This window comes from Nerophis ophidion, linkage group LG28 (genome assembly GCF_033978795.1).
Source record: "Nerophis ophidion isolate RoL-2023_Sa linkage group LG28, RoL_Noph_v1.0, whole genome shotgun sequence".
In the NCBI taxonomy this organism is placed as follows: Eukaryota; Metazoa; Chordata; class Actinopteri; order Syngnathiformes; family Syngnathidae; genus Nerophis; species Nerophis ophidion.
This window is the reverse complement of record NC_084638.1, coordinates 18213523-18285611: the sequence shown is the minus strand read 5'-3', so window position 1 is coordinate 18285611 and position 72089 is coordinate 18213523. Positions and strand designations below refer to the sequence as shown.

The following is a 72089-nucleotide window of genomic DNA, read 5'->3' as shown; positions in this document are numbered from 1 at the left end:
ATTCTCATGTGTGCTGTGAGATTGTCCCTTCGATTAAAATCTTTACCGCAGATTGAACATGAAAAAGGTTTTTCTCCAGTGTGTGTTCTCATGTGTACTTTTAAACTTTGATTTCTCTCAAAACTTTTACCACATTCTGAGCAGGAAAATGGTTTTTCTCCAGTGTGTATTCTCATGTGCCCTTTGAAATGGGGCCTTTGAGTAAAATCTTTACCGCAGATTGAACATGAAAAATGTTTTTCTCCAGTGTGTGTTCTCATGTGTTCTTTCAGCATTTGTTTTAGTCTAAAATCTCTACCACATTCTGAGCATGAAAAAGGTTTCTCTCCAGTGTGTGCACTCATGTGTCTTACCAGACGACAATGGTATTTAAAGGTTTTGTCACAGAGAGAACATGTGAAGCGTGTGTTGTCAGTGTGACATGTCTTATCATCTTTAGAGTCTTCATCATCAGTGTCAGGAGAGTGTGACGTTGTGTCCTCACTATCTGATAGTGGAGCTAAGAGCTTGTCTGCTTGTGATCCTCCACAGTGGTCTCCATCAGCTTCTGTTGTCATGTGTTGTGTTGAGCTGCTGCTTGGAGGTTCCGACTCTCTCTTCTCCTCACTTTCACCTTTGACCTCATCATCTTCACTCTTCATAGGGACACCAGTCACTGGCATCTTGGTGACAACAACCTCCTCCAGTCGTTCAAGATGCTCTCCCTGCTGACTGATGCTGTGTTCCTTCTCTTCCTCTTTAATGTGAGGGGTCAGTGGGTCCTCCTCTTCATCCTTGATGTCAGGTGTCATTGGATCCACCTCTTCCTCCTTAATCTGAGGGCTCAGTGGATCCAACGCTTCCTCTTTAAATCTGGGTGTCAGAGGGTCCTCCTCTTCCTCTTTAAAATGGGGGATCAGTGGGTATTCCTCTTCGTTCTTAATGTGGGAGGGCTGTGGTTCCTCCGTCCGCATCCTGAAGATCCACTTCTGTGCTCAGGGTGAAGATGTTCTTCACAGACGTCTGCAAGACAAACACACCATCTCTGCTTAGTCACACAATGCATTCAGTACTTTTACATGCACTTAGGAAAAACAAGTAATCGTATGAACTGTCTTGAAATCTCAGTGACGCACAAACACGCTGCTCTTTACAAAATTTTTCACAGGAAAAGAAAAAACGAACCAGGACGACAGGGCTTTTTACTATGAATAGACGATATGGTTCAAAATTGATTTTGCGATACATTATTTCATAAAGAATTTATTATAGAACCATTTTAAAACAGATTACATGGGCTCCTAATTAGTTGCTGAAATATGCAGTAAAATATTACATAATTTCCAGTATTATTTTCTCAGATAAAGTAACCAAATACTAACAGTAAATAAACAAGTACATTAATACTAATTGTTTCGACAAAATAATACAATTAGAAATGACACAATATGTTACTGCATATGTCAGCTGCCAAATTTAGAGCCTTTGTAAACAGTTTTGAAATGATTCTATTATCAATCATATACCAAATGATATATCGTGACATATTGCCCATATCAAACATTGGTTCGCCAAGTCATTTTGTTTGGCCCACCAAATATATTTATTTTTTTATAATCTTCAGATACGAGTGTATTAAGGGTGTAACGGTACGTGTATTTGTATTGAACCGTTTCGGTACGGGGGTTTTGGTTCTGTTAGGAGGCGTACCGAACAAGTTTCCACATGGACATATTAAGTAGCGCACCGCACGTTGTGTAAGCATTGCACACTGAGGCACAACACACGGCATGCTAGCAACGACTGGGCTACTACAACATGTAAAAGCCAGAGCTGAAAGACCGTCCTGCTTCGTTAAGATCTCCCGTTTGGGAACACTTTGCCTTCGCAGTGCAATACAACAATGGATAACATCGCTTCAACAAAGCGAAAGACAAACAAACACAGCGCCGACCGCATTCAAGCAGCTTCTCCTCGGCGAGTCAGGCAGGGCTAAAGCAATAACAAATGCCGTTGGTTTTTATAGCAGCAGATTTAAGACCATATTGCATTAAAAACTCGATTTTGACACATTTCTATGGTGGAATAACAATGAGCCCACATATCCTCTTACTGCCAAGTTAGCCAGGCACTACCCCGCCATATCTGCGCCCTCCGTGCCCAGCGAAAGGGTATTTTTCACAGCTGGAGACATTGTAACTGCAAGCAGGTCTGCTCTTTCTGCAGACAATGTGGATAAACTGATTTTTCTGGCAGAAAACATGACAATTGAGTGAAAGTCATCAGGGTTAAAGGCTGGAGGATGGGAAAAAGAAAAGTTAATATGAGGCTGAGTTGACTTGAAACTGTTTAATTTTGCACTTTTTGTATGTAGAAGTTTTGTAATTTTATTTAATCTGAGCAACAATTTGAAGCAGTTTAATGTTGCACTTTATATAAGGAAATGTTGCACTTTATATGTAGAAAGGTTTAGTTAAGAAACCAATTCTGAGCCTTATCTTATTTCGTTATTTTATATATATATGTATATATATATATATATATACATATATATATATAAATATGTATATATATATATATATATATATTAGGGCTATGGATCTTTGGGTGTCCCACGATATTCGATTCAATATTGATTCGTGGGTCACGATTTGCAAATATATCGATTTTTTTCGATTCAATTCTCGATTCAAAATCGATATTTTTCCGATTCAAAACGATTCTGTATTCATTCAACACATAGGATTTCCGCAGGATCTACCCCAGTCTGCTGACATGCTAGCAGAGTAGTAGATTTTTGTAAAAAGCTTTTATATTTGTAAAGGACAATGTTTTATCTACTGATTGCAATAATGTAAATTTGTTTTAACTATTAAACAATCTAAAAATATGACTTATTTTAATCTTTGTGAAAATATTGTAAACAGTATGTTGTCAAGTTTATGAGATGCAATGCAAGTGTAAGCCACTGTGACACTTTTTTTTTATTTTTACAAATGTCTAATGATAATGTCAATGAGGGATTTTTAATCACTGCTATGCTGAAATTATAACTAATATTGATACTGTTGTTGATAATATTCATTTTTGTTTCACTACTTTTGGTTTGTTCTGTGTCGTGTTTGTGTCTCCTCTCAATTGCTCTGTTTATTGCAGTTCTGAGTGTTGCTGGGTCAGGTTTGGTTTTGGAATTGGATTGCGTTTTTATGGTATTGCTGTGTAGTGGTTTGTTAGATTGATTAAAAAAAATAAATTTAAAAAAAAGAAGATAGATTTTTTTTAAATTTGAATCGATTCTGAATCGCACAACAGGAACTATTCGATTCGTATTTGAATCGATTTTTTCCCACACCTCTTATATATATATGTATATATATATATATATATATATATATATATATATATATATATATATATATATATATATATATATATATATATATATATATGTATCTATATTTGTATATATATATACATACACAGTGGGGCAAAAAAGTATTTAGTCAGCCACCGATTGTGCAAGTTCCCCCACTTAAAATGATGACAGAGGTCTGTAATTTTCATCATAGGTACACTTCAACGGTGAAAGACAGAATGTGAAAAAAAAATACGGGAATTCACATTCTAGGAATTTTAAAGAATTTATTTGTAAATGATATTGGAAAATAAGTATTTGGTCAACCATTCAAAGCTCCCACTGATGGAAGTAGGTTTTGGCTCAAAATCTCACGATACATGGCCCCATTCATTCTTTCCTTAACACGGATCAATCGTCCTGTCCTCTTAGCAGAAAAACAGCCCCAAAGCATGATGTTTCCACCCCCATGCTTCACAGTAGGTGTGGTGTTCTTGGGATGCAACTCAGTATTCTTCTTCCTCCAAACATGACGAGTCTGACAGAAAGTATCCAGTAACAAACGTGTCCGCAGCGTTCAACTTTCTGCGCCATGAGCTTGACTTAATGAATTATTGTGGCCACTAGGAGTTGTGAAAGATCAAATCCAACAATTGCAAAAGCATCCGTCATAAGGTTATTGTTTTTTTTTGTATTTGTTTCAATATGTATAAGCATCCTCAGCCTTCCCAGGAAGGTCTATTCAGGTGTACTGGAGAGGAGTTTATGCCGCATAGTCGAACCTTGGATTCAGGAGGAACAGTGTGGTTTTCGTCATGGTCGTGGAAGTGTGGACCAGCTCTATACTCTCGGTAGGGTACTTGAGGATGCAAGGGAGGTTGCCCATCCAGTCTATATGTGCTTTGTGGACTTGGAGAAGGCATTCGACCGTGTACCCCTGGAAGTCCTGTGGGGAGTGCTCAGAGAGTATGGGGTATCGGACTGTCTGATTGTGGATGTCCGCTCCCTGTATGATCAGTGTCAGAGCTTGGTCCGCATTGCCGGCAGTGACTCGGACAAGTTTCCAATGAGGGTTGGACTCCGCCATGGCGTCAATTCTGTTCATAACTTTTATGGACAGAATTTGTAGGCGCAGTCAAGGCGTTGAGGGGATCCGGTTTGGCGGCTGCAGGATTAGGTCTCTGCTTTTTACAGATGATGTGGTCCTGATGGCTTCAACTGGCCAGGGTCTTCAGCTCTCACTGGATCGGTTTGCAGCCGAGTGTGAAGCGACTGGGATGAGAATCAGCACCTCCAAGTCCGAGTCCATGGTTCTCGTCCAGAAAAGGGTGGAGTGCCATCTCCGGGTTGGGGAGGAGACCCTGCCCCAAGTGGAGGAGTTCAAGTACCTCGGAGTCTTGTTGACAAGTGAGGGAAGAGTGGATCGTGAGATCGACAGGCGGATCGGTGCAGCGTCTGCAGTAATGCGGACGCTGTATTGATCTGTTGTGGTGAAGAAGGAGCTGAGCCGGAAGGCAAAGCTCTCAATTTACCGGTCGATCTACGTTCCCATCCTCACCTATGGTCATGAGCTTTGGGTTATGACCGAAAGGACAAGATCACGGGTACAATCAGCCGAAGCGGTCTGTATATTTTAATTGATAGTTTTCCCTCATTACCTCTTGTGTTATTTATTTGACCCAATATTCGTTCCCACTACCGCACCTTAAAGGGGAATATTATCACAATTTCAGAAGGGTTAAAACCAATAAAAATCAGTTCCCAGTGGCTTATGTTATTTTTCGAATTTTTTTTTAAAATTTTACCCGTCACGGAATATCCCAAAAAAAGGTAGTGCCTGATTTTCGTTATCTGCGAAGCCACTGTCCATTTTCGTGTTACCTCATCCAGTGATGCCAATACAAACAACATGGCGGATACCACAGCAAGATATAGCGATATTAGCTCGGATTCAGACTCGGATTTCAGTGGCTTAAGCGATTCAATAGATTACGCATGTATTGAAACGGATGGTTGGAGTATGGAGGCAGATAGCGAAAACGAAATTGAAGAAGAAACTGAAGCTATGGAGCGAATAGCTATTGACGCTATTCGGCCATGTCTGCCTTAGCATCGCCGGTGAAATGTGCAGACCAAACGATCGGGACTTTCGCATTGACACTGGAGCAACTTAAATCCGTCTATTGGTAAGTGTTTGTTTGGCATTAAATGTGGGTGGAAGGAAACGCTGGATGCAAATACAACTACAAATGTACATACAGCTAACCTAAATAGCATGTTAGCATCGATTAGCTGACAGTCATGCCGTGACCAAATATGTCTGATTAGCACATAAGTCAATAACATCAACAAAACTCATCTTTGTGATTTTGTTGACTTTATCCTTGGAAATGCATCTGCTTTTAGTGTCGCAGGTTATCCATTCATCTCTGTGCCATGTCTGTCGTAGCATCGCCAGTAAAATGTGTAGACCAAACAAGGGAGTTTTGCATCTCTTGACACTATAGCAACTTAAATCTGTCGATTGGTAAGTGTTTGTTTGGCATTAAATGTAGATGGAGGGTAAGGCTGGATGCAAATATAGCTACAAATGAGGCATAACGATCCAAAATGTACATACAGCTAGCCTAAATAGCATGTTAGCATCGATTAGCATGCCGTGGTAATCGATGCACATTCTTGAATCCGCCCCGATCGTGTTGTTACACCCTCTGACAACACACCGACGAGGCATGATGTCTTCAAGGAACCGGAAAACAGTCGAAAAAACAGAAAATAACAGAGCTGATTTGACTTGCTGCGTGTAATGTGTTTGAGAAAATGGCGTTGACTACCTAGGTGACGTCACATTTGACGTCATCGCTCCGAGACCAATAATAGAAAGGCATTTAATTTGCCAAAATTCACCCATTTAGAGTTCGGAGATCGGTTAAAAAAATATATGGTCTTTTTTCTGCAACATCAAGGTATATATTGACGCTTACATAGGTCTGGTGATAATGTTCCCCTTTAAATTGGAGTCTTTAATTTCATTAGATGCAAATACAATGACAATAAAGTCTATTCTATTCTAAATGAGTTTCCTCCGTCGGGTAGCGGGGCTCTCCCTTAGAGATAGGTTGAGAAGCTCTGCCATCCGGGAGGAACTCAAAGTAAAGCCGCTGCTCCTCCACATCGAGAACCAGATAAGGTAGTTCGGGCATTTGGTCAGGATGCCACCCGAACGCTTCCCTAAGGAAGTGTTTAGGGCCCGTCACAGGGAAGACCCAGGAAACGTTGGGTAGACTATGTCTAACGGCGGATCCCCCAGGAAGAGCTGGACGAAGTGGCTGGGGAGAGGAAAGTCTGGGCTTCCCTGCTTAGGCTGCTGCCCCCTCGACCCGACCTCGGATAAGCAGAAGAAGATGGATGGATGGATAGATGGAAGGATGGATATGTAATACACCTTGATGTTTCTTTAAAACAGCGTCCAGTAGTTGATGTTGTCGCTTTTTCTCCTATTTTGTTGGACAAAATTCCTCCTTGTACTCTGCTATCGTTTTGTTTTTTTCTAAAATCACAAATATTTCTTCAACGGCAGCAGTTAGTCGCTGATTCACCAGCACTCACATCATTTGTAACGTACACCATGGCCGGCTCTACGCAGGCCATAAATGTCTTGCCCCCTCAAATCAAAATTTGAGAAAGCAAATTTTTAATAAACTCACAAAATTACAACATTACAAGTTGACAAAATTATCTGCACTAACGGAAAAATCAGCCGAAAAAGGGACACACACGATATAGTGTCGGCTTCCCTCTCATCCCTCCCTCCGCTGTGCGTGTATTCAACATTCCACAGGCTGTGCAGCAGACACACACCCGCACACACACCTCAGCCCTCAGTAAACATCCAATCACTGTTGCAGTATGAAAGTAAAAGAAAAGGAAAAGTTGTCTACATTTATCATATACTTGTTAGGATGGGTGTATTTGTGTAGTCTTATCTGTTATAAACACGCTTATCGTCGCGGACTTTCGGTGCTACAGAGTACCTTTTTTTTTTTTTTTTTACAACTTGACGAGAGCAGTGACAGCGGAGGCTCTGAGCAGCAGTGGTTTGGAAGGCAGAGAGCCTCCACTGTCCCTGTAACAAGCTACAAGGCATTTATGATGCTGTTAATGACGGTAAAAATTAAACATAAGGTCAAGGGAGTAGGTTTGATTTTGAGATTGGTGGGGACACAAAAGTGCTCCAAGGCAGCACTCTGAAAGTTTACTTTTTTCTTTTTACATTAGCAATCATAATTTCACGTCATGCAGATGTTATAGGGTAAAGCAACTAAAATGAAAGCAAAGGAGACAACTTGGAAGAGTTCTCATCTTTACTCTTTAGTCTAGGGCTGTAGTGCAACTGTGCATCATACTGTCAATGAACATAGCCTACTGTCCATCAACAACATCAGAAATACATTCATGCAATACAACATTGTAAATAAACATAAATGAACTGTAATAATCTTTTCCCCAACTTGTGTTTAAATCACTCACCATTTTTCCCTTCAACTACTTCTTTCTATTGCTGCTTTTGTACTGTAAATATGTTACATGAAACTAAAAAAAATAAATAAAACGGAAAGGTGAAATCCGGCGATCTGATTGGCTGTTAACCGTGGTTTAAATATTGAGCACGGCTACTATTCTAAAGCCTTATCACAGCGTAGGCTATCACTCCGCCTCAGGCACGTATGACTGGTATGAATGGAAGTTATTGTCATGTATCCATGACAACGGACTGTTGAAGTCCGTAGTAAAAGACAGCTGATGTTTTTACAATATTAAAAAATGGACTAAAGTGGTTGAATTCACATGTTTAAGGTTAACTTTCACCTACGGGGAGGGTTAACAATGGTAGAGGGGACTGAGCATTGACTTTCACCTGGAAAAAAAGCGGAGGAAAAGACGAGATGCAGTGCTAATTTGGAGCTAACGTCTGGATAGGTGGGACTGTTTTTTCCACAATGAGGAGTGACAGCGGGGACAGCCAATCACACGTAAGTTAGCATGAAAGCGGCAACCAATCATTGAGCGATATTTAGGTTAGAGGCGGGACTTCTAGCAGAGACCGACATTTAACCCTTTCTGTTAATTGACTAAACATTACGGGCAGCGGTTGTATTGATAGTGACTACACAGTAGTGGCTGGATATTGGTAGGGACGTGTCCCTAGCGTCCCTACCCAACGGTCTGGCAATCGACTGCTGGAATTATTTTTCTGTTGTTTTTCTTGTAATTCTACAAAGTCAACCTTTAATGTTTCAATCTCCATTTTGTAATAAACAAATTATAAGTTTCATTTGATATGACCAAGACACCTAAAAACAAAAACACTGCCGTTTTCATCAATTTACAAGCAAATGGGCAACAAACATTCATTGGAGTGAATGATTGTTGTGCCCAGATGAGTGCCCACGTCCACTGCATGTGACAAACTGAAGACAAGTGACCTGTGTCTGACAGACCCCTACGTAAAGCCCCGCCCCAGGCTGTAGTCCTGTACTGTTGTTGTTTTTCTTCATGTAATCACAGCGGGGTTTTTCTGTTGTTGTTAAAGCTTACTTATTTTCTGCTCCAGCTTCCAGCAGCTAACAAAGAGAAAGTTAATGCTCTGTAATGCATCCATTTTTCAGAGCATTTAAAAAGTCTAGTCCTGCTCCTGCATGTAGTAGTAGTAGCAATGATGCTACTGCTAGTACATCAGGGACAGCAGCTAGCAATACTGCACCTTTAGCACCAGCAAGCACTGTTTCTCCTGCACCAGCTCCCTCCGTCCCCCCAACAAGCGCTTCCCCAAAGCAGCCTGCTCAGCTACCCAGTGACTTAAATGGCAGCGCACCATCTCAGCCAATACTGGGTGGCTACCAAAGCGTGCATTTGGTACAACATTAAGATCATTCAATCCTGCCTGGCACCGCACACGACCATGGCTAGAGTATTCTGTGGTGCGAGACGCCTGCTTCTGTTTCCCCTGTCGGAAATATGGCAGCGCTGTTAATGTTTCCCCCCCTGAGGGATTGCCACCTTATTGTGATCATGGGGTTTGCGTGCCTCAGTGACCGTAAGAGCTATACCAGCAGGAGCTTAGTCTTCAGGTGGGACACCCATGTTGGACAGGTCTGAAGGTAGAGGCCTGAAAAAGTGCAATCCACTACTCCAGGTTGGGGTTGGACACATAGCTAAAGACCCATTTCAATGAAGAAAGCATCGTTACTATAAGCACAGAAAAAAAAAGTGCTGGAGCATGATGTGTACACATGATGCCCCCTTCACATTTCTAACTGCCCCCTCATATAAGCATGCCTAGAACTGCCCCTGACGTACACATGTTCACACAATAAAAACACTTTACACTTACATTGGATCTCTGCTTTGATGTGTCGATCACTTCCGCCTCTCTTTGTTAGCAGCTAACAAGCCAAGCTAACCTGCAGGATAGGCTAGCACGTCAAAGTGCACACAGACTAATGTATCCGCATACAAACAATTAATAACGACGTTTACTCTGTTAAACGACACACATGTGCACATGTACGTTGTAATTAAGACCAAGAAACCATAATAACCAAAACAACGTATTCTCCGCCAGACGCCATCTTGTTTTGTTCTTCCTCCTGTGTGACGTCATCGAGGTGTTGTCCACCGCAGAACAAATGTTGGCCAAACACGTGTTTCACTGGGACAATAGTAAGTGGTGCACACTTCCTTCGCCCGGCCACAGACCAAAAAAAAAAGTCTCATTTAAGAGTTGCTGGTGTAACAATAGGAAGAATATATTCCACTCCTCTCTTCTACACACGGCTTATGAGGTAATATAAATTATATATTTTCATATTATTTATCTTATTTACCTGATATGTTTTTCGAAGCTAACGTGCTAGCGTTAGCCCGCTAGCAGGCCTTTGTAGCAAATGCTAGCGTATTTTCTTTTGAGGAATGTATTTTATATGTTCTCTATGAGAATTTTATTGACTTATTTAATACTTTAACTGTGTTTTTGCTGTATATTACAGTCACGCTAAACATCATTAAACATTTGTTACTAGAAAGGAACAAATATGTCTCGTGATTTAAGTCTTGAATAAGTTACATGGTATAATAGTAATAAGAAGAAGAAATTGTATTTGCTATAGCGCTTTTCAGTGTACTCAAAGACGCTTTAAAGGATTAAAAACACAACTATTAACTTTTTTTAAGTATTATTATGACAGTGTAATATAATGTATTACACATACATTGCAGTAGTCTACTTTGTGTTGGTGCTAACTTTATTAGCAAACAACAGAAATTATGTTGTTTGCACGCACTTCTATTACCTTGATAACATCATCCATGTTCCTACCGCTTGTGCCTTTTGGGGTTGTGAGGGGGGGCTATCTCAGCTGCATTCGGGCGGACATATCATGGAAATTAAATCAACTGATTTGTGTTATTATGAATACACTATTTGCACAATCGTGACTAATTAATGCTTATTCTGTCAGACTAAAATAAATATTTAATGAAATAAATGTTACATATTAAAAATGACTTTAATACGAGGGCTTCACGGTGGGAGAGGGGTTAGTGCGTCTGCCTCACAATACGAAGTTCCTGCAGTCCTGGGTTCGAATCCAGGCTCGGGATCTTTCTGTGTGGAGTCTGCATGTCCTCCCCGTGAATGTGTGGGTTCCCTCCGGGTACTCCGGCTTCCTCCACTCGGGGATAGGTTGATTGGCAACACTAAATTGGCCCTAGTGTGTGAATGTGAGTGTGAATGTTGTCTGTCTATCTGTGTTGGCCCAGCGATGAGGTGGCGACTAGTCCAGGGTGTAGCCCGCCTTCCGCCCGATTGTAGCTGAGATAGGCGCCAGCGCCCCACGCGACCCCAAAAAAAGGGAATAAGCGGTAGGAAATGGATGGATGGAATTTAATACGCCGTACACTAATTAAATATGCATCAATATTTTGTTTGTAATCAAATCATGAGGTATCCAAATGTTATATTTCTCACGCCAGCACATTTCTTAAGATGTGAGTGAGGTTCAACCAACATACTATCACACGGCCACACTCGCTGGCACTTGTTACACGTGCTTCGCTGCACTTCTGTTTGTTTTCTGTTGAGTTAAAAATGATGCTTTCGCAGAAGGAAGAACAAGGAGAGGATATTGCGCGTAAAAGTAAAGGCAACTAATCACAGCTCTGTAGTCTTTGTCACCGTTGATGTGAGGTGGGACTATTTTGGAGGTGCACGTCAAGGTTGGCTGGTAGGTTGGTAGTGGGAGGAGCGAGTTAGCGTAACTTGATGCTGCAGCACAATGAAACTTTTATACGTGCAGACTGACTTAATGCAGTCATGACGGTATTAAAATCCCAGCAGGAGGTTTTCTATAAGTTGTTAGTTTTTATCAATGATTGATGTAAAATGCAGAAAACAAGATCGAGTACACAATTTATAATAATCAATAACTGATGATTATTCCATGTGTAGAAGAACATCACCACAAAGTGGTGTCAGTCCACTTGGAAAATATTATATTTGGTAGACTAAAAATATTTGACACATCTGAGCTGAAGTTTGTTTGTGTTGTCTTGCGGACGTCCAACAGATGAACGCTCGTCAAGAATAACGTCCCCTTCAGCAGCAAGAGGATCCACAGCCCCCCCACATTAAAGAAGAAAAGGAGGATCTCTGGGTTACTCAGGAGGAAGAGTTTGTTCCAGGGCAGGAGGAGGCGGATCTCACCAAGTTTCCACCGACTGTTGTCTCTGTGAAGACTGAAGAGCATGAAGACAAACCACCTGAGTCCTCACAGCTTCATCACAGTCCAAGTAAGCACATTATCCAGATGTCATCCAATATGTATGCCAAATAGTTAAAAACGGCTAGTACAACGCGGCTAACATTATAGGTAATGGTAATCCTCTATTGTACCTTTAAAGCCCCTTTAAAATCACCAACATTAATCCATTTACTTGTAGTGACCTGTATATTAGCCAAGTATTAGCAGCATTGTAATTGTAAGAGCTAACTTCGAGGAACTACTTTTAGTCAAACGTCTCCTTGCTTGCAGAGAGGTAGACTAGCTACTGAACTGCTGCTGCATCCCCTCTGAGTTGGTAAAAGTTTGTTCTAGATTATAAATCATGCCTCACACTTGTATCGGCGAAGGTCGTGGCCATACACCGAGAAGTTGGCCAAATTAGTTTTAAACCAAAAAATATCGCTAGGAAGACATGGCAAGATGCTCATTTAGCAACAAGCTGGACGAGCTGAAGCTGCAGATTGCGACGAATAAGATGGTCGGGGACAGCTGCATTCTGCTCATCACGGAGACGTGGCTTCACCCGCTCATCCCAGACACGGCTATCGAGCTAGCGGGCCTCACAACATATCGGCATGACAGAACCAAAGACTCCCGTAAGAGCAGAGGAGGGGGGCTATGCATCTATGTCAACAACAGCTGGTGCACCAACACCAAGACTGTTACCAGTCACTGGAGTACGTTACTGTGAAATGCAGACCCATCTACCTTTTACGGGAGTTTAATGTTGTCATGGTAATGGCTGTTCACATACTAGTACAGCACTCAGGGTGTTACTTGACTCCATTAGCAGTCAGCAAAGTGCGTACCTTGAGGCGGTGCACATCATTGCTGGGGACAAAAAAGGCTACCTTTTTTTTATTTTAGCTCTGCGTTCTATACCATCCTCCACCACAGACTCCATCTGGATCCTGGACTTCCTGACAAATCGCTCTCAGAGGGTGGAAGTAGGCTCCCACCTCTAAGCATCCATCAGCACCGGCTCCCCCCAAGGGCTGCGTGCTAAGCCCCCTACTCTACACCCTCCACACTCATGCCAGCAATACCAATATTACATTTGCAGACGACACCACAGTAGTTGGACTCGTTTCCTGGAGGGATGATTCTGCCTACAGAAATGAAGTAGAGCTGCTGACTGGGTGGTGCAGGGAAAACAATCTGGTCCTAACACTACCAAGACGAAGGAGCTGATCATGGACTTCTGGAAGTAAAAAATATAAACATCCAACCACTGTACATCAACGAGGACTATGTGGAAAGGGTCTCTAACTTCAGATTCCTGGGCATCCAGTTTGAGGAAGACCTGTCAAGGGGTGCGAACTCCTCAGTGACCATCAAAAAGGCATAGCAGAGACTTTACTTTCTGAGAATCCTCAAAAACAACCACCTGTCACAAAAACTGCTTGTGTTCTTCTATCGCTGCTCAATAGAGAGTGTGCTGACATACTGCATGTGTGTGTGGTATGCCAGCTGCAATGCTGCATAGACCAATGCACTTCAGAGGGTCATAAAAACTGCCATGAAGATTACTGGCTGCTCTCACCCCGGACATAAACTTTTTGAACTGCTGCCCTCGGGCAGGAGATACAGGACAATAAAATGCCGGACAAACTGATTTAAGAACATTTGTCCCTGAACACAAGGCAGGAAAAAGAACGACTGTGCATGTGAACTGTGCGCTTGGTATTTTTATGTATATTATGTTTTTTTATCTATTTAAAAAAAAATACAGCTCTTTGGCTACAAAACCCAGCAATATGTTTGGAGGAAAAAGAGGTGAGGCCTTTAATTCCAGGAACACCATCCCCACCGTCAAGCATGGTGGTGATAGTATTATGCTCTGGGTCTGTTTTGCTGCCAATGGAACTGGTGCTTTAAATGAGACAATGAAAAAGGAAGATTGCCTCCAAATTCTTCAGGACAACCTAAAATCATCAGCCGGAGGTTGGGTCTTGGGTGCAGTTGGGTGTTCCAACAGGACAATGACCCAAAACACACGTCAAATGTGGTTAAGGAATGGCTAAATCAGGCTCGAAATAAGGTTTTAGAATGGCCTTCCCAAAGTCCTGACTTAAACTTGTGGACAATGCTGAAGAAACAAGTCCATGTCAGAAAACCAAGAAATTTAGCTGACCTGCACAAATTTTGTCAAGAGGAGTGGTCAAAAATTCAAGCAGAAGCTTGTGGATGGCTACCAAAAGCTTCTTGTTGCAGTGAAACTTGCCAAGGGACATGTAACCAAATAATAACATTGCTGTCTGTATACTTTTGACCAAGCACATTTGGTCACTTTTTCAGTAGACTCATAATACATTCATAAAAGAGCCAAACTTTATGAATGTTTTTTGTGACCAACAAGTGTGTGCTTCAATCACTCTTTCAGAAAAAGCAAGAGGTGTATAAATTATTGGAAACTCAAGACAGCCATGACATTATGTTCTTTACAAGTGTATGTAAACTTATGATCACGACTGTATATACGTCTGGTACTTGTAACCGCGTGGTTGTCCTTGTTCTGTCGAATTTAACAAACCGTAAAAATAAGTTACTTATGCCAGTCCATTTGTAGAATAAACTTAAATCAATGCTTGTGCATATTCAGAAAAAAAACATACCATAAATAAATACATGCAGCAATAAAAATAGACTTTAAAATGCTTCTACACATTCTATTAAAGGCACAAACAACATCCATCCATCCATTTTCTACCGCTTATTCCTTTCGGGGTCGCAAAGGGTGCAGGAGCCTATCTCCGCTCCATTCAGGCAGAAGGCGGGGTACACCCTGGACAAGTTGCCAGCTCATCACAGGGCCAACACAGATAGACAGACAACATTCACACTCACATTCACACACTAGGGCCAATTTAGTGTTGCCAATCAACCTATCCCCAGGTGCATGTCTTTGGAGGTGGGAGGAAGCCGGAGTACCCGGCGGGAACCCACGCAGTCACGGAGAGAACATGCAAACTCCACACAGAAAGATCCCGAACCCAGGCCCTTCGTATTATGAGGCACACATACCAGTGTTTCCATGTATAGGATTGGTACCTAACAGAACTACACCTAGGATTGGTTATCTATATAATAAAACCATTCTCGGACCCTGCAGTCTACATATAAACTTAAAGGCCTACTGAAATTAGATTTTCTTATTCAAACGGGGATAGCAGGTCCATTCTATGTGTCATACTTGATCATTTCGCGATATTTTTTGCTGAAAGGATTTAGTAGAGAACATCGACGATAAAGTTTGCAACTTTTGGTCGCTAATAAAAAAGCCTTGCCTTTACCGGAAGTAGCAGACGACGTCACCAGTGTGAGAGCTCCTCACTTCCTCACATTGTTTATAATGGGAGCTTCCAACAGCAAGAGCTATTCGGACCGAGAAAATGACAATTTCCCCATTAATTTGAGCGAGGATGAAAGATTTGTGGCAGAGGATATTGATAGCAAAGGACTAGAAAAAAAAAATAAAGTTTAAAAAAAAGGCGGTTGCCTTGGGAGCGATTCAGATGTTTTTAGACACATTTACTAGGATAATTCTGGGAAATCCCTTATCTTTCTATTGTGTTGCTAGTGTTTTAGTGAGTTAAATAGTACCTGATAGTCAGAGGGGTGTGTCCACGGGTGTGTTGACGCCAGTGTCTGAGGGAAGTCACGGCAGCTGCATGGACGGCGCAAGCTCCGCAGATCTGCGGTAAGAGGCGACTTTTTACCACAATTTTCTCACCGAAACCTGCCGGTTGACATGTGGTCGGGATCAATGTTCACTTGACCGCTCTGATCCATAGTAAAGCTTCACCTCTGGGAATTTTAAACAAGGAAACACTGTGTGTTTTTGTGGCTAAAGGCTAAAGCTTTCCACCTCCATCTTTCTACTTTGACTTCTCCATTATTAATTGAACAAATTGCAAAAGATTCAGCAACACAGATGTCCAGAATACTGTGTAATTGCGCGATGAAAAGAGACGACTTTTAGCCGCAAGTGGTGCTGGCTAATATGTCCCCTCCAACTCGAGACGTCACGCGCACACGTCATCATACGCGTCATCATTCCGCGACGTTTTCAACAAGAAACTCTGCGGGAAATTTAAAATTGTAATTTAGTAAACTAAACCGGCCGTATTGGCATGTGTTGCAATGTTAATATTTCATCATTGATTTATAAACTATCAGACTGCGTGATCGGTAGTAGTGGGTTTCAGTAGGCCTTTAATCCATTCCATAATTTAATTCCACATACTGATATGCTAAATGTTCTAAGTGTTGTACGTGCATACAAATGTTTTGAATTAGATCTTCCTCTAAGGTTATATTTCTCCTATTTAGTTGAGAAGAGTCTTTGTACATTCTTTGGTAGCAGGTTATAGTTTGCTTTGTACTTCATTTTAGCTGTTTGCAATTTTACCAAATCACCAAACTTTAATATTTTTAACTCAATAGATAAAGGGTTTGTATGTTCTCTATAACCAACATAATGTATCAGTCTAATTGATCTTTTTTGTAACACCGTTAACGAATGTAGCGCACATTTCTAGTTGTTTCCCCATATTTCTGCACAATAACTCTGGTATGGTAACAATAGCGAGCACTAGAGAATATGAAGTGCTTTTTGGCCCAGGGCGTATTTTTCTTTATTCATTATTGAAATGTTTTTTTGCCACCTTATGTTGCATATTGTGTATATGAGATTTCCAGTTAATTTTGTCATCGATTAATATTCCCAGAAATCTGTTCTCTTTTACCCTTTTAATGTCTACTCCGTCTATTTGTGTTTATGTATGATGCTCATCTCTACTGTTACAGAATAGCATTATTTTAGTTTGACTGAGATTCAAAGATAGTCTGTTTTTATCAAACCATTTTTTTAATTTGTTCATTTCTTCCGTTATTATTTGTATTATCGTCTGTGTGTTCTCTCCTGAACAGAAAAGCAGTTGTGTCGTCTGCAAATAAAACAAGCCGTTTCATATAATAACTGTTTTTTTTCTAAGTTCATGTGAACTTACTGACTAAATCTGGACATTTCTCAAGCATGTTTGTCATTTTGTGTCCTGCAGACGTCTGTGAAGAACAACTTCTGCCTGAAAAACAGGAGTGTAGCTTCAGGATGGTGAAGGAGAATCCATAAAAAAAAAGACCAGGTGCCACGGACCCTCTGGCGTCTCCTTTTCCTCTTTGACACAGACACTCTCCTGTAAAAAGGAAAATGAATACTTACTGAGGCCCCACATTAAAAAGGAAGAGGAGGAACACTGCATCACTCAGCCTAAATGGTTGGAGGAGTTCCCAGTGACTGGTGTCCCTGAAGATGATGAGGTCAAAGGTGAAAGTGAAGAGAAGAGCGAGGCGGAGCCTCCAAGCAGCAGCTCAACACAACACATGACAACAGAAGCTGATGGAGACCACTGTGGAGGATCACAAGCAGACAAGCTCTTAGCTCCACTATCAGATAGTGAGGACACAACGTCACACTCTCCTGACACTGATGATGAAGACTCTAAAGATGATAAGACATGTCACACTGACAACACTCACTTCACATGTTCTCACTGTGACAAAACCTTTAAATACCATTGTCACCTGAAAGAACACACGAGAATACACACTGGAGAAAAACCTTTTCCCTGTTCAATCTGTGGCAAAAGTTTTGGACGAAGTCTCCATTTGAAAGTACACATGAGAACACACACTGGTGAAAAATATTTTTCTTGCTCAGTATGTGGTAAAAATATTGTTCTAAGTAAACATTTGAAAGTACACATGAGAACACACATGGATTCAATCTGCAACAGAAGCTTTGGCGACCGATCAAACCTTGTAGCACACATGAGAACACACACTGGAGGGAAATCACATTCCTGTTTAATCTGCAACAGAAACTTTTGTGAACGATCAAACCTTGTTAGACACATGAGAAGACACACAGGAGAGAAATCACATTCCTGTTCAATCTGCAACAGAAGCTTTTGTGAACGATCAAACCTTGTAGTACACATGAGAAGACACACAGGAGAGAAAGTGTTGAGTTGCAGTGTGTGTGGTGAAAGATTATCGTCTAAGTACCAGTGTAAGAAACACAAGTGTGCTGGTGAGAACAGCAGCAGCAAATGAAACTGCAGAATTTGAAATAAACTGTCAAGACTTTAATTTTGATGTTTTATATTAGTGCTTTTTTCAGTCAAGTACATGCATTAGTATGCAACATTGTGTACTTTTTGTTAAAAAATGGACAGAAAAATTTGAGTAAAAAGGTGAGCTTAAACCAGCGTTTCTCAAAGTGTGGGGGGCGCCCCACTGGTGGGGAATAGAGACATGACAGGTGGGGCGCGAGGAACGGGAGGAAATTTCACTTTAACTTTTTTTTTTTTACAACCCCATTTTCTATACAAACTGTAAATCGCTTTGTGTTTCTGTCTGTTAAATCCGATATATAAATTAATGTAAATTACGTATTTTTCCTGTAGACTTTAAATTTCTAAGTAGAAGCAAAAGTTTGACAGACTAGTAACTAATGGGGGCGGGGCTAAGCGGAACACACTTTCGTGCGGATAGGTAGCAGGCTAATATGTGGACCACAATTACACAAAATGGATAAATAGGCTTCATATAGAGTTGCATACAGAATTGCTCAATGCAAAAAAGCACACACAATTGCTGAGCAGCTGATTCTCCCCGCTGCAATAGACATGGTGTCAGTCATGCTTGACAAGACAATCGCAGCACAATGAAAAGCTGCCCCACTGTTGAGAGACGTATATGCGACAATGCAAGTGATCTTTAGGAACAACATGTAGACCAGGGTTTGGCAACCGGCGGCTCCGGAGCCGCATGCGGCTCTTGGATCACTCTGATGCGGCTCAGCTTGTCATCCTGCTTGTCAAACCTCGGGACACACCCACGGCCGCGCGCGTTCAGCCCTGCAGCAGCTGGCGGCTGCTGCAGGACAAAGACATGTGAGTGTCCAAGTTAAAGCGCCTGACAGCGGACCTTGAAGATGTTTCATGCCAGATGGCCGTTCTTGCTCAGAATCACAAATAGTGTGATATTGAAAACCTCCCCAAACCAGACAAACTTGTGTTCGAAACTTGGAACGCTATCACCGACTTTTATGTGAACAGTGAACATGAAAAAGTATGCACTTGGAGTCCTGTCGATCTTTGGATCCACATATGTATGTGAGCAGGTGTTCTCCAACATGAACTTTATTAAAAACAAACATGGCACACGCCTCACAGATGAGAGTTTACATTCCTGTGTGAAGATAAAGGTGACGTCATACAGCCCCTATGTGGAGACGCTGTGCGCTGCAGTTCAGGAGCAGAAATCACATTGACCACGTATGATAAATATTTTAATTTCCTATAATTTTGCATATATTCGCATTTTTTAATTGTTCAGCGAAATAGACATTTTATCATTTAAGTTGGCAGCTGATGCACGGCGCCAGTAAAAGGATGACGACACAGAGAGAGAGGACGGCATTTTTGGTTTTCTGCCAGTGAATAATTTAAGTTTGGCGTTTTGTTTTTTCATTACTACAAGGAAAACTTATATAGACATTAAGTATTTTACTTAACCTTCAACCCGACGTCTTTTTCGGAGTTAAAAACGTTTTGTTGCATGCAGAAATTTTATTTCATTTTTTCTGCAGTCGTTCATTGATTTCATAAACGTAACCCATCATAGTTTGTTTATACATAGCACAAAGCAAAAAAAAAAACGTTATATGCAGTGTTATTTATTTTTTTTATTTTTAATTGTATTTTATATTTTAATTTATTTGTCCTGTCCAGCTTCTCAGGCAAATCATATAGTAGATGTAGATGCCCATATCGGCTGTTCACATTTACTTTACAGAAGAGAAGTGTAGGATACTTCTCTTGTTGCCTTATTTAAATTTGACTTTATTAAATGTATTTATATTAACATTTTGTGCAGCCGAGCTGGAGCAGCAAGGGATAGAAAGAGAAAAAAAGGAAGACAGAGAGGGAAATTGTGGGGATCAGAGGGGGATTAGACAGTGTTATTTAATTTTAAATTTCAAAAGAGTTTTGTGGCTCCCATTGTTTTCTTTAATTTGTGAAACGGGTCTAAATGGCTCCTTGAGTGGTAAAGGTTGCCGACCCCTGTCGTAGACAAATTAAAATGTAGTCGTTTTGCTTTACAAGTGGAAGAAGCTACTGACAGCAATACAGACTGCCTGTTCATCACATACGTCCACTTTGTGAATGGCAAGTCACTGTGCGAGGATTTACTGTTTTGCAAATACATAATAAATAGAGCCACTGCTGATGAGCTGTTCAATATAATGAAAAGTTTCCTCAAAGAACACAACCTTAAATGGCAAAACTGTGTGGACTTTTGCTCCGATGGCGCACTGACCTTGGCAGGGTAGAGAAACGGGCAGCAGGCTCTAATAAAGCGGGTTCCGCCAAATGCGTATTGGACACACTGCGTCATTCACCGGGAAGCACTCGCATCAAGGCAGCTCAGCACCGAACTCAATGAGGTTTTAACAGATGTTGTGAGTGCGGTAAATTTTATCAAAACACAAAAAAGTGGCACTTTATTTGATATTGACCTTGATGCAATTTATTTGATTTATTATTGAACTTGATGCAGGTTATTTGATTTATTATTGAACTTGATGCAAGTTATAACACTTTGATTTATTATTGAAATTGATGCAAGTTATAACACTTTTGTTTCATTTATTATTGAACTTGATGCAAGTTATTTTTTTTATCATTGAACTTGATTGTATTTTATGTTATTGAGTTGGAATGTATACAACTTGATGTTACTTGATGTTCAATAAATTTGAAAATGTTAAACTTGGCATTAGCGATCTGTTAGGGCGATGGGGGCAGGTGGGGCTTGAAAACTCCCCTTTGTCCAAAATGGGGGATGTCAAAAAAAGTTTGAGAACCACTGCTTTAACCAGACAATTTAAAAGGCAAAGCCTGAAAAAAGGACAGTATTAAGATGAATTCATCATATTTGCTATGAGGCATTTTATTATTAATATATTGTATTCTTGTTACTTGGGGCGGTATAGCTCGGTTAGGTAGAGTGGCCGTGCCAGCAACTTGAGGGTTCCAGGTTCGATCACAGCTTCTGCCATCCGAGCAGTTGTGTCCTTGGGCAAGACACTTTACCCACCTGCTCCCAGTGCCACCCACATTGGTTTAAATGTAACTTAGATATCACACACTAGGGCCAAATTAGTGTTGCCAATCAACCTATCCCCAGGTGCATGTCGTTGGAAGTGGGAGGAAGCCGGAGTACCCGGAGGGAACCCACGCATTCACGGGGAGGACATGCAAACTCCACACAGAAAGATCCCGAGCCTGGATTTGAACCCAGGATTGCAGGACCTTCGTATTGTGAGGCAGACGCACTAACCCCTCTTCCACCGTGAAGCCCTCTATATATATATATATATATATATATACACAATATATATATATATATATATACATATATATATATATATATATATATATATATATATATATATATATATATATATATGTAGGTTTGGGAAAAAAATCACAAGACTACTTCATCTCTACAGATCTGTTTCATGAGGGGTTCCCTCAATCATCAGGAGAAATCTCCTGATGATATATATATATATATATATATATATATATATATATATATATATATATATATATATATATATATATATATATGCTATGCAATTTTAGACTTATTCATATGTAATATTGAAGCATTAGATATTTTATTTCTAATTGTTAATAATCCCATAGATTAGCACCTTTAAATAATATACATATTTACTGGTTCACATCTGAAAGATCTTCTGGACCACTTCAAGAAGCATATTATTATTTACTTTATACATTATTTGAACAGTTGTCTTTTATACAATTTTAAAATGTGTCTTCTTGAATCATTTGTTTGGTCTCTATAATCTATTTTATTCATTATTGTTATTACTCTGTATTACCTTTATGCAGTATACAAGTGAGAGAAAATGGCAGATTTTTTTTGTGAAATGGTGGTTTTGTTTTTACAAACTTACATTTGTGGATATATCAAATAAATCCAGTATTGTGTATTTAAAAACATTTTTTAATGTTTTCTTTTTTTCTTTTTTAACATCCCCAAAACAACATCAGTATCAGTCAAAGTTTGGAGTGTCAGGAAAAAGCCAATATTGTACATCATCCCACAGAGATTTACTTTGCATACATTCTTAAAATAAACTGTTTATTTTGTTTCTCTATCACAGAACGAACAAGTTTTGTATCCAATTGCAAAACAACATCCTAAATATTACTTTAAGTGGTCAATTCCGTCTTTTTTTTTTCTTAAATGAACTCTTTTGCCTTAGAAAGAATGGAAACGTTTAAGATATGAGTATTTTTCTTGTTCCAGGTTGCACTTAATGAAATCTTCAAATTATAAACTATTTTTATCAGTCAATAAGTGCATCAGTGACCAAATGCCTTTTTCAAACCATTGCTGTACAAAGATGGATTTGTTTCTCATTTTAATATAACAACAATTCCATAGTGGAGTATTGTGTGTGATGAAGTTGTGTTTGCAAATTAGTTTCCAGTACAACAACACTTGCTGGTAGGGATGGGTACTGTTCACTTTTCAACCGATTCGGAATAAATTCCACTACCTCGAAATCAATACCAATCCTCAACAGTACGACTTTTTGGTACTTCTGTGTGTGTTAATAATATTGATCGTTTGTGATAAATTTGTATTGCAACATTTAAAAACAAGATTATTATTGATAACTGTGGTCCTTTTGCTACCCTTTGTTTTTTTGGGTTTTCATATCATCATTTACATGTAGGTTTATTTACATTTGCAAGTCCAGTACGCTAGATGGCTGTAGTGTAAATTCATAGTGTTTTTTGTTGCGGCCAAAAAAGTGTTACTGTAATTATTGGATTTATTATGCACCAGCTGTTTGATTCTAACATTCATCTTAGCTATAGTTTTAATTAACTCATTTGGTTGGTGTTAACGTCATGAGAAATTGCTGATGCTAATCAGTAGCATGTCAATAGCAAAGCCAATACATATTAGCATCAAACTACCATAACTTTTATAGCGTTTTTTTGAGTCCATTTCTTTGTTGGCATTGATAATTGCAACATTTCCCTAAAGGTAGTTTGACTCAGTCTGCTCTCAGTGCTGCTGGAGTGATCACCAAATGCCGATCAGAGGTCAAATTAGTTTGAAGTGCAATAATAAACAGACATTCAACATCCAGCCAGGCTGTCTGTTTATCCTCGGCACTGAAAACTCATGCCACGTCTGTCAGTCCCTGCTGACAAGGGCTTTACTTTAAGGGACCGTCAATAAAGTACTTGTCATTGGCTCATAAAGAACATTTCAATTGTTAATAGCTGTAGTCATGTGACCTAGAAATTCAAACCTACTTTCATATTGTTTGTTCATCACTGCTGTAGTCGGCTCATGTGTTGAATTGTCCAGTTTTAAAGGATAAGCAGTAGAAAATGGATGAATGGATGTTTAGTGACAGAGTGGAAACTGTCAAACCTCAAGCCCACCAAGTGCTTCAACCCAAAGCAGTTTTGGGAGAAAAGTTTACTGGTCAGATAAGACTTTGCCTCACCTCCAATCAAGAGTGAAAAGGCTGATATTTGTACCCAAGCAGGTTTTCCAACAAGACAACAATATTAAACACTGCTTTCAAAGGGTTTCAGGCAGGTTTCTGGAATGTCCGTTCCAGAGATTCGACCTTAAAGGGGAACATTATCACAATTTCCGAAGGGTTGAAACCAATAAAAATCAGTTCCCAGTGGCTTATTTTATTTGTCGAAATTTTTTCAAAATTTTACCCATCATGGAATATCTAGAAAAAAGGCTTTAATGTGCCTGATTTTCGCTATCTGTAAATCCACCTGTCCATTTTCCTGTGACGTCACTGCGTGACACCAATACAAACAAACATGGCGGATAGAACAGAAAGATATAGCGACATTAGCTCGGATTCAGGCTCGGATTTCAGCGGCTTAAGTGATTCAACAGATTACGGATGTATTGAAACGGATGGTTGGAGTGAGGAGGCAGATAGCGAAAACGAAATTGAAGAAGAAACTGAAGCTATTGAGCGAATAGCTATTGAAGCTATTCGGCGATCGCCTTCTAACCAACGATTGCATCTTTTGACCACTAGAGCAAATTAAATCTGTCGATTGGTAAGTGTTTGTTGGGCATTAAATGTGGGTGGAGGGAAAGGCTGGATGCAAATATAGCTACAAACGTACATACAGCTAGCCTAAAAAGCATGTTAGCATCGATTAGCTGGCAGTCATGCCGTGACTAAATATGTCTGATTAGCACATACAGTAAGTCAATAACATCAACAAAACTCACCTTTGTGATTTCGTTGACTTTATTGTTGGAAATGCATCTGCTTTGAGTGTTGCAGGATATCCACACCTCTCTGTCGTAGCATCGCTATCGTCGGTAAAATGTGCAGAACAAACGAGGGACTTTCGCTTCTTTTGACACTGGTGCAACTTGAATCCGTCGATTGGTATGTGTTTGTTTGGCATTAAATTTGGGTGGAGGGAAAGGCTGGATGCAAATACAGCTACAAATGAGGCATAATGATGCAATATGTACATACAGCTAGCCATGTAAGTCAACTTGAATCCGTCCCTGATCGTGTTGTTACACCCTCCGATAACACATCGATGAGGCATGATGTCTCCAAGGTACGGAAAACAGTTGAAAAAACGGAAAATAACAGAGCTGATTTGACTTGGTGTGTGTAATGTGTTTGAGAAAAAGGCGGATTGCTTCCCGTTGTAACGTCACGGGTGAAAGGTCATCGCTCCGACAGCAAACAATTGAAAGGCGTTTAAATTGCCAAATTCACCCTTTTAGAGTTCAGAAACCGGTTAAAAAACATACAGTATGGTCTTTTTTCTGCAACATTAAGGTTTATATTGACGCTTACATAGGTCTGGTGATAATGTTCCCCTTTAACCCTGCTAAACATTTGTGAACAATAATTTGAACTGGCTCTGTGCCAGGAAAGCAACACATTTCAATCAAATCTACCAGTATTTCCAAGAACGGGGTCAAATATGCAAGCAACATTTTACCAGAAGCATCTTGCTTCATTTTTATTTATTTTTACGTGTTGTGAAGAAACCCTGAATTGCTCTGTTGTAAAAACATCAGACTTTCATTCTGACTTCAAGGATTCAAGTCCATAACTTTTATGGACATAATTTTGAGGCGCAGTCAAAGCGTTGAGGGGATCCGGTTTGGTGGCTGTAGGATTAGGTCTCTGCTTTTTGCAGATGATGTGGTCCTGATGGCTTCATCTGGCCAGGATCTTCAGCTCTCACTGGATCGGTTCGGAGCCGAATGTGAAGCGACTGGGATGAGAATCAGCACCTCCAAGTCAGAGTCCATGGTTCTCGCCCGGAAAAGGGTGGAGTGCCATCTCCGGGTTGGGGGGGAAACCCTGCCCCAAGTGGAGGAGTTCAAGTACCTCGGAGTCTTGTTCACGAGTGAGGGAAGAGTGGATCGTGAGATCGACAGGCGGATCGTAATGCGGACGCTGTATCGATCCATTGTGGTGAAGAAGGAGCTGAGCCTAAAGGCAAAGCTCTCAATTTACCGGTCGATCTACGTTCCCATCCTCACCTATGGTCATGAGCTTTGGTTTGTGACCGAAAGGACAAGATCACGGGTACAAGCGGCCCAAATGAGTTTCCTCCTCCGGGTGGCGGGGCTCTCCCTTAGAGATAGGGTGAGAAGCTCTGTCATCAGGGGGGAGCTCAAAGTAAAGCCGCTGCTCCTCCACATGGAGAGGAGCCAGATGAGGTGGTTCGGGCATCTGCTCGGGATTTAGGGCACGTCCAACCGGTAGGAGGCCACGGGGAAGACCCAGGACACGTTGGGAAGACTATGTCTCCCGGCTGGCCTGGGAACGCCTTGGGTTCCCCCGGGAAGAGCTGGACGAAGTGGCTGGGGAGAGGGAAGTCTGGGCTTCCCTGCTTAGGCTGCTGCCCCCGCGACCTGACCTCGGCTAAGAGGAAGAAGATGAATGGTTGGATGGATGGATTAAGTAATGAAGTTAAACATTGTACTGATATGATCCAGAGGTTGTGCAAATTAATAGTGCTTACAAAGTACAAAGAAGAGGAATTATGAGAAAAACTTACACCTTATAGTAAATAAGATATTCTTCATCTCATTATGCTAATAATGACTGAATTAATTAATTACATATTACAAAACTGTTGTATTACTCATTCACGGATGTCATTTTACTATTTTACTATAAAAAAGGTCAGTAAATGAATGTATATATTTGTAAACGCTCTGAAGTGGGAAAGGGGTAGAAATAAATAAGCTTTGCTTCTTCCTACTCCTTTTTGGACATGATGTAATATAAAATGGTAGGAAATTGTCTGATGTAATATGTTGTAAGTATGTTCATGTTCGAAATAAACTAAATAAAGAAATAAAATAAAGAAAGTATTGATTGATTAAGCTTATCATGCAATTTTACCAAGGGATAAAGTAACAGCACAAAGCTCTAATCAGTCATATTAAATGATGCATCAAGGCCAATACTGTAATGACATAAAATAGATATTTTTTAATTTTGCCAGAGTACCTGGTTGGTTTCACATTTTGTTCAACCACTTACCAGAGGGGACAAGATACCTCTTTTTTGAAAAATCATCAAACAGCTTGAAAAAAAGGGTTAAGTGCCATGACCGAATTCAAACAAGCTTTGCTGCGGCCACAACAAAGAGTACTAACCACTATACAATTACAGCTGTTAACTAGTCACAAAAATAAAAAAATAAAAAATGCATGTTCCTGTAAGTAGATATTTATTTTAAATGAAAAAAAAAACAATAACTCCCAAAAAAATGACACTGAATTTTGTTTCAGTTCAACTTACGAAAACCAGTGAGCTTGCCAGGAGTCGAACCTAGAATCTTCTGATCTGTAGTCAGACAGTTATCCATTCCGCCACTAGCCCTATGTGAAAAGTAGTTTTACTGTAGTACAGCTTGTGTATCGTAAACATCTTACACCAAAAGAACACACAGTCTACTACCAAAACAGGGCTTTACTGACTGCTTATGTTGGACTTTAAAATCTAGTGACCTTTGATTTGTTGCAACCTGGGCCTTCACCAGCTTTACCTGTTGCAGCTAACCTCCACTAAAAAATTAAAGGGGAAAATTATCACAATTTCAAAAGGGTTAAAAACAATAAAAAATCAGTTCCCAGTGGCTTGTTGTATTTTTTAAAGTTTTTTTCAAAATTTTACCGGTCTCGGAATATCCCTAAATAAAGCTTTAAAGTGCCTTATTTTCGCTATCTTCGAAACCACTATCCATTTCCCTGTGACGTCACACAGTGCTGCCAATGTAAACAAAAAATGGGAATACCACAGCAAGATATAGTGACATTAGCTCGGATTCAAACTCGGATTTCAGCGACTTAAGCGATTCAACAGATTACGCATGTATTGAAACGGATGGTTGGAGTATGAACGTATTGAAGAAGAAACCGAAGCTATTGAGCGAATAACTATTGACGCTATTCATAGCCATAGCATGGCCGAATAGCTGCGTTAGCATCGCCGGTAAAATGTGCGGACCAAACCATCAGGACTTTCGCATCTTTTGACACTGGAGCAACATAAATCCGTCGATTGGTAAGTGTTTTTTTCGCATTATGTGGGTGGAAGGAAACGTAATATAGTTGCAAATGCATCTACAGGTTATCCATACATCTCTGTACCATGTCTGCTTTAGTACCGCCGGTAAATAGCATGTTAGCATCGATTAGCATAGCATGATAGCATCGATTAGCTGGCAGTCAACATCAACAAAACGCACCTTTGTGATTTCGTTGACTATCGTTGCAAATGCATCTGCAGGTTATCCATACATCTCTGTACCATGTCTGCTTTAGCACCGCCGGTAAATAGCATGTTAGCATCGATTAGCGTAGCATGATAGCATCGATTAGCTGGCAGTCAACATCAACAAAACTCACCTTTGTGATTTCGTTGACTATTGTTGCAAATGCATCTGCAGGTTATCCATACATCTCTGTGCCATGTCTGCCTTAGCATCGCCGGTAAAATGTGCAGACACTCCAGCACATTCAATGGGGGTCTGGCAGCAGACACTTTCTCATCTTCGGGCCAGTGGTGCAACTTGAATCCCTCCCTGTTAGTGTTGTTACACCCTCCGACAACACACCGTCAAGGCATGATGTCTTCAAGGTTCCAAAAAATAGTCCAAAAAACGGAAAATAACAGAGCTGAGACCCGGTGTTCGTAATGTGTTGAAAATGAAAATGGCGGGTGTATTACCTCGGCAACGTCACATTTTGATGTCATCGCCTCCAGCGCGATAAACAGAAAGGCGTTTAATTCACCAAAATTCACCCATTTAGAGTTCGGAAATCGGTTAAAAAAATATATGGTCTTTTTTCTGCAACATCAAGGTATTTATTGACACTTACATAGGTCTGGTGATAATGTTCCCCTTTAAGCAAAATGCTTCTGGCAAAATTCTGGGGATCATCCAAGTTAAATACAGCTCAGAGTTGGTAACTTCGGGAGAAGAGCTTCTTTTTTGGTCAAAACCTTCTTTGTTGATGACGATGTAAAACTGGTCTAACTGTCAAAAATTAGCTTTGGGTTCAAGCAATTGGCGAGCTTGAGCTTTGACAGTTCCCAGATAGTCACTGAACATGCTGACTAATTCACTTTCACCTGAGAATGCCAATATGGCTGTTCTCTCAGATGTTGGCAAATCAGCATTGAAAAGGGCCTGGGTAGCTCAGTTGACAGACTTAATCTGAGGGTCCAGGGTTTCAAGTCCCTGTTCAGGCGGGTGATGTTAACCTCCTTACACTTTTTAAAATATAGTCCTTTGCCCCCAGGTAGCAGTCCTTGTAATCTGTATCAAGTTTAAATAGTTTTCAACAGTGATTGTTTTTTCTCTATTTCATTTGAAAAACTGAAACCAAAAACATCCCTCACATCCACGTCAGCTCAGGTGGGAGAGCGTTAATGCAATTATCTGAAGGATTAAAAGCAATACTTTAAACACAAATTGTAAGATAGTGTATCTGTATGAAAAAGTTATGGTTAATCTTTTGCTGTAAGTGTGTTGGATGCACCCTCACGCCAAACTGACCTCAGCTTTATTACTTCAGTTTCAAGTTATACAGTCCAAGACAAACTCCTAAGGCAACAAATTTGTGTTTGAAATAGCCCGATGTAAGGGTCAGTTAAAGACCAAACATTGGCTTAAGGAACGATACACCGTTAAACCACGAAACGGTTGTCCAAATTAAAAATGGAGGAGAGGTGTGCAACAACTGATACTAGGAGTCCACCAGCACGGCTGGTAGGTCAGGGAGAGTATTTCAGTATTGTAAAAGCCACAGAAGGTTTATTAGTTAGAAGAACTGGTTTAGAAGCACACAGAGATGTTCCGAAACCCGGGGTCGTACCAGGGACCTTCAGAACTTCAGTCTGACGCTCTCCCAACTGAGCTATTTCAGCTATATAAATATTAATCGGGTTTGCTTATCAAAATGTAACCAAGGTTTGCCCTATTGGTGACTTTTGAGGGGTTGAACGAGGCCTTTCCAAGGGGGTCTCAAAGCCTAGTATTGGTCAGCAGAACAGGCACTTGAATCCTGGAAGCTCAAAAACAATGTCTTACGCTCCATGACTGAGCATTTCAGGCTCTCTAAAAAATTTACTAAATTGTTTCTGATTAATGTTTTACTATCGAGAATGTTATGATTATTGCAAAAATTTGCCAGATTTTTCAGAAATTATGAAGTGTCACAGTTTGTTTAGCAATGGAACAAAGGGACCCAAGGATGCAGATGAATTTGAGAGTAAATAGTCTTTACTTCACAAATAAGAAAAATTCAATACAAAAATGCTCAAAAACTAGAATGCAACAAAAGGCGACGGTGCGAAAAAAGAGGAACACAAAAAGGCACCGTGATAAAAGAACAAAGGCTAAACTACAAACTAAACTAAAACTAGAGTCGAAATTGCAAGACGTGCAAACTACGACATACATACCAACTGGGTGGCACAGGGAATGGACAAGCAGGTCTGAGGCAAAAATACAAAGAGACTAGGAGGACTCATCAAACACCGTCACAGAGTGGAATAGCCAAGTACCATCCAGTTGGCCAGGTGCTGCTTATATAGTGCAGGTAAAATTAGATCCAGCTGTGCATGTCTTGCAGCTCCGCCCACAGGAAACACAGGAACTCTAAGGAAGACCAAATGTCAGAGACAAGTCTGCTGCACCAACAAGGGAAACTGAGTAGACTAACCACAAGATGGCAGCAGGTGGTGACACTTAAGGAGGCTAATAACTAAGTATTCAAGTGTAGATGAATAATAATGATAATAATAATGGATTAGATTTACTTCGCGCTTTTCTATTGTTGGATAATCAAAGCGCTCACAGAGAAGTGGGACTTAACATTCATTCACACCTGGTGGTGGTAAGCTACATCTGTAGCCACAGCTGCCCTGGGGTAGACTGACAGAAGCGTGGCTGCCAGTTTGCGCCTACGGCCCCTCCGACCACCACCAATCATTCATTCATCATTCATTCACCAGTGTGAGCGGCACCGGGGGCAAGGGTGAAGTGTCCTGCCCAAGGACACAACGGCAGCGATTCAGATGTCAATAGGTGGGAAGCGAAACCTGCAACCCTCAGGTTTCTGGCACGGCCGCTCTACGCACTACGCCATGCCACCCCTAACCATGCTTTAGACTATGAACCATGCTTAAAAAAAAGGCAGTTTAAACGGTAAAGTGCCATGAACCAGAGTTGAACCGGGGTTGCTGCGACCACAACACAGAGTACTAACCACTATAACATCACAGCTGTACCTACTCATCTTGATTGATAATGTATTTGGTCCCCTGATGTCTAATGTTGCACAATCTGCTCAAGCCACATTCTGTTTGAACGACATCATGTAAGAGCATCTCAATCCGTGTGCTAATACTTAATGTTCTGGGGAAATGTTTAGGTTTTACTCCATTGTGGTGTAAAGAACAACTGCTAAGATGTAAAATAGTCACATTTATATTGTTGTGGTCACCTTTTTCCTCACCCACTTTATTCTGATTGAATGCCTTGAGTATAAGAACATATACAACTACCAGTTATTTATTTGCAATAATAAAGAGAAAAAACAACACATGTTTCAGTTTATAGATTAAAAAAAAAAAAAAGCAAAATAAACTTCCCAAAAAATTGCACTGAATATTGTTTCAGTTCAGTTAACAAACAACAGCACGCTGGCCAGGAGTTGAACCTTGAATTTTGCAGGCCGTAGTGAGACACTTTATCCATTGCATCAGAAGAAAGAAGAAACATCTTACTTTAGGACAGGTTGTATATCGTAAATATCTTACGCCAAAACAACACGCAGTTTACATCCTCAGGATGTAAGACATTATTTTGATTCTTATTTGAACGACATCACACAAAGATTTAATGTATGAATGAGTGAGAATGAGGGAGGGACGGTTTTTGGGCTGGTGCACTAATTGTATGTGTATCTTGTGTTGTTTATGTTGATTTTTTTTTTTTTTTAAAAGGGTAACTGGTGATCCTTCGAGCCGGATTTGAACCACCGACCTAAGGATTTCAGCATGAGCAAATACAATCCTCTGCTCTACCAGCTGAGTTATCGAAGGTTAGTATCACCTGATACTAACTCAGATTTTTAAATCACTTTATTATCAATCAACCAATCAAACAATCAAAGTATACTTATAGCCCTAAATCACAAGTGTCTCAAAGGGCTGCACAAGCCACAACGACATCCTCGGCTCAGATCCCACATCAGGGCAAGAAAAAACTCAACCCAGTGGGATGACAATGAGAAACCTTGGAGGGGACCGCAGATGTAATTTAAAAATATACCAATATGAGACCAAGTCTTTGAAGAATGTTTTACGACCATGAATGTTAGGGATATTGCAAACAATTAAACTTCATTTAACCTGCCTGAAACCCTTTGAAACCATCTTGTTTGAATACCCTCTTGTGTACCTTGTTCAGCCATTTCACTGTTAATTGGACTTTAACAAAAGTAGCTGACTATTTGTCTCAACTGACCATTAAACGTGTGTCCCCAAGGCATTTGGCTCGAACATGTGGGGAGCATCCAAGTTAAATCCAGCTCAGAGTTGGCAACTTTGGGAGAGTGGCTTCTTTTTTGGTCAAAACCTTCTTACTTGATGACGATGTAAAAGTGGATTGATTGTCAATAATGAGGTTTGTGTTCAAGCAATTGGTGAGTTGAGCTTTGACAGTTCCCAGCTTGTCACTGATCATCCTAACTAATTCATGTTCATCTGAGGTTGCTAATATGACTGTTCTCTTAGATGTTGGGCTAATCAGGTTTGAAGAGGATCTGGGTAGCTCAGACAGCAGAGCATCACACTTTTAATCTGAGGGTCCAGCGTTCAAGTCCTTATTCATGCAGCTGATGCTAGTCTCTTTACATTTCTGCAAAGACTTCACTGAGCAGTCTTGTAACCTGTATTTAGTTTGTGTAGTTTTCAAAAGAAACCACAAATATGCCTTACAACCACTTTAGCTCAGGTGGGAGAGCGTTAAACTGATCATCTGAAGGTTAAGATGCAAAGCGTTAAACTTAAGTTGTTAGACAGTGTATCTGTATGAAAGTTGTGGTTCATCTCTTGCTGTAAGTGTGTTGGATGCACCCTCACGTCACACTGAGCCCAGCTTTACTACTCTCACTTTCAAGTGATACATGTTTTTTTAGTTTTGACTGGGTTTGAGATTGATAGCAAGGTTTGCAGTATCACCAACAGTGACCCACGTGCGATCAAGGCACTTCAGTGCTACCAGTGGCGTGAACGTCCAAAGAGTTAGACAGGCTGAGAAAAAGAGCAGTGATTATTGTATCATACGCACCTTGCTCATTGCAGAAAGGTCCTGTCAACCAGCTTGTCACATTTAAAAATCTGATTTTGAGGTTAGTTGCTCAGTTTACGGCCATACTACACTGAGCATGCCGGATCTGGTCAGCTCTGAGAATCTAAGCCCGGTCAGGCCTGGTTAGTATTTGGATGGGAGAGTGAGCGGGAATACCATGTGCTTTACGCCTTTGGCAATGCACCCTTTTGCTTTTCTTACAACATTTACAGGAACTTGCCATACTTGTCAATACAGCTACATATTGCTCGTCCAAACAAACCCTTGCTCTTCTGACAGAAAAACATGATACAACCTGCCTATCATGTGATTCTACCATGTTGGCAAAATACAAACACACAATATATTTACATATATAACACATAAATCATGGAATTAAAAGTGAACGGTACCCATCACTACCAGAAACTAATATAAAAAACACAACTTCCTCACACACAATACTCCACTATGGAATTGTTGTTATATTAAAATAAGAAACAAATCCATCTTTGTACAGCAATGGTTTGAAAAAGGCATTTGGTCGCTGATGCACTAATTGAGTGATACAAGTATTTTATTATTTGAAGATTTCATTAAGTACAACCCATAAACAGACAAAATATTTTAAACAATTATAAAGGCTTTTGTTCAAAATATTGTAATTCCGGTAAATCTTTTTTTTTTTTAATTCTTTACCATTTCTTCTTTACTGTATTTTCCCTGGAACAGAAAAAAAATATTCATAATTTGAAAGTTTCCATTCTTCCAAACGCCAAGGAGTTAATTTAAGAAAAAAAGCCCCAGATTGACAACTTAAAATATTGTCTAAGATGTTTTGCAATTGGATACAACACTTGTTCGTTCTGTGATAGGGAAACAAAATAAACAGTTTATGAATGAAATGAATGAATGAAATCACTGTGAGATGATGTACAATATTGGCTTTTGCCTGACATTAAAAACTTTTATTGATATTGATATTGTTTTGGGGATGTTAAAAAAAAAATAAAAAAAATGTCTAAAACACAAAAAGGAATCTTTCTGTGTGGAGTTTGCATGTTTTCCCCGTGACTGCGTGGGTTGCCTCCGGGTACTCCAGCTTTCTCCCACCTCCAAAGACATGCACCTGGGGATAGGCCCCTCCCACCTCCAAAGACATGCACCTGGGGATAACCCCCTCCCACCTCCAAAGACATGCACCTGGGGATAGTTTGATTGCCAACACTAAATTGGCCCTAGTGTGTGAACGTGGGTGTGAATGTTGTCTGTCTATCTGTGTCGGCCCTGTGATGAAGTGGCGACTTGTCCAGGGTGTACACCGCCTTCCGCCCGATTGTAGCTGAGATAGGCACCAGCGCCCCCTGCGACCTTAAAGGGAATAAGCGGGTGAAAATGGATGGATGGATTTTTTTTAATCCACAAATGTATGTTTGTAAAAACAAAACCATCCTTACACTACAATTTAGACATAAGTTAAAGTATAAAACAATCACAAAACAATCATCATAATACAAAAGACAGTGATAAAGATAATTAATAAAATGGATTACAGATACCCAACAAATTATTCATAAAGTCACACATTTTAAAATTGTATAAAAGACAACTGTTCAAATGATGTATAAAGTAAATAATAATATGCTCCCTGAAGTGGTCCAGAAGATGTTTCAAATGTGAACCAGTACATTATGTATATCATATAAAGGTGCTTATCTATGGGATTATTAACACTTACAAATACAAATATGTAATACTTTCATATTTCAAACTATCTAATCTATAAATGTAGAAGCATATTAAACAGGTTGTTACACAAACAACAATGTCACACATGTTATATGTGCTGATGTAAGAAAGTCAAAATTAAAGTCTTGACAGTTTATTTCAAATCCTGCAGTTTCATTTGCTGCTGCTGTTCTCACCAGCACAGTTGTGTTTCTTACACTGGTATTTAGAAGAGAATCTTTCACCACACACACTGCAATTCAACACTTTCTCTCCTGGGTGTATTTTCAGGTGTGTTACAAGGTTTGATTGGTCACAAAAGCTTCTGTTGCATATTTAAAAGGATTGTGATTTTTCACCAGTGTGTGTTCTCATGTGTGTTTTCAAATGTTGACTTTGTGTAAAACCTTTACTACATATTGAACAGATAAAAGGTTTTTCTCTGGTGTGAATTCTCATGTGCACTTTCAAATTGTTACTTTGAACAAAACCTTTACCACAGATTGAACAGATAGAAGATTTTTCTCCAGTGTGTGTTCTTCTGTGTTTTACCAAGCATGAACTTTGTGCAAAACCTTTACCACAGATTGAACAAGAAAAAGGTTTTTCACCAGTGTGTCTTCTCATGTGTACCTTCAAAGTGGGACTTTCTACAAAACCTTTACCACAGAGTGAACAGATAAAAGGTTTTTCTCCAGTGTGTGTTCTCATGTGTACTTTCAGATAACTATGGTATTTAAATGTTTTGTTACAGAGAGAACATGTGAAGTGAGTGTTGTCAGTTTGACATGTCTTATCATCTTTAGAGTCTTCATCATCAGTGTCAGGAGAGTGTGACGTTGTGTCCTCACTATCTGATAGTGGAGCTAAGAGCTTGTCTGCTTGTGATCCTCCACAGTGGTCTCCATCAGCTTCTGTTGTCATGTGTTGTGTTGAGCTGCTGCTTGGAGGCTCCTCCTCTCTCTTCTCCTCACTTTCACCTTTGACCTCATCATCTTCACTCTTCACAGGGACACCAGTCACTGGGAACTCCACCAAACATTTAGGCTGACTGATGCGGTGTTCCTCCTCTTCCTCTTTAATGTGTGGCAGCTCTTGGTCCTCTTCTTCCTCTTTAAAGTAGGGGGTCAGTGGGTCGTCCTCTTCCTTTTTAATGTGATGGGTCACTGGGTCATCCTCTTCCTTTTTAATGTGAAGGGTTAGTGGGTCCTCCTCTTCATTTTTAATGTGTAAGTTCAGTGAGTCCTCGGCTTGCCTTTTAATGTGAAGGGTCAGTTTAACACTATGGGTCCGCGGCGTATCGTCTTCCTCTTTAATGTGGGGGGGCTGTGGCTCCTCTCCTCCCTCTTTGATGTGTTGGTAATGTGGTACCTCTTCTTCCTCGTGTATGTGGGGGGACTGTGGTTCCTCCTCCTGCTCATGAGAAAGATGTTCTTCTTCGACATCTACGGGGCAAGAGAAAACAAACATTCTTGAGAAAAGTCCAGCTTTGCTCAGTCACATGAGACATTGTCCTGCACCCACATTTGATCTCACGATCTCATCAGTTTCCCCCTCACAGCAGTCAGGGTACTTCCAGCTGACCCATGAAGAGCACCTTCAGAGGAATGTCTTCCCAGGCCAACGTCCAATCCACCTTATTCATATAAAAACATCCTAAAAGTCATTCCTGCAATCCTTAATGGTAGACGCCATACGTAAAAGTGTGCTGTTCTTCCTCTGAATAAGTCATACACACACAGGAAATAATGTACTACATGCCAGCCTCCACGCAGTAGTACTAGTGATGAGCTCTCCCTGCTGATGGACAATAATTAAAGTGATATATAGATAGATATGTTTTTATTGTCCTGGTCATGTTTTAAGACAGCTAAGTGTTGGGCCATTAGTGGGCCTTGGAGCTTGGAATATAACTAGCAACAATAACACCCTCCTTATCTCAACTAGCCGAGGCAAGGAGGAGGGGGGGAGGAGAAGAAGGGGTGCCGGTGAGAGTGAGAAAAGAGGCGAAACTTCGGTAGTAGAATTAGATCAATTTGGGCAATGTGATTGAACTGTTGTATCTAGATTGATCTCCCAAGGCTTTGGATTAAAATATTCAAAATGAGCATCCTTTGCCTCTGATTGATTTAAAACCAGCTTATGTGTCATCAAAAGAACCTGGAGGGGTGACCGGCGGAAGAACTGGTCTAAACGCAACAATCTTTAGAGACATGTCTGCTCTAAAAATAGCATGAGCATAGTCAACATCCATCCATCCATCCATTTCCTACGGCTTGTCCCATTCGGGGTCACGCGTGATGGACAAAAAAGATGACATCTGTTTTGCTTTCATTTAAATAGTGTCGCCACAGCTAAACTGGGGATAAGTAATGAGATTACTCACTACTCCTTCAAAAGATAGCTTGTTTACCTTATTAATTATAGTTATATTTAATTAATTTAGTGTGTTTCTAGACACTCAAATTGCATTACAGTGAGAACTGAGAAGACAGCATTCATGCAGTCCGCGGATTCAATGTGGTAAGCTACATTTCATTATTATTATAATATTAACTAGATGAAGCAATTCCTGAAGGAATTGTGTGTGAATGCTCCAATGCTGAAGTTGAACTGAAATGCTGACAGAATGTAGTATGAATGTAAGATTAGTTTGAATGTTGGAATGGTTTGAATGTTGAAGAGTTTGAATTGCGGGAAAAACAGGATTTTTTAAAGTTCTTAAACCAACATGCTTTTTTGTCCTGGCTCAGAGGAATGTTTTGACAGTGGAATGGCTGAAATGGGTTGAACAATGTGAAAGGAGTCATCGCACTAAAGAAGGTTGGAAATAAGGTTAGAAAAAAACGGGAATTCCTGGAAATTTGTTGAATGTGGAAAAATGGTTGTTTGAATTTCCAGAATGAATTAAATGTGTTGAAGGTGGAATGGTTTGAAACATGTGGGAATTGTGGAAATTTGAAAAATGGATAATTAATTTTGAATGGGGAAAATGTCCCTAAAACTGGGAATTCCAGAAAATCCGGGAATTTCTTTTAATAAGTGTTGAAAGGGAGCACACAAGTCCTGAACACACTCAATATTTTGAAGTTGGAACGGTTTTAATCAGATGAAAAATGTGGGAGTTGTGGAACTTTCATTATATTCCTTTCAATAGGAATTTCATGGACATTTTGGAGAATTTCGGGGAAAACAGGAATTTTTGGGAAAATGATAAAAAATTTGAATGTTCTGAATGAGTTGAAATGGTTGGTGTTAGAATTGTTCAAATCGGTTGAGAAATGTTGAAGTCGTAACATTCTTAATTGAGAAATGGTTTAATGGAATTCCTTGAATTTCGGGGAAACCATGAATTTTTCCAATACAACGAACAAATTTGTTTTCTGTCCTGATTAAGAGGAATTATTTGACGGTGGAACGGTTGAAGTGGGTTGAAAAATGTTGTACTTTCAATTTCCAGAATTAGTGGAATATGTTGAAGGTTGAATGTTTGAATCGTTTGGAAAATGTGGAAATGGCGGCATTTTGATGAATGGCTAATTCATTTTGAATGGCTAATTCATTTTGAATGGGGAAAAATGTCACGGAAAACGTGGAATTCTGGGAATTTTTTGGAATTTGTCAAGGAAAGCCTGTGATTACCGAATAGGCTGAACAGTTTGAAGTTGCAACGGTGTGAATCGGATGAAAAATGTTGGAGTTGTGGAACTTTGAAAAATGTACCATTATTTTCAATGAGAATTTCATGAAAATTTGGGAATTTTGGGAAAAGCGGAATTCTTTTAGAAAATGCTAAAATATGTGAATGTTGTGAATGAATGAATGGTTGGTGTTGGAATTTTTCAAATCGGTCGAGAAATGTTGAAGTAGTAAAATTTTTTTGTTGAGAAATATTATAGAATTCGTGGAATTTTGGGAAAAAAGGAATTTTTCCAGAGAAAAAAAAACTTTTTTTGTCTTCATTAAGAGGAATGATTTGCTGGTGGAAGGGTTGAAGTGGGTTTAAAAATATGGTCGACACAAAAAAGAGTGAAAAAAGGGTTTGAGAAAACGGGAATTTTGGGTATTCTTCGAAATTTTTTGAACTTGGAAAAATGATAGTTTGAATGTCCAGGTTTAGTGAAATATGTTGAAGATGGAATGATTTGACTCACTTGAAAAAAGTGGAAATGGTGGAAGTTTGAAAAATAGCCAATTCATTTTGAATGGGAAAAATGACTAAGCACTTATTTATTCTTGTTTCAAGCTACTTTAGCGGATAGCTTAGCTCTTAGCTTGCCCCTCCTTTGTTTGTAGCATGTTTAGCCATGTTCTTTCTACAGTCCTTCAGTGATAATATTACCTGTATGAAATGTAATGTATTTGCTTCAATGGAGGATGGTTGAACGTGTGATGTAAGAAGACACTGTTAGCTGTCGTGACAACTAATTCCTCTGCTCGGCCAACTGAAAATCAAAAATACAAATCAGCAGTTAAAAATCTGGACGTTTGGGGTCTTTGTGATTGGAAAAAATGTATTTTCACAATTTTGCGATACAAGAGGACCTGGCAATAATGTCCCATACTAAATCAGAGTTTTAAGATTTGATGGACATGAAGGCCTAGCAGTACAAACTTTAGTTTCTACACAGTTTGGTGAATATATGTACTGTATGTAAGTAAAAATGCCTGCGATGAGGTGGCGACTTGCCCAGGATGTTCACCACCTCCTGCCTGAATGCAGCTGAGATAGGCTCCAGCGACCCCCGGATTGAAAATGGATGGATGGATGGAAGAAAAATGAATTTGTTGACTGTTGTCTTATGTCACTTTTGTCAAACTAAAATATTATTTGTTATACCTTTGTACAAGTTTAAAACGATCGCAATGCTAATTTTTGTTAGTCTATCAATGTGGTCGTCCATTGTATGTTAGCATTAAGCTAGTGGCGCAAAAGCCAACTTTTTTCCTATATGGTCGTATTGTTTTTTTTTTAGGTTTACACCAAACTGTATTGTTGATTGAACTAAGGCTGAAACGACGCATCGACATAGTCAACGTCATCGATGACGTAAATACGTCGATGCCGTTTTTGTGTGTCGACATGTCGCATATTTACGTCACACTACCGTCATGGCGGAGTGCAAAGCAGACGATGCGAGCGGTACGAGCGAGGGGAAAAAAGCACGCCAAAAGTCGTCAAAAGTGTGGGGGTACAATAAACTACCTACTAATGTTGTTGTATGCACACTGTGTCGAGCGGAGATGGCCTATCATTGCAGCACAACGGTTATGAGCGAACATTTGAAAAGAAAACACCCGACAGCGTTCTTGCCATCACCATCAACTACTCAAACGTCCGCGTGAATATACGTTGTCATCATTACACAAAAATATGAATGTGTCATTTTTATCTGCGTTGTAAATTCATGAACTAAATCACTGTTTCGCTCTGAGAGGCGCGTTTGGCGTGCCTGTTCAGTGTTTACAAAGACGCGCTCCTCTTTAAAGGGGAACTGTGGAGAGACGGAGCCGAGGAGCCGACAGCAGGGTCGGACAAATGCCGGTCCTACTCGAGATGGCGGCCAGGAGGCGGGGCGTGCGGCGGAGAGAAGAGGCGGGACGCACTCAGAGCGACCCGCCAGCCAGCCAAGTCAGGTGCGTACACCACACACCTGCGCTCAATCTGCTCATCTGTTGCTGCAGCACAAAAGAGGGGAAGGAGGAACAATCTGGGAAAAGTAGGCTAAGGAACCACGGCAACCAGACAACGAGCACGACAATCGAGGACAAGAGCGAGATGACGAGCCCCCGCGGCGGACGCAAACGCCGGACGCCGAAAGGCGTGCAGCGATGCCAAGCAGGAAATGCCCGCGCACTGAAAAGTGACGCGACCGAGTGGCCAGAAGAAGACAGGTTTATTGAAATAATAAATCCAAGTCAAACCTGCTATGATGCGTCTTGTCTCCAGTGTCACGGCAACCCACACGGTGACTGCCGCAGGAAGTCCGCCACAGGAACATTATCACCAGACCTATGTAAGCGTCAATATATACCTTGATGTTGCAGAAAAAAGACCATATATTTTTTTAACCGATTTCCAAACTCTAAAAGGGTGAATTTGGCGATTGAAACGCCTTTCAATTGTTTGCTGTCAGAGCAATGACCTTTCACCCGTGACGTCACAACGGGAAGCAAGCCACCATTTTCTCAAACACATTACACACACCAAGTCAAATCAGATCTGTTATTTTCCGTTATTTCGACTGTTTTCCATACCTTGGAGACTTTATACCTAGTCGGTGTGTTGTCGGAGGGTGGAAAAACACCATTTGACTTACGTGGAGTGTGCTAATCAGACATATTTGCTCACGGCATGACTGGAAGCTAATCGATGCTAACATGCTATTTAGGCTAGCTGTATGTACATATTGCATCATTATGCCTCATTTGTAGCTATATTTGCACCCAGCCTTTCCCTCCACCCACATTTAATGCCAAACAAATACATACCAATCGAAGAATTCAAGTTGCACCAGTGGTCAAAACATGCAATCGTTGGTTAGAAGGCGATCGCCGAATTCGTCCTCGTTGCCGCTGTCTGTCTGTCGTAATATGGCTCAATAGCTTCAGTTTCTTCTTCAATTTTGTTTTCAATATCTGCCTCCACACTCCAACCATCCGTTTCAATACATGTGCAATCTGTTGAATCGCTTAAGCCGCTGAAATCAAAGTCTGAATCCGAGCTAATGTCGCTATACTTTTCTGTCCTATCCGCCATGTTTGTTTGTATTGGCTTCACGCAGTGACGTCACAGGAAAATGGACGGGTGGATATACCGATGGTGAAAATCAGGCACTTTAAAGCCGTTTTTCGGGATATGGCGTTAGGGGTAAAAAAATTTTAAAAACTTCGAAAAATAAAATAAGCCACTGGGAACTGATTTTTATTGGTTTTAACCCTTCTGAAATTGTGATAATGTTCCCCTTTAACCCTAACGTTAATTAGTTGTGCAAATACCTTTTACAACATTAACAGTTACATATACTATGTACAAACAAACAATTAACTTTCACTTTAATCATACTATCATTGTTGTGTTATTAAACCAATTTAACAAGATAATGTGCGTAGTTACTCGACACACTTCTTGGCTCAGATTCAGATGAACTCAGCAACAATGAGGAAGACAACAATGACAGTAATGATGCTGAAATGCTCAGAAAGGAGTTAGTGTCTTATTTTGGAGAATCCCCCATTTCCAAGGATGAAAACCCATTAAAATGGTGGAGAGAACATCATGCAAGGTTTCCAAATGTGGCAATGCTGGCTTGGTCTTATCTCTCAGTTCCAGCCACATCGACCGCTTCTGTGCGCCTATTGTCAGCTGCTGGGAATATTGTAAATAAGAAAAGAACCTGCCTCACCCCAGAGCACTTAGATATGCTAACCTTTCTTCATTACAACTGTTAGTCACTCTCTGGAATGAGTAGAATTGGTTATTGTGTACTGTGTTGGACTGGATGTTTATGTTGCAAATTTTAAAAGCAATACTTAATGTTTACAGTGCTCCAGAATATTTAGATTGGCACTTTTTTGTGCCGGATGTTTATCTTTATTTTTGCACATTTTAAAGCAAAATAAGCAATACTTTTACTTTTGTTGAAATGTTTACACTGTTGTTACAGAATATTTCGTTTTGCACTTGTTTGTATTGGATGTTTATCTTTATTTTTGCACATTTTAGAAAATAAGCAATACTTTTACTTTAGTTGAAATGTTTACACTGTTGTTACAGAATATTTCGTTTTGCACTTTTTTGTATTGGATAATTATCTTTATTTTTGCACATTTTAAAGCAAAATAAGCAATACTTTTACTTTTGAAATGCTTATACTATTGCAGAATAATAATTAATTTATAGATTAATCGGAAAAATAATATTTAGACTAATCGATAGAAAAATAATCGTTAGCTGCAGCCTTAGTGGCAATAAACACTGATAAAGTTGAGGAATGCTCATCAAACACTTATTTAAAACATCCCACAGGTGTGCAGGCTAATTGGGAACAGGTAGGTACCATGATCGGGTATAAAAACAGCTTCCCAAAAAATGCTCAGTCTTTCACAAGAAAGAATGGGGCGAGGTACACCCCTTTGTCCACAACTGCGTGAGCAAATAGTCAAAACACTTTAAGAACAACGTTTCTCAAAGTGCAATTGCAAGAAATTTAGGGATTTCAACATCTACGGTCCATAATATCATCAAAAGGTTCAGAGAATCTGGAGAAATCACTCCACGTAAGCGGCATGGCCGGAAACCAACATTGAATGACCGTGACCTTCGATCCCTCAGACGGCACTGTATCAAAAACCGACATTAATCTCTAAAGGATATCACCACACGGGCTCAGGAACACTTCAGAAAACCACTGTCACTAAATGCAGCTCGTTGCTACATCTGTAAGTGCAGGTTAAAGCTCTACTATGCAAAGCGAAAGTCATCTATCAACAACATCCAGAAACGCCGCCTGCTTCTCTGGGCCCGAGATCATCTTAGATGGACTGATGCAAAGTGAAAAAGTGTTCTGTGGTCTGACGAGTCCACATTTCAAATAGTTTTTTGAAATATTCGACATTGTGTCACTTGGACCAAAGGGGAAGCGAACCATCAAGACTGTTATCGACGCAAAGTTCAAAAGCCAGCATCTGTGATGGTATGGGGGTGCATTAGTGCCCAGGGCATGGGTAACTTACATATCTGTGAAGGCACCATTAATGCTGAAAGATACATAGAGCTTTTGGAACAACATATGCTGCCATCTAAGCGCTGTCTTTTTCATGGACGCCCCTGCTTATTTCAGCAAGACAATGCCAAACCACATTCAGTGCGTGTTACAACAATGTGGCTTCGTAAAGAAAGAGTGTGGGTACTTTATTGGCCCGTCTGCGGGCCGGACCTGTCTCCCATCGAAAATGTGTGGTGCATTATGAAGCGTAAAATATGACTGTTGAACGACTGAAGCTCTACATTAAACAAGAACGAGAAAGAATTCAACTTTCAAAACTTCAACAATTAGTTTCCTCAGTTCCCAAACGTTTATTGAGTGTTGTTAAAAGAAAAGGTGATGTAACACAGTGGTGAACATGCCCTTTCCCAACTACTTTCGCACGTGTTGCAGCCATGAAATTCTAAGTTAAATATTACTTGCAAAAAAAAATAAAGTTTGAGCTTGTACATCAAATATATTGTCTTTGTAGTGCATTCAATTGAATATGGGTTGAAAATGATTTGCAAATCATCGTATTCCGTTTATATTTACATCCAACACAATTTCCCAACTCAAATGTAAATGGGGTTTGTAATTGTTTCGACAAAATAATACAATTAGAAATGACACAATATGTTACTGCACATGTCAGCTGCCAAATTAGGAGCTTTTGTAACCCACTTTGAAATTCTTCTATTATCAATCATATACAAAATGATATATCGTGACTTATATTGTTATTAGGATATAGATTTTAGGTCATATCGCCCATACCAAACATTGGTTCGCAGTCATTTTGTTTGCCCCACCAAATATATTTATTTTTTATATTTTTCAAATGTGTGTATACGTTCAAAATGTTCTACATCTCGTGGAAGTGTTATATTATGGTGTTGGTGTGCTTTCAACTAAGGGTGTGACGATACGGTCAGCTCACCAAAGGATACTGGATATTGGCTTTAGGAGAACGAGACAATATTTTGGTGGTTAACATGATTCTTACACATACAGTATTTGTACTTCATGTGTATAAGAATGTACTTTCCGTTGTGTCCTTAGTTTTACGGCAACATGCCATGAAGAAAGATGCGGGAGCTGAAAGCTCTATGGAGCTGGCCGGGTGTATGGAGAACCAGAATGATTGAAGACTCCGATGGAAGCTCGTCTTAGGATGACTGAGAGAAATTCATAGTGGATAATATCCATACACAACCTCAATTGTTTTTCATCTTTAATTTGAAGGACTGTTTACTCATCTGACAAATTCAAAGGAAACTGCACTTTTTTAAAATGTCACCTATCATTTACAATTCTTATGTAAAATATATGTTTTTAATTGTTATGAATTCTAATTAGTAAATAAACGTGAGCAAAAATCAGCTAACATTGGAGTCAATGGGAGCTCCTCTATTAGAGCCACAAAGTCCTCCAAATAACCATCCAAAAACTGCCAAAAATACTCCATTTACATTTTGTGACCTGAATAATAACCAAGTATTAGTGATATTGTTATTATAAGCGCTGACGTTAAGGACCTACTTGTAGCGGCGCATTTATCACAGAAGTAACTAGCTTATGCTGCTATATTGACATACTGAGCTGCTTTCTCGACTCTAAGATGGTGAAAACTAATTCTAGATTATAAATCATGCTTCTCACTTATGTAGTAGAAGGTTGTGGACATAAACCAGAGAACTTGGTCAACTTTGAGATCCAACCTGGTGATGGCAAGAAAGACACGAAAATATGCTTTTTTGCACCCGCTCTTTTTTAACCCTTTGCGAGGATGAATTCTTCATCTAAACGGGAAGATATGAACATCCCATCAGTCGGCATCCCAGTGAGAGCAGACATTGTATGCTTCAAATGAGCAAGATATGTAAATATGACATGTTATTAAGAATGTTACTACATTACATATATACTTTGTGTGTATTTAAAATGTTGATGAAGGTTTTTAGATGCTATTTAGAGCACTTTATAGGCAGAATAGAGCGGCTACCAATGACTCAAGGGTTTAAATAACTTTTGCTAAGGTTTATTTTCTATTGAGTGGCCTTGTGGTCAGAGTGTCTGCCCTGAGACTGGATATTCGTGAGTTCAAGTCCTGGCCAAGTGATACCAAAGACTATAAAAATGAGACCCATTGTCTCCTTGCTTGGCACTCAGCATCAAGGGTTGGGGGTTGAATCACCAAATGATTCCTCCGCTGCCCTCACCTCCCAGGGGGTGAACTTGGGGATGGGTCAAATGCAGAGGATAATTTCACCACACCTAGTGTGTGACTACTGTTGGGACCTTGACTTGAACTTACATAGGGACTCTGAATGATTCAAAAAAGTGCAGTTCCCCTTGAAATTAGAAAATAGAACAACAAGATATCATGTGAAGTGAATTATATTTATATAGCGCTTTTCTCATAGTGTGTCAAAACGCTTTACATAGTAAAACCAATTCCTAAGTTACATTTGAAAAAATGTGGGTGGCACTGGGAGCAGGTGGGTAAAGTGTCTTGCCCAAGGACACAGCGGCAGTGACTAGGATGGGAAAAGCTTGGAACGAACCTGGAACCCCTCAAGTTGCTGGCACGACCACTCTACCAACCGAGCTATACCGCCCCAAGTAACAAGAACATAATATATCAATAATAAGATGCCTCAAAGTAAATGTGATGAATTCATCTTAATACTGTCCTTTTTTGGGTTTTCCCTTTTAAAGGGCAAAGTCCTCACAGGGTCTTTTGTCCTAATGACTTTCTGGTTAAAGCGAGGAGGCTATAATTTAGGAAAACTATTTTTTTACAAATAGATTAGAATAAGATGCTCATTTTTACAGGTAGCTAAAGTTGGGATATAATTAAGATAATGAAGGATGAAGTGATTAAGAAATGTTTAATATAGATTAGAACAGGCCGTACAATTAATCATGTCCAAAAAAGTGTAGTTCGTCTTTAAATTAGAAAACAGGAAAACAGATATAATGTAACAAGAAGAGAATATATTGATAATAATAAAATGCCTCTCAGCCGATTATACAAATGTGAAGTATTCATCTTAATACTGTCCACAGTGAATATGTTTCCTTTTTAATGGGAAAATTCCTCCTAGGGTCTTTTGTCCAAATGACTGTCTTGATAAAGTAAGGAGACTATAATTTAGTAAAACAATTTATATTACAAAAGGACTAGAATAAGTCACACATTTTTACAGGTAGCTAAATTCGACAGGACTCCTGTATTTTCTTCTCAACAACACCAACATTCTTACATACAACATATTTAAGAATGGCGGTAATAAATAAATATAACGTTTGTAAAGATGTGAGAGTAAGAAGTAAACAAACCTGTTCTGTGTAACACAACTTGATGTTTCTTGAAAACAGCGTCCAGTAGTTGATGTTGTCGCTCCTTCTCCTCTTTTGTTGGACAAAGTTCCTCCCCATAATTTGCTATCGTTCTTTCGCACATTTTCACACAATCACAACACTTTACACTCACATTTGATCTCTACTTAGCGATGTGTTGATCACTTCCGCCTCTCTTTGTTAGCAGCTAAAAAGCTAAGCTAAGAAGCAAGCAAACTATCTCGAGAAGCATCAAAGTGCGCTCAGACTAATATAATCGGATGCCAACAGTTACTAACGATGCTTACTCTATTTACTAGAGTCTAATAAAGGACATATATGTGTACATGGAGGCACAAATTAAGAACACTGAACTGTGACGACGTCTTCACCGTCAGACGCCATTTTGCTTTATCCTCGCCGTGTTTTGTTCGCGCGCAGTGTTGTCAGATCTCGCGAGAGAAACACATAACCAGATCTTTTCCAGATCTCGCCAGAGGAGTAGTACAACCAGCTCCCCACCCCCGGTAAAAATATTTTATTATAAACTATTTACTTTTTCTAAAAAAAAAAAAAAGTAAACTTGTCCATTTCAAATTTTCAAAAAAAAGACATACAACTTTTTTTCGTACAAATATTCTAATAGTAGCATTACAAAAAAAAAAAAAAAAAATCATATTACACTCATAATATTATTTTTGTCTTTGATGTTAATCATTTTAATATATTTTTTTAAGAATTTGGGAGGTTTTAATTTTCTTTTTAAATTTCCTCTGGCATTATATATATTATATCTATAACTTTATCTCTCTCTCTCTCTCTCTCTCTCTCTCTCTCTCTCTCTCTCTCTCTCTCTCTATCTATCTCCATCCATCCATTTTCTACCGCTTATTCCCTTTCGGGGTTGCGGGGGGCGCTGGCGCCTATCTCAGCTACAATCGGGCGGAAGGCGGGGTACACCCTAGACAATTCGCCACCTCATCGCAGGGCCACTCTATCTATCTATCTATCTATCTATCTATCTATCTATCTATATATATATATATATATATATATATATATATATATACATATATATATATACAGATATATATATATATATACATGCATATATACATACAGATATATATATATATATATATATATGTATATATATATATATATATATATATATATATATATATATATATATATATATATATATACAGATATATATATGTAAATTAATACGTACAGACCTAACTGCTAGGCATCTCTGCCTGTCGCACCTCCTCCAGTGCACTTCGAGGTCAGCTGCAGGGTCGTCAGCTGGTGCCACCGTTCACTGATGTTTCGCCCCCAAGCCAGGACACCTCGCGGTGGGGGGGCAGTGGCTACGCGGGGACGTCTCCCCGCGCCACTCCCTGCAACTGACCTCACTGGGGTATTGAGCCCCAAGTGTTGTCCCTCCTTCTTAGCCACATCCAGAAACTTGCCTTCTCTGCCTCCTCTGCCAACTCCTTGATGGCCTTCCTCAGGCTGGAACCGGTCATTCCCGCCGCACGCAGGAGCCGGGTTGCAGAACCTCCTACGAAGCCCCTGCATCCAATCTCCACGGGGTGAATGGACGCAGACCAGCCTCCCCCCTTGCAGTTCTCTGCTAGGTCGCTGTACTTTGACCTTTTGAACTCATGTGCTACTGGTATTCCCTCCTCCCATGGCACGGTTAGTTCAATGATGAGGACTTTCTTAGCAGCTGAGGACCACATCACAACGTCTGGTCTTAGCGTTGTCTGTATTACCTCAGTTGGGAAGACTAGCTGCTTGTCCAGGTATATATATATATATATATATATTTCTTAATTGGATTATCAAGAGAATAGTGCTCAATACCGTGGTAGACCGCAATATGTATGTGTGGGAAAAATCACAAGACTACTTAATCTCTACAGAACTGTTTCATGAGGGGTTCCCTCAATCATCAGGAGATTATATATATATGTATATATATATATATATATATATATATATATACATATATACATATACATACATATATATATATATATATATATATATATATATATATATATATACATATATATATATATATATACATATATATATATATATATATATATATATGTATACATATATATATATATATATATATATATATATATATATATATATATATATATATATATATATATATATATATATATATATATATATATATATATATATATATATATACTTTGAGACCCAGTGGTGGGTTAGTTACTGTACTTTTATTGCACTGGAGAATAATACAATCTGTTGATCAACTTGACATGCATTTGCATCACTAAACTCTGCTAAGCCATGTGGTCTACGCACAACACACAAAGACAAATATATGTTTCAGAGAACCAATTTATTTCAAGTCAGAACAACAATTAGTTTCCTCAGTTCCCAAACGTTTATTGTGTGTTGTTTAAAGAAAAGGTGATGTAACACAGTGGTGAACATGCCCTTTCCCAACTACTTTGGCACATGTTGCAGTCATTAAATTCTAAGTTAATTATTATTTGCAAAACAAAAAAGTTTATGAGTTTGAACATCAAATATCTTGTCTTAGTAGCATATTCAACTGAATATTGGTTGAAAATGATTTGCAAATCATTGTATTCCATTCATATTTACAACTAACACAATTCCCCAACTCATAGAGAAACAGAGTTTGTAGTTTAGAGATAACGAAAGATTGGCCTGGCCCACTTGGATCCCTCTTTATGTTTGTGAACTTTATAATTTATACATTTAGACTGATGTGACAATCAAACACTCTAGAAGTCTAGAATGAAAGAGTATATGAGAGAATTGAAAGTGTGTGTCCCTTCAATGCTGAATGATGAGCAGAGGCAGAGTTTGGTTTGTCTTCTTCAGCTTGCTTTCCATTTTTATGTTCTCACTGTCCACTGTGTCCAGGTACGTGGAACATGTTTTCCGTGTTATTTGCTGTTTGACGCCCGATATCATGCTAATTAGCTGCCTGAAATTGGGTGACTCCTCTGCAAACTCCACACAGAAAGATCCCGAGCCTGGATTTGAACCCAGGATTGCAGGACCTTCGTATTGTGAGGCAGACGCACTAACCCCTCTTCCACCGTGAAGCCCTCTATATATATATATATATATATATATATATATATATATATATATATACACAATATATATATATATATACATATATATATATATATATATATATATATATATATATATATATATATATATGTAGGTTTGGGAAAAAAATCACAAGACTACTTCATCTCTACAGATCTGTTTCATGAAGGGTTCCCTCAATCATCAGGAGAAATCTCCTGATGATATATATATATATATATATATATATATATATATATATATATATATATATATATATATATATATATATATATATATATATATATATATGCTATGCAATTTTAGACTTATTCATATGTAATATTGAAGCATTAGATATTTTATTTCTAATTGTTAATAATCCCATAGATTAGCACCTTTAAATAATATACATATTTACTGGTTCACATCTGAAAGATCTTCTGGACCACTTCAAGAAGCATATTATTATTTACTTTATACATTATTTGAACAGTTGTCTTTTATACAATTTTAAAATGTGTCTTCTTGAATCATTTGTTTGGTCTCTATAATCTATTTTATTCATTATTGTTATTACTCTGTATTACCTTTATGCAGTATACAAGTGAGAGAAAATGGCAGATTTTTTTTGTGAAATGGTGGTTTTGTTTTTACAAACTTACATTTGTGGATATATCAAATAAATCCAGTATTGTGTATTTAAAAACATTTTTTAATGTTTTCTTTTTTTCTTTTTTAACATCCCCAAAACAACATCAGTATCAGTCAAAGTTTGGAGTGTCAGGAAAAAGCCAATATTGTACATCATCCCACAGAGATTTACTTTGCATACATTCTTAAAATAAACTGTTTATTTTGTTTCTCTATCACAGAACGAACAAGTTTTGTATCCAATTGCAAAACAACATCCTAAATATTACTTTAAGTGGTCAATTCCATCTTTTTTTTTTCTTAAATGAACTCTTTTGCCTTAGAAAGAATGGAAACGTTTAAGATATGAGTATTTTTCTTGTTCCAGGTTGCACTTAATGAAATCTTCAAATTATAAACTATTTTTATCAGTCAATAAGTGCATCAGTGACCAAATGCCTTTTTCAAACCATTGCTGTACAAAGATGGATTTGTTTCTCATTTTAATATAACAACAATTCCATAGTGGAGTATTGTGTGTGATGAAGTTGTGTTTGCAAATTAGTTTCCAGTACAACAACACTTGCTGGTAGGGATGGGTACTGTTCACTTTTCAACCGATTCGGAATAAATTCCACTACCTCGAAATCAATACCAATCCTCAACAGTACGACTTTTTGGTACTTCTGTGTGTGTTAATAATATTGATCGTTTGTGATAAATTTGTATTGCAACATTTAAAAACAAGATTATTATTGATAACTGTGGTCCTTTTGCTACCCTTTGTTTTTTTGGGTTTTCATATCATCATTTACATGTAGGTTTATTTACATTTGCAAGTCCAGTACGCTAGATGGCTGTAGTGTAAATTCATAGTGTTTTTTGTTGCGGCCAAAAAAGTGTTACTGTAATTATTGGATTTATTATGCACCAGCTGTTTGATTCTAACATTCATCTTAGTTATAGTTTTAATTAACTCATTTGGTTGGTGTTAACGTCATGAGAAATTGCTGATGCTAATCAGTAGCATGTCAATAGCAAAGCCAATACATATTAGCATCAAACTACCATAACTTTTATAGCGTTTTTTTGAGTCCATTTCTTTGTTGGCATTGATAATTGCAACATTTACCTAAAGGTAGTTTGACTCAGTCTGCTCTCAGTGCTGCTGGAGTGATCACCAAATGCCGATCAGAGGTCAAATTAGTTTGAAGTGCAATAATAAACAGACATTCAACATCCAGCCAGGCTGTCTGTTTATCCTCGGCACTGAAAACTCATGCCACGTCTGTCAGTCCCTGCTGACAAGGGCTTTACTTTAAGGGACCGTCAATAAAGTACTTGTCATTGGCTCATAAAGAACATTTCAATTGTTAATAGCTGTAGTCATGTGACCTAGAAATTCAAACCTACTTTCATATTGTTTGTTCATCACTGCTGTAGTCGGCTCATGTGTTGAATTGTCCAGTTTTAAAGGATAAGCAGTAGAAAATGGATGAATGGATGTTTAGTGACAGAGTGGAAACTGTCTAACCTCAAGCCCACCAAGTGCTTCAACCCAAAGCAGTTTTGGGAGAAAAGTTTACTGGTCAGATAAGACTTTGCCTCACCTCCAATCAAGAGTGAAAAGGCTGATATTTGTACCCAAGCAGGTTTTCCAACAAGACAACAATATTAAACACTGCTTTCAAAGGGTTTCAGGCAGGTTTCTGGAATGTCCGTTCCAGAGATTCGACCTTAAAGGGGAACATTATCACAATTTCCGAAGGGTTGAAACCAATAAAAATCAGTTCCCAGTGGCTTATTTTATTTGTCGAAATTTTTTCAAAATTTTACCCATCATGGAATATCTAGAAAAAAGGCTTTAATGTGCCTGATTTTCGCTATCTGTAAATCCACCTGTCCATTTTCCTGTGACGTCACTGCGTGACACCAATACAAACAAACATGGCGGATAGAACAGAAAGATATAGCGACATTAGCTCGGATTCAGGCTCGGATTTCAGCGGCTTAAGTGATTCAACAGATTACGGATGTATTGAAACGGATGGTTGGAGTGAGGAGGCAGATAGCGAAAACGAAATTGAAGAAGAAACTGAAGCTATTGAGCGAATAGCTATTGAAGCTATTCGGCGATCGCCTTCTAACCAACGATTGCATCTTTTGACCACTGGAGCAAATTAAATCTGTCGATTGGTAAGTGTTTGTTGGGCATTAAATGTGGGTGGAGGGAAAGGCTGGATGCAAATATAGCTACAAACGTACATACAGCTAGCCTAAAAAGCATGTTAGCATCGATTAGCTGGCAGTCATGCCGTGACTAAATATGTCTGATTAGCACATACAGTAAGTCAATAACATCAACAAAACTCACCTTTGTGATTTCGTTGACTTTATTGTTGGAAATGCATCTGCTTTGAGTGTTGCAGGATATCCACACCTCTCTGTCGTAGCATCGCTATCGTCGGTAAAATGTGCAGAACAAACGAGGGACTTTCGCTTCTTTTGACACTGGTGCAACTTGAATCCGTCGATTGGTATGTGTTTGTTTGGCATTAAATGTGGGTGGAGGGAAAGGCTGGATGCAAATACAGCTACAAATGAGGCATAATGATGCAATATGTACATACAGCTAGCCATGTAAGTCAACTTGAATCCGTCCCTGATCGTGTTGTTACACCCTCCGATAACACATCGATGAGGCATGATGTCTCCAAGGTACGGAAAACAGTTGAAAAAACGGAAAATAACAGAGCTGATTTGACTTGGTGTGTGTAATGTGTTTGAGAAAAAGGCGGATTGCTTCCCGTTGTAACGTCACGGGTGAAAGGTCATCGCTCCGACAGCAAACAATTGAAAGCCGTTTAAATTGCCAAATTCACCCTTTTAGAGTTCAGAAACCGGTTAAAAAACATATGGTCTTTTTTCTGCAACATTAAGGTTTATATTGACGCTTACATAGGTCTGGTGATAATGTTCCCCTTTAACCCTGCTAAACATTTGTGAACAATAATTTGAACTGGCTCTGTGCCAGGAAAGCAACACATTTCAATCAAATCTACCAGTATTTCCAAGAACGGGGTCAAATATGCAAGCAACATTTTACCAGAAGCATCTTGCTTCATTTTTATTTATTTTTACGTGTTGTGAAGAAACCCTGAATTGCTCTGTTGTAAAAACATCAGACTTTCATTCTGACTTCAAGGATTCAAGTCCATAACTTTTATGGACATAATTTTGAGGCGCAGTCAAAGCGTTGAGGGGATCCGGTTTGGTGGCTGTAGGATTAGGTTTCTGCTTTTTGCAGATGATGTGGTCCTGATGGCTTCATCTGGCCAGGATCTTCAGCTCTCACTGGATCGGTTCGGAGCCGAATGTGAAGCGACTGGGATGAGAATCAGCACCTCCAAGTCAGAGTCCATGGTTCTCGCCCGGAAAAGGGTGGAGTGCCATCTCCGGGTTGGGGGGGAAACCCTGCCCCAAGTGGAGGAGTTCAAGTACCTCGGAGTCTTGTTCACGAGTGAGGGAAGAGTGGATCGTGAGATCGACAGGCGGATCGTAATGCGGACGCTGTATCGATCCATTGTGGTGAAGAAGGAGCTGAGCCTAAAGGCAAAGCTCTCAATTTACCGGTCGATCTACGTTCCCATCCTCACCTATGGTCATGAGCTTTGGGTTGTGACCGAAAGGACACGATCACGGGTACAAGCGGCCCAAATGAGTTTCCTCCTCCGGGTGGCGGGGCTCTCCCTTAGAGATAGGGTGAGAAGCTCTGTCATCAGGGGGGAGCTCAAAGTAAAGCCGCTGCTCCTCCACATGGAGAGGAGCCAGATGAGGTGGTTCGGGCATGTGCTCGGGATTTAGGGCAAGTCCAACTGGTAGGAGGCCACGGGGAAGACCCAGGACACGTTGGGAAGACTATGTCTCCCGGCTGGCCTGGGAACGCCTTGGGTTCCTCCGGGAAGAGCTGGACGAAGTGGCTGGGGAGAGGGAAGTCTGGGCTTCCCTGCTTAGGCTGCTGCCCCCGCGACCTGACCTCGGCTAAGAGGAAGAAGATGAATGGTTGGATGGATGGATTAAGTAATGAAGTTAAACATTGTACTGATATGATCCAGAGGTTGTGCAAATTAATAGTGCTTACAAAGTACAAAGAAGAGGAATTATGAGAAAAACTTACACCTTATAGTAAATAAGATATTCTTCATCTCATTATGCTAATAATGACTGAATTAATTAATTACATATTACAAAACTGTTGTATTACTCATTCACGGATGTCATTTTACTATTTTACTATAAAAAAGGTCAGTAAATGAATGTATATATTTGTAAACGCTCTGAAGTGGGAAAGGGGTAGAAATAAATAAGCTTTGCTTCTTCCTACTCCTTTTTGGACATGATGTAATATAAAATGGTAGGAAATTGTCTGATGTAATATGTTGTAAGTATGTTCATGTTCGAAATAAACTAAATAAAGAAATAAAATAAAGAAAGTATTGATTGATTAAGCTTATCATGCAATTTTACCAAGGTTTAAAGTAACAGCACAAAGCTCTAATCAGTCATATTAAATGATGCATCAAGGCCAATACTGTAATGACATAAAATAGATATTTTTTAATTTTGCCAGAGTACCTGGTTGGTTTCACATCTTGTTCAACCACTTACCAGAGGGGACAAGATACCTCTTTTTTGAAAAATCATCAAACAGCTTGAAAAAAAGGGTTAAGTGCCATGACCGAATTCAAACAAGCTTTGCTGCGGCCACAACAAAGAGTACTAACCACTATACAATTACAGCTGTTAACTAGTCACAAAAATAAAAAAATAAAAAATGCATGTTCCTGTAAGTAGATATTTATTTTAAATGAAAAAAAAAACAATAACTCCCAAAAAAATGACACTGAATTTTGTTTCAGTTCAACTTACGAAAACCAGTGAGCTTGCCAGGAGTCGAACCTAGAATCTTCTGATCTGTAGTCAGACAGTTATCCATTCCGCCACTAGCCCTATGTGAAAAGTAGTTTTACTGTAGTACAGCTTGTGTATCGTAAACATCTTACACCAAAAGAACACACAGTCTACTACCAAAACAGGGCTTTACTGACTGCTTATGTTGGACTTTAAAATCTAGTGACCTTTGATTTGTTGCAGCCTGGGCCTTCACCAGCTTTACCTGTTGCAGCTAACCTCCACTAAAAAATTAAAGGGGAAAATTATCACAATTTCAAAAGGGTTAAAAACAATAAAAAATCAGTTCCCAGTGGCTTGTTGTATTTTTTAAAGTTTTTTTCAAAATTTTACCGGTCTCGGAATATCCCTAAATAAAGCTTTAAAGTGCCTTATTTTCGCTATCTTCGAAACCACTATCCATTTCCCTGTGACGTCACACAGTGCTGCCAATGTAAACAAAAAATGGGAATACCACAGCAAGATATAGTGACATTAGCTCGGATTCAAACTCGGATTTCAGCGACTTAAGCGATTCAACAGATTACGCATGTATTGAAACGGATGGTTGGAGTATGAACGTATTGAAGAAGAAACCGAAGCTATTGAGCGAATAACTATTGACGCTATTCATAGCCATAGCATGGCCGAATAGCTGCGTTAGCATCGCCGGTAAAATGTGCGGACCAAACCATCAGGACTTTCGCATCTTTTGACACTGGAGCAACATAAATCCGTCGATTGGTAAGTGTTTTTTTCGCATTATGTGGGTGGAAGGAAACGTAATATAGTTGCAAATGCATCTACAGGTTATCCATACATCTCTGTACCATGTCTGCTTTAGTACCGCCGGTAAATAGCATGTTAGCATCGATTAGCATAGCATGATAGCATCGATTAGCTGGCAGTCAACATCAACAAAACGCACCTTTGTGATTTCGTTGACTATCGTTGCAAATGCATCTGCAGGTTATCCATACATCTCTGTACCATGTCTGCTTTAGCACCGCCGGTAAATAGCATGTTAGCATCGATTAGCGTAGCATGATAGCATCGATTAGCTGGCATTCAACATCAACAAAACTCACCTTTGTGATTTCGTTGACTATTGTTGCAAATGCATCTGCAGGTTATCCATACATCTCTGTGCCATGTCTGCCTTAGCATCGCCGGTAAAATGTGCAGACACTCCAGCACATTCAATGGGGGTCTGGCAGCAGACACTTTCTCATCTTCGGGCCAGTGGTGCAACTTGAATCCCTCCCTGTTAGTGTTGTTACACCCTCCGACAACACACCGTCAAGGCATGATGTCTTCAAGGTTCCAAAAAATAGTCAAAAAAACGGAAAATAACAGAGCTGAGACCCGGTGTTCGTAATGTGTTGAAAATGAAAATGGCGGGTGTATTACCTCGGCAACGTCACATTTTGATGTCATCGCCTCCAGCGCGATAAACAGAAAGGCGTTTAATTCACCAAAATTCACCCATTTAGAGTTCGGAAATTGGTTAAAAAAATATATGGTCTTTTTTCTGCAACATCAAGGTATTTATTGACACTTACATAGGTCTGGTGATAATGTTCCCCTTTAAGCAAAATGCTTCTGGCAAAATTCTGGGGATCATCCAAGTTAAATACAGCTCAGAGTTGGTAACTTCGGGAGAAGAGCTTCTTTTTTGGTCAAAACCTTCTTTGTTGATGACGATGTAAAACTGGTCTAACTGTCAAAAATTAGCTTTGGGTTCAAGCAATTGGCGAGCTTGAGCTTTGACAGTTCCCAGATAGTCACTGAACATGCTGACTAATTCACTTTCACCTGAGAATGCCAATATGGCTGTTCTCTCAGATGTTGGCAAATCAGCATTGAAAAGGGCCTGGGTAGCTCAGTTGACAGACTTAATCTGAGGGTCCAGGGTTTCAAGTCCCTGTTCAGGCGGGTGATGTTAACCTCCTTACACTTTTTAAAATATAGTCCTTTGCCCCCAGGTAGCAGTCCTTGTAATCTGTATCAAGTTTAAATAGTTTAACAGGGATTGTTTTTTCTCTATTTCATTTGAAAAACTGAAACCAAAAACATCCCTCACATCCACGTCAGCTCAGGTGGGAGAGCGTTAATGCAATTATCTGAAGGATTAAAAGCAATACTTTAAACACAAATTGTAAGATAGTGTATCTGTATGAAAAAGTTATGGTTAATCTTTTGCTGTAAGTGTGTTGGATGCACCCTCACGCCAAACTGACCTCAGCTTTATTACTTCAGTTTCAAGTTATACAGTCCAAGACAAACTCCTAAGGCAACAAATTTGTGTTTGAAATAGCCCGATGTAAGGGTCAGTTAAAGACCAAACATTGGCTTAAGGAACGATACACCGTTAAACCACGTAACGGTTGTCCAAATTAAAAATGGAGGAGAGGTGTGCAACAACTGATACTAGGAGTCCACCAGCACGGCTGGTAGGTCAGGGAGAGTATTTCAGTATTGTAAAAGCCACAGAAGGTTTATTAGTTAGAAGAACTGGTTTAGAAGCACACAGAGATGTTCCGAAACCCGGGGTCGTACCAGGGACCTTCAGAACTTCAGTCTGACGCTCTCCCAACTGAGCTATTTCAGCTATATAAATATTAATCGGGTTTGCTTATTAAAATGTAACCAAGGTTTGCCCTATTGGTGACTTTTGAGGGGTTGAACGAGGCCTTTCCAAGGGGGTCTCAAAGCCTAGTATTGGTCAGCAGAACAGGCACTTGAATCCTGGAAGCTCAAAAACAATGTCTTACGCTCCATGACTGAGCATTTCAGGCTCTCTAAAAAATGTACTAAATTGTTTCTGATTAATGTTTTACTATCGAGAATGTTATGATTATTGCAAAAATTTGCCAGATTTTTCAGAAATTATGAAGTGTCACAGTTTGTTTAGCAATGGAACAAAGGGACCCAAGGATGCAGATGAATTTGAGAGTAAATAGTCTTTACTTCACAAATAAGAAAAATTCAATACAAAAATGCTCAAAAACTAGAATGCAACAAAAGGCGACGGTGCGAAAAAAGAGGAACACAAAAAGGCACCGTGATAAAAGAACAAAGGCTAAACTACAAACTAAACTAAAACTAGAGTCGAAATTGCAAGACGTGCAAACTACGACATACATACCAACTGGGTGGCACAGGGAATGGACAAGCAGGTCTGAGGCAAAAATACAAAGAGACTAGGAGGACTCATCAAACACCGTCACAGAGTGGAATAGCCAAGTACCATCCAGTTGGCCAGGTGCTGCTTATATAGTGCAGGTAAAATTAGATCCAGCTGTGCATGTCTTGCAGCTCCGCCCACAGGAAACACAGGAACTCTAAGGAAGACCAAATGTCAGAGACAAGTCTGCTGCACCAACAAGGGAAACTGAGTAGACTAACCACAAGATGGCAGCAGGTGGTGACACTTAAGGAGGCTAATAACTAAGTATTCAAGTGTAGATGAATAATAATGATAATAATAATGGATTAGATTTACTTCGCGCTTTTCTATTGTTGGATACTCAAAGCGCTCACAGAGAAGTGGGACTTAACATTCATTCACACCTGGTGGTGGTAAGCTACATCTGTAGCCACAGCTGCCCTGGGGTAGACTGACAGAAGCGTGGCTGCCAGTTTGCGCCTACGGCCCCTCCGACCACCACCAATCATTCATTCATCATTCATTCACCAGTGTGAGCGGCACCGGGGGCAAGGGTGAAGTGTCCTGCCCAAGGACACAACGGCAGCGATTCAGATGTCAATAGGTGGGAAGCGAAACCTGCAACCCTCAGGTTTCTGGCACGGCCGCTCTACGCACTACGCCATGCCACCCCTAACCATGCTTTCAACTATGAACCATGCTTAAAAAAAAGGCAGTTTAAACGGTAAAGTGCCATGAACCAGAGTTGAACCGGGGTTGCTGCGACCACAACACAGAGTACTAACCACTATAACATCACAGCTGTACCTACTCATCTTGATTGATAATGTATTTGGTCCCCTGATGTCTAACGTTGCACAATCTGCTCAAGCCACATTCTGTTTGAACGACATCATGTAAGAGCATCTCAATCCGTGTGCTAATACTTAATGTTCTGGGGAAATGTTTAGGTTTTACTCCATTGTGGTGTAAAGAACAACTGCTAAGATGTAAAATAGTCACATTTATATTGTTGTGGTCACCTTTTTCCTCACCCACTTTATTCTGATTGAATGCCTTGAGTATAAGAACAGATACAACTACCAGTTATTTATTTGCAATAATAAAGAGAAAAAACAACACATGTTTCAGTTTATAGATTAAAAAAAAAAAAAAGCAAAATAAACTTCCCAAAAAATTGCACTGAATATTGTTTCAGTTCAGTTAACAAACAACAGCACGCTGGCCAGGAGTTGAACCTTGAATTTTGCAGGCCGTAGTGAGACACTTTATCCATTGCATCAGAAGAAAGAAGAAACATCTTACTTTAGGACAGGTTGTATATCGTAAATATCTTACGCCAAAACAACACGCAGTTTACATCCTCAGGATGTAAGACATTATTTTGATTCTTATTTGAACGACATCACACAAAGATTTAATGTATGAATGAGTGAGAATGAGGGAGGGACAGTTTTTGGGCTGGTGCACTAATTGTATGTGTATCTTGTGTTGTTTATGTTGATTTTTTTTTTTTTTTTTAAAGGGTAACTGGTGATCCTTCGAGCCGGATTTGAACCACCGACCTAAGGATTTCAGCATGAGCAAATACAATCCTCTGCTCTACCAGCTGAGTTATCGAAGGTTAGTATCACCTGATACTAACTCAGATTTTTAAATCACTTTATTATCAATCAACCAATCAAACAATCAAAGTATACTTATAGCCCTAAATCACAAGTGTCTCAAAGGGCTGCACAAGCCACAACGACATCCTCGGCTCAGATCCCACATCAGGGCAAGAAAAAACTCAACCCAGTGGGATGACAATGAGAAACCTTGGAGGGGACCGCAGATGTAATTTAAAAATATACCAATATGAGACCAAGTCTTTGAAGAATGTTTTACGACCATGAATGTTAGGGATATTGCAAACAATTAAACTTCATTTAACCTGCCTGAAACCCTTTGAAACCATCTTGTTTGAATACCCTCTTGTGTACCTTGTTCAGCCATTTCACTGTTAATTGGACTTTAACAAAAGTAGCTGACTATTTGTCTCAACTGACCATTAAACGTGTGTCCCCAAGGCATTTGGCTCGAACATGTGGGGAGCATCCAAGTTAAATCCAGCTCAGAGTTGGCAACTTTGGGAGAGTGGCTTCTTTTTTGGTCAAAACCTTCTTACTTGATGACGATGTAAAAGTGGATTGATTGTCAATAATGAGGTTTGTGTTCAAGCAATTGGTGAGTTGAGCTTTGACAGTTCCCAGCTTGTCACTGATCATCCTAACTAATTCATGTTCATCTGAGGTTGCTAATATGACTGTTCTCTTAGATGTTGGGCTAATCAGGTTTGAAGAGGATCTGGGTAGCTCAGACAGCAGAGCATCACACTTTTAATCTGAGGGTCCAGCGTTCAAGTCCTTATTCATGCAGCTGATGCTAGTCTCTTTACATTTCTGCAAAGACTTCACTGAGCAGTCTTGTAACCTGTATTTAGTTTGTGTAGTTTTCAAAAGAAACCACAAATATGCCTTACAACCACTTTAGCTCAGGTGGGAGAGCGTTAAACTGATCATCTGAAGGTTAAGACGCAAAGCGTTAAACTTAAGTTGTTAGACAGTATATCTGTATGAAAGTTGTGGTTCATCTCTTGCTGTAAGTGTGTTGGATGCACCCTCACGTCACACTGAGCCCAGCTTTACTACTCTCACTTTCAAGTGATACATGTTTTTTTAGTTTTGACTGGGTTTGAGATTGATAGCAAGGTTTGCAGTATCACCAACAGTGACCCACGTGCGATCAAGGCACTTCAGTGCTACCAGTGGCGTGAACGTCCAAAGAGTTAGACAGGCTGAGAAAAAGAGCAGTGATTATTGTATCATACGCACCTTGCTCATTGCAGAAAGGTCCTGTCAACCAGCTTGTCACATTTAAAAATCTGATTTTGAGGTTAGTTGCTCAGTTTACGGCCATACTACACTGAGCATGCCGGATCTGGTCAGCTCTGAGAATCTAAGCCCGGTCAGGCCTGGTTAGTATTTGGATGGGAGAGTGAGCGGGAATACCATGTGCTTTACGCCTTTGGCAATGCACCCTTTTGCTTTTCTTACAACATTTACAGGAACTTGCCATACTTGTCAATACAGCTACATATTGCTCGTCCAAACAAACCCTTGCTCTTCTGACAGAAAAACATGATACAACCTGCCTATCATGTGATTCTACCATGTTGGCAAAATACAAACACACAATATATTTACATATATAACACATAAATCATGGAATTAAAAGTGAACGGTACCCATCACTACCAGAAACTAATATAAAAAACACAACTTCCTCACACACAATACTCCACTATGGAATTGTTGTTATATTAAAATAAGAAACAAATCCATCTTTGTACAGCAATGGTTTGAAAAAGGCATTTGGTCGCTGATGCACTAATTGAGTGATACAAGTATTTTATTATTTGAAGATTTCATTAAGTACAACCCATAAACAGACAAAATATTTTAAACAATTATAAAGGCTTTTGTTCAAAATATTGTAATTCCGGTAAATCTTTTTTTTTTTTAATTCTTTACCATTTCTTCTTTACTGTATTTTCCCTGGAACAGAAAAAAAATATTCATAATTTGAAAGTTTCCATTCTTCCAAACGCCAAGGAGTTAATTTAAGAAAAAAAGCCCCAGATTGACAACTTAAAATATTGTCTAAGATGTTTTGCAATTGGATACAACACTTGTTCGTTCTGTGATAGGGAAACAAAATAAACAGTTTATGAATGAAATGAATGAATGAAATCACTGTGAGATGATGTACAATATTGGCTTTTGCCTGACATTAAAAACTTTTATTGATATTGATATTGTTTTGGGGATGTTAAAAAAAAAATAAAAAAAATGTCTAAAACACAAAAAGGAATCTTTCTGTGTGGAGTTTGCATGTTTTCCCCGTGACTGCGTGGGTTGCCTCCGGGTACTCCAGCTTTCTCCCACCTCCAAAGACATGCACCTGGGGATAGGCCCCTCCCACCTCCAAAGACATGCACCTGGGGATAACCCCCTCCCACCTCCAAAGACATGCACCTGGGGATAGTTTGATTGCCAACACTAAATTGGCCCTAGTGTGTGAACGTGGGTGTGAATGTTGTCTGTCTATCTGTGTCGGCCCTGTGATGAAGTGGCGACTTGTCCAGGGTGTACACCGCCTTCCGCCCGATTGTAGCTGAGATAGGCACCAGCGCCCCCTGCGACCTTAAAGGGAATAAGCGGGTGAAAATGGATGGATGGATTTTTTTTAATCCACAAATGTATGTTTGTAAAAACAAAACCATCCTTACACTACAATTTAGACATAAGTTAAAGTATAAAACAATCACAAAACAATCATCATAATACAAAAGACAGTGATAAAGATAATTAATAAAATGGATTACAGATACCCAACAAATTATTCATAAAGTCACACATTTTAAAATTGTATAAAAGACAACTGTTCAAATGATGTATAAAGTAAATAATAATATGCTCCCTGAAGTGGTCCAGAAGATGTTTCAAATGTGAACCAGTACATTATGTATATCATATAAAGGTGCTTATCTATGGGATTATTAACACTTACAAATACAAATATGTAATACTTTCATATTTCAAACTATCTAATCTATAAATGTAGAAGCATATTAAACAGGTTGTTACACAAACAACAATGTCACACATGTTATATGTGCTGATGTAAGAAAGTCAAAATTAAAGTCTTGACAGTTTATTTCAAATCCTGCAGTTTCATTTGCTGCTGCTGTTCTCACCAGCACAGTTGTGTTTCTTACACTGGTATTTAGAAGAGAATCTTTCACCACACACACTGCAATTCAACACTTTCTCTCCTGGGTGTATTTTCAGGTGTGTTACAAGGTTTGATTGGTCACAAAAGCTTCTGTTGCATATTTAAAAGGATTGTGATTTTTCACCAGTGTGTGTTCTCATGTGTGTTTTCAAATGTTGACTTTGTGTAAAACCTTTACTACATATTGAACAGATAAAAGGTTTTTCTCTGGTGTGAATTCTCATGTGCACTTTCAAATTGTTACTTTGAACAAAACCTTTACCACAGATTGAACAGATAGAAGATTTTTCTCCAGTGTGTGTTCTTCTGTGTTTTACCAAGCATGAACTTTGTGCAAAACCTTTACCACAGATTGAACAAGAAAAAGGTTTTTCACCAGTGTGTCTTCTCATGTGTACCTTCAAAGTGGGACTTTCTACAAAACCTTTACCACAGAGTGAACAGATAAAAGGTTTTTCTCCAGTGTGTGTTCTCATGTGTACTTTCAGATAACTATGGTATTTAAATGTTTTGTTACAGAGAGAACATGTGAAGTGAGTGTTGTCAGTTTGACATGTCTTATCATCTTTAGAGTCTTCATCATCAGTGTCAGGAGAGTGTGACGTTGTGTCCTCACTATCTGATAGTGGAGCTAAGAGCTTGTCTGCTTGTGATCCTCCACAGTGGTCTCCATCAGCTTCTGTTGTCATGTGTTGTGTTGAGCTGCTGCTTGGAGGCTCCTCCTCTCTCTTCTCCTCACTTTCACCTTTGACCTCATCATCTTCACTCTTCACAGGGACACCAGTCACTGGGAACTCCACCAAACATTTAGGCTGACTGATGCGGTGTTCCTCCTCTTCCTCTTTAATGTGTGGCAGCTCTTGGTCCTCTTCTTCCTCTTTAAAGTAGGGGGTCAGTGGGTCGTCCTCTTCCTTTTTAATGTGATGGGTCACTGGGTCATCCTCTTCCTTTTTAATGTGAAGGGTTAGTGGGTCCTCCTCTTCATTTTTAATGTGTAAGTTCAGTGAGTCCTCGGCTTGCCTTTTAATGTGAAGGGTCAGTTTAACACTATGGGTCCGCGGCGTATCGTCTTCCTCTTTAATGTGGGGGGGCTGTGGCTCCTCTCCTCCCTCTTTGATGTGTTGGTAATGTGGTACCTCTTCTTCCTCGTGTATGTGGGGGGACTGTGGTTCCTCCTCCTGCTCATGAGAAAGATGTTCTTCTTCGACATCTACGGGGCAAGAGAAAACAAACATTCTTGAGAAAAGTCCAGCTTTGCTCAGTCACATGAGACATTGTCCTGCACCCACATTTGATCTCACGATCTCATCAGTTTCCCCCTCACAGCAGTCAGGGTACTTCCAGCTGACCCATGAAGAGCACCTTCAGAGGAATGTCTTCCCAGGCCAACGTCCAATCCACCTTATTCATATAAAAACATCCTAAAAGTCATTCCTGCAATCCTTAATGGTAGACGCCATACGTAAAAGTGTGCTGTTCTTCCTCTGAATAAGTCATACACACACAGGAAATAATGTACTACATGCCAGCCTCCACGCAGTAGTACTAGTGATGAGCTCTCCCTGCTGATGGACAATAATTAAAGTGATATATAGATAGATATGTTTTTATTGTCCTGGTCATGTTTTAAGACAGCTAAGTGTTGGGCCATTAGTGGGCCTTGGAGCTTGGAATATAACTAGCAACAATAACACCCTCCTTATCTCAACTAGCCGAGGCAAGGAGGAGGGGGGGAGGAGAAGAAGGGGTGCCGGTGAGAGTGAGAAAAGAGGCGAAACTTCGGTAGTAGAATTAGATCAATTTGGGCAATGTGATTGAACTGTTGTATCTAGATTGATCTCCCAAGGCTTTGGATTAAAATATTCAAAATGAGCATCCTTTGCCTCTGATTGATTTAAAACCAGCTTATGTGTCATCAAAAGAACCTGGAGGGGTGACCGGCGGAAGAACTGGTCTAAACGCAACAATCTTTAGAGACATGTCTGCTCTAAAAATAGCATGAGCATAGTCAACATCCATCCATCCATCCATTTCCTACGGCTTGTCCCATTCGGGGTCACGCGTGATGGACAAAAAAGATGACATCTGTTTTGCTTTCATTTAAATAGTGTCGCCACAGCTAAACTGGGGATAAGTAATGAGATTACTCACTACTCCTTCAAAAGATAGCTTGTTTACCTTATTAATTATAGTTATATTTAATTAATTTAGTGTGTTTCTAGACACTCAAATTGCATTACAGTGAGAACTGAGAAGACAGCATTCATGCAGTCCGCGGATTCAATGTGGTAAGCTACATTTCATTATTATTATAATATTAACTAGATGAAGCAATTCCTGAAGGAATTGTGTGTGAATGCTCCAATGCTGAAGTTGAACTGAAATGCTGACAGAATGTAGTATGAATGTAAGATTAGTTTGAATGTTGGAATGGTTTGAATGTTGAAGAGTTTGAATTGCGGGAAAAACAGGATTTTTTAAAGTTCTTAAACCAACATGCTTTTTTGTCCTGGCTCAGAGGAATGTTTTGACAGTGGAATGGCTGAAATGGGTTGAACAATGTGAAAGGAGTCATCGCACTAAAGAAGGTTGGAAATAAGGTTAGAAAAAAACGGGAATTCCTGGAAATTTGTTGAATGTGGAAAAATGGTTGTTTGAATTTCCAGAATGAATTAAATGTGTTGAAGGTGGAATGGTTTGAAACATGTGGGAATTGTGGAAATTTGAAAAATGGATAATTAATTTTGAATGGGGAAAATGTCCCTAAAACTGGGAATTCCAGAAAATCCGGGAATTTCTTTTAATAAGTGTTGAAAGGGAGCACACAAGTCCTGAACACACTCAATATTTTGAAGTTGGAACGGTTTTAATCAGATGAAAAATGTGGGAGTTGTGGAACTTTCATTATATTCCTTTCAATAGGAATTTCATGGACATTTTGGAGAATTTCGGGGAAAACAGGAATTTTTGGGAAAATGATAAAAAATTTGAATGTTCTGAATGAGTTGAAATGGTTGGTGTTAGAATTGTTCAAATCGGTTGAGAAATGTTGAAGTCGTAACATTCTTAATTGAGAAATGGTTTAATGGAATTCCTTGAATTTCGGGGAAACCATGAATTTTTCCAATACAACGAACAAATTTGTTTTCTGTCCTGATTAAGAGGAATTATTTGACGGTGGAACGGTTGAAGTGGGTTGAAAAATGTTGTACTTTCAATTTCCAGAATTAGTGGAATATGTTGAAGGTTGAATGTTTGAATCGTTTGGAAAATGTGGAAATGGCGGCATTTTGATGAATGGCTAATTCATTTTGAATGGCTAATTCATTTTGAATGGGGAAAAATGTCACGGAAAACGTGGAATTCTGGGAATTTTTTGGAATTTGTCAAGGAAAGCCTGTGATTACCGAATAGGCTGAACAGTTTGAAGTTGCAACGGTGTGAATCGGATGAAAAATGTTGGAGTTGTGGAACTTTGAAAAATGTACCATTATTTTCAATGAGAATTTCATGAAAATTTGGGAATTTTGGGAAAAGCGGAATTCTTTTAGAAAATGCTAAAATATGTGAATGTTGTGAATGAATGAATGGTTGGTGTTGGAATTTTTCAAATCGGTCGAGAAATGTTGAAGTAGTAAAATTTTTTTGTTGAGAAATATTATAGAATTCGTGGAATTTTGGGAAAAAAGGAATTTTTCCAGAGAAAAAAAAACTTTTTTTGTCTTCATTAAGAGGAATGATTTGCTGGTGGAAGGGTTGAAGTGGGTTTAAAAATATGGTCGACACAAAAAAGAGTGAAAAAAGGGTTTGAGAAAACGGGAATTTTGGGTATTCTTCGAAATTTTTTGAACTTGGAAAAATGATAGTTTGAATGTCCAGGTTTAGTGAAATATGTTGAAGATGGAATGATTTGACTCACTTGAAAAAAGTGGAAATGGTGGAAGTTTGAAAAATAGCCAATTCATTTTGAATGGGAAAAATGACTAAGCACTTATTTATTCTTGTTTCAAGCTACTTTAGCGGATAGCTTAGCTCTTAGCTTGCCCCTCCTTTGTTTGTAGCATGTTTAGCCATGTTCTTTCTACAGTCCTTCAGTGATAATATTACCTGTATGAAATGTAATGTATTTGCTTCAATGGAGGATGGTTGAACGTGTGATGTAAGAAGACACTGTTAGCTGTCGTGACAACTAATTCCTCTGCTCGGCCAACTGAAAATCAAAAATACAAATCAGCAGTTAAAAATCTGGACGTTTGGGGTCTTTGTGATTGGAAAAAATGTATTTTCACAATTTTGCGATACAAGAGGACCTGGCAATAATGTCCCATACTAAATCAGAGTTTTAAGATTTGATGGACATGAAGGCCTAGCAGTACAAACTTTAGTTTCTACACAGTTTGGTGAATATATGTACTGTATGTAAGTAAAAATGCCTGCGATGAGGTGGCGACTTGCCCAGGATGTTCACCACCTCCTGCCTGAATGCAGCTGAGATAGGCTCCAGCGACCCCCGGATTGAAAATGGATGGATGGATGGAAGAAAAATGAATTTGTTGACTGTTGTCTTATGTCACTTTTGTCAAACTAAAATATTATTTGTTATACCTTTGTACAAGTTTAAAACGATCGCAATGCTAATTTTTGTTAGTCTATCAATGTGGTCGTCCATTGTATGTTAGCATTAAGCTAGTGGCGCAAAAGCCAACTTTTTTCCTATATGGTCGTATTGTTTTTTTTTTAGGTTTACACCAAACTGTATTGTTGATTGAACTAAGGCTGAAACGACGCATCGACATAGTCAACGTCATCGATGACGTAAATACGTCGATGCCGTTTTTGTGTGTCGACATGTCGCATATTTACGTCACACTACCGTCATGGCGGAGTGCAAAGCAGACGATGCGAGCGGTACGAGCGAGGGGAAAAAAGCACGCCAAAAGTCGTCAAAAGTGTGGGGGTACAATAAACTACCTACTAATGTTGTTGTATGCACACTGTGTCGAGCGGAGATGGCCTATCATTGCAGCACAACGGTTATGAGCGAACATTTGAAAAGAAAACACCCGACAGCGTTCTTGCCATCACCATCAACTACTCAAACGTCCGCGTGAATATACGTTGTCATCATTACACAAAAATATGAATGTGTCATTTTTATCTGCGTTGTAAATTCATGAACTAAATCACTGTTTCGCTCTGAGAGGCGCGTTTGGCGTGCCTGTTCAGTGTTTACAAAGACGCGCTCCTCTTTAAAGGGGAACTGTGGAGAGACGGAGCCGAGGAGCCGACAGCAGGGTCGGACAAATGCCGGTCCTACTCGAGATGGCGGCCAGGAGGCGGGGCGTGCGGCGGAGAGAAGAGGCGGGACGCACTCAGAGCGACCCGCCAGCCAGCCAAGTCAGGTGCGTACACCACACACCTGCGCTCAATCTGCTCATCTGTTGCTGCAGCACAAAAGAGGGGAAGGAGGAACAATCTGGGAAAAGTAGGCTAAGGAACCACGGCAACCAGACAACGAGCACGACAATCGAGGACAAGAGCGAGATGACGAGCCCCCGCGGCGGACGCAAACGCCGGACGCCGAAAGGCGTGCAGCGATGCCAAGCAGGAAATGCCCGCGCACTGAAAAGTGACGCGACCGAGTGGCCAGAAGAAGACAGGTTTATTGAAATAATAAATCCAAGTCAAACCTGCTATGATGCGTCTTGTCTCCAGTGTCACGGCAACCCACACGGTGACTGCCGCAGGAAGTCCGCCACAGGAACATTATCACCAGACCTATGTAAGCGTCAATATATACCTTGATGTTGCAGAAAAAAGACCATATATTTTTTTAACCGATTTCCAAACTCTAAAAGGGTGAATTTGGCGATTGAAACGCCTTTCAATTGTTTGCTGTCAGAGCAATGACCTTTCACCCGTGACGTCACAACGGGAAGCAAGCCACCATTTTCTCAAACACATTACACACACCAAGTCAAATCAGATCTGTTATTTTCCGTTATTTCGACTGTTTTCCATACCTTGGAGACTTTATACCTAGTCGGTGTGTTGTCGGAGGGTGGAAAAACACCATTTGACTTACGTGGAGTGTGCTAATCAGACATATTTGCTCACGGCATGACTGGAAGCTAATCGATGCTAACATGCTATTTAGGCTAGCTGTATGTACATATTGCATCATTATGCCTCATTTGTAGCTATATTTGCACCCAGCCTTTCCCTCCACCCACATTTAATGCCAAACAAATACATACCAATCGAAGAATTCAAGTTGCACCAGTGGTCAAAACATGCAATCGTTGGTTAGAAGGCGATCGCCGAATTCGTCCTCGTTGCCGCTGTCTGTCTGTCGTAATATGGCTCAATAGCTTCAGTTTCTTCTTCAATTTTGTTTTCAATATCTGCCTCCACACTCCAACCATCCGTTTCAATACATGTGCAATCTGTTGAATCGCTTAAGCCGCTGAAATCAAAGTCTGAATCCGAGCTAATGTCGCTATACTTTTCTGTCCTATCCGCCATGTTTGTTTGTATTGGCTTCACGCAGTGACGTCACAGGAAAATGGACGGGTGGATATACCGATGGTGAAAATCAGGCACTTTAAAGCCGTTTTTCGGGATATGGCGTTAGGGGTAAAAAAATTTTAAAAACTTCGAAAAATAAAATAAGCCACTGGGAACTGATTTTTATTGGTTTTAACCCTTCTGAAATTGTGATAATGTTCCCCTTTAACCCTAACGTTAATTAGTTGTGCAAATACCTTTTACAACATTAACAGTTACATATACTATGTACAAACAAACAATTAACTTTCACTTTAATCATACTATCATTGTTGTGTTATTAAACCAATTTAACAAGATAATGTGCGTAGTTACTCGACACACTTCTTGGCTCAGATTCAGATGAACTCAGCAACAATGAGGAAGACAACAATGACAGTAATGATGCTGAAATGCTCAGAAAGGAGTTAGTGTCTTATTTTGGAGAATCCCCCATTTCCAAGGATGAAAACCCATTAAAATGGTGGAGAGAACATCATGCAAGGTTTCCAAATGTGGCAATGCTGGCTTGGTCTTATCTCTCAGTTCCAGCCACATCGACCGCTTCTGTGCGCCTATTGTCAGCTGCTGGGAATATTGTAAATAAGAAAAGAACCTGCCTCACCCCAGAGCACTTAGATATGCTAACCTTTCTTCATTACAACTGTTAGTCACTCTCTGGAATGAGTAGAATTGGTTATTGTGTACTGTGTTGGACTGGATGTTTATGTTGCAAATTTTAAAAGCAATACTTAATGTTTACAGTGCTCCAGAATATTTAGATTGGCACTTTTTTGTGCCGGATGTTTATCTTTATTTTTGCACATTTTAAAGCAAAATAAGCAATACTTTTACTTTTGTTGAAATGTTTACACTGTTGTTACAGAATATTTCGTTTTGCACTTGTTTGTATTGGATGTTTATCTTTATTTTTGCACATTTTAGAAAATAAGCAATACTTTTACTTTAGTTGAAATGTTTACACTGTTGTTACAGAATATTTCGTTTTGCACTTTTTTGTATTGGATAATTATCTTTATTTTTGCACATTTTAAAGCAAAATAAGCAATACTTTTACTTTTGAAATGCTTATACTATTGCAGAATAATAATTAATTTATAGATTAATCGGAAAAATAATATTTAGACTAATCGATAGAAAAATAATCGTTAGCTGCAGCCTTAGTGGCAATAAACACTGATAAAGTTGAGGAATGCTCATCAAACACTTATTTAAAACATCCCACAGGTGTGCAGGCTAATTGGGAACAGGTAGGTACCATGATCGGGTATAAAAACAGCTTCCCAAAAAATGCTCAGTCTTTCACAAGAAAGAATGGGGCGAGGTACACCCCTTTGTCCACAACTGCGTGAGCAAATAGTCAAAACACTTTAAGAACAACGTTTCTCAAAGTGCAATTGCAAGAAATTTAGGGATTTCAACATCTACGGTCCATAATATCATCAAAAGGTTCAGAGAATCTGGAGAAATCACTCCACGTAAGCGGCATGGCCGGAAACCAACATTGAATGACCGTGACCTTCGATCCCTCAGACGGCACTGTATCAAAAACCGACATTAATCTCTAAAGGATATCACCACACGGGCTCAGGAACACTTCAGAAAACCACTGTCACTAAATGCAGCTCGTTGCTACATCTGTAAGTGCAGGTTAAAGCTCTACTATGCAAAGCGAAAGTCATCTATCAACAACATCCAGAAACGCCGCCTGCTTCTCTGGGCCCGAGATCATCTTAGATGGACTGATGCAAAGTGAAAAAGTGTTCTGTGGTCTGACGAGTCCACATT

At 39.5% G+C, this 72089-nt stretch overlaps 3 protein-coding genes and 2 non-coding genes across 7 annotated transcripts in view; all 5 read right to left on the bottom strand.

The window, feature by feature from the left end:
• Positions 1-9997, bottom strand: part of LOC133545433 (gastrula zinc finger protein XlCGF28.1-like) — an 11604-nt gene extending 1607 nt beyond the window's left edge. The window contains exons 1-2 of the mRNA XM_061891031.1: positions 9729-9997; positions 1-1002 (exon numbers count right to left, since the gene is read on the bottom strand). The exon at positions 1-1002 is cut by the window's left edge and continues 1607 nt beyond it. Of these exons, the coding sequence (XP_061747015.1) occupies positions 1-953 (953 nt within the window). The 5' untranslated portion in view covers positions 954-1002; positions 9729-9997. The remainder of the gene's footprint in view (positions 1003-9728) is intronic.
• A 19698-nt stretch (positions 9998-29695) lies between these two features.
• Positions 29696-29770, bottom strand: trnaf-gaa (transfer RNA phenylalanine (anticodon GAA)). The gene has a single exon. It is a non-coding gene; the product is annotated as a tRNA-Phe (tRNA).
• Positions 29771-34134: 4364 nt separating this feature from the next.
• Positions 34135-47477, bottom strand: LOC133545463 (oocyte zinc finger protein XlCOF8.4-like). 2 transcript variants are annotated; one of them, XR_009804844.1, is made up of 3 exons: positions 47021-47477; positions 36453-36564; positions 34135-36373 (listed from the first exon to the last, which is right to left on the bottom strand). XR_009804844.1 is itself a non-coding variant. In XM_061891090.1 (2 exons), the coding sequence occupies exons 1-2, from the start codon at positions 47142-47144 to the stop codon at positions 35265-35267; spliced, it is 1233 nt and encodes a 410-aa protein (XP_061747074.1). In that variant the 5' UTR covers positions 47145-47475; the 3' UTR covers positions 34135-35264. The 2 variants fall into 2 exon arrangements, 1 of the variants encoding a protein (XP_061747074.1); XM_061891090.1 differs by lacking the exon at positions 36453-36564 and having other exon boundaries at positions 47021-47475.
• Positions 47478-58265: 10788 nt separating this feature from the next.
• On the bottom strand, positions 58266-58340 carry trnaf-gaa (transfer RNA phenylalanine (anticodon GAA)). The gene has a single exon. It is a non-coding gene; the product is annotated as a tRNA-Phe (tRNA).
• A 4365-nt stretch (positions 58341-62705) lies between these two features.
• Positions 62706-72089, bottom strand: part of LOC133545462 (oocyte zinc finger protein XlCOF8.4-like) — a 13342-nt gene continuing 3958 nt past the window's right edge. Inside the window, exons 2-3 of one of the 2 annotated variants that reach the window (XR_009804843.1) lie at positions 65024-65135; positions 62706-64944 (exon numbers count right to left, since the gene is read on the bottom strand). Coding sequence is in view for 1 of the 2 variants with exons in the window: in XM_061891089.1 (XP_061747073.1) it covers positions 63836-64944 (1109 nt within the window). In the remaining variant the exon portion in view is untranslated. The remainder of the gene's footprint in view (positions 64945-65023; positions 65136-72089) is intronic. The other variant, XM_061891089.1, reaches the window with a different exon arrangement.

Excerpts from the sequence above, each read along its gene's own strand:
- LOC133545463 (XM_061891090.1), bottom strand. The coding sequence starts at position 47,144 with ATGTGCGAAAGAACGATAGCAAATTATGGGGAGGAACTTTGTCCAACA. Across the intron at positions 36,374-47,020 it reads AGTTGTGTTACACAGAACAG|ATGTCGAAGAAGAACATCTT; the intron begins GTTTGTTTACTT and ends CTTGCCCCGTAG.